The 72,089-nt window shown below is 45.4% G+C and overlaps 1 pseudogene; it reads right to left on the bottom strand.

Moving 5' to 3' along the window:
* Positions 1–23,406: 23,406 nt before the first annotated feature.
* On the bottom strand, positions 23,407–67,517 carry LOC125519121 (annotated as a pseudogene).
* Between the last annotated feature and the right edge of the window lie 4,572 nt (positions 67,518–72,089).

The raw sequence follows: 72,089 nt of genomic DNA, 5'->3' as shown, positions 1-72,089 counted from the left end.
GCTCTGTTCTCTTGAAGATTTGTGGTTCTAGCTTGTTGCTATCCTGTCAATTGTTTTCGACTGAGAAAATTCTTTTCATGCCCATTCGAAGCATTTCAGGAGTGTTTTCAGTTTCATTCTCCAGAGGCCATCATTTCAGAAGATTTATTCATTCTAAGTATTTAGCTTCATTCTCCAATTATTGTATGATGCCTCTTTGTTCGTCTCCATATTCTTCCAGTGCTTCGTTCAAGTATTCTTTATCAGATCATGATCTCTTCATTCTCTTGCATATAAATTCCCTAAAGTATATTAGTTCATTCTCTTTACGTCGTTCGTTTCGGTTCTTACGGTGGTTCGTGCAAGATTCTTCTTCCTTTGTTTTCATATCAATTCATTCGTTCTTCCCAAATACTAACGGTGGTTCGTTGAAGACCTTCTCCAAGTTTGCGCAATATCTATCTTAATCCTTTCAAGACAAATAAGTAGTATGCTGAAGGATACGCATAACATAATTCTTATTCTTGTTTCATCCAAGTGATCTAAATTCTTTCTTCCGGAGTCCGTTCATGATATCAAATTCTCGGGTACAAGTGCTTCATCTTTTATTCTGGATTTCCAAGCTCTCTCAATTATTTTGTCGCGAAGCTCCATCTAAAGCATCACAAGGTTTTCATCTTGTTATTTTTCAACCTTCACTTCCTACCATTTCTTTTCTTACCGGAGTTCTTCGAGAGTTTCTTCATGGTGGTTCATCAAGGATTTAATTCATTCTTGAAGTGTTCGTCAAGATTCTTGCTGGAGCTCAAGCATTCTTCCTCTTGCATTCCGAAGTGCAATTCTTTCTATCTTATCTTTGTGGTGGTGTTATGTCTTTCTTGACAATTTCCCTTCGTGTTTCATGATCAAAAGTTGTCAAGAAATGACATATTTTAAACCCATCATTTTCCTCTTCGTCCGGACGATATTTTCAAACATCAACCTCTTTGTTGGAGTTCTCTTGGTAAAGATTTCACCTAAAACCTTCCCTGAGGAATGTTGCTAATTGTGGTGCTTAACAATGATCCAAGTTATCTCTTCATCATCTTGGTGGCAGAAGTTTTTCATTTCTTCGTCAATCTAAAGCAAGCAATTGTTTCGTTAGTGGCAGAATTTCACCTCAAGTTTTGAGATGTTTTTCATAAGCCCACAACAAGCTTGTGCTTTTCATTGTTGATATTGTTTCAACAACTCTGTTCAACCCTTCGACATAAGGATGCTTTTCAAATTCATTTATGGTAGGATATGTTGGTTTCATTCTCCATTCTATTCATTCCAACTATCTAACTATCATTCATTGGTTCCGGAGGCTATGCATTGTCGCTCTCGTCAAGTATCATCCCATCATCTCGTTTTGTCAAGATCTTGTTCTTTTACTTGCTTTTCCATTCAACAAGAGTGTTGTGTCTGCTATCCAAGTTCCTTTTATCTTATCAAGTCTTTCCCCTCTTTTCAGTTGGAGTGCTAACGAATCTTCTTTCCTTACTTATCTTCAACCAAAGTGGGTTCAAAGTCTATATTGTTCCTTGTGCTCTTAGTTCTTGTCATATTCCTTGTCCCTCTTTGCTAATGGACTGTTTGCGATCTCGATCATCTCCATTGTATTCTTTCCTTAAAATTGTTTAACATCTCAAGGTTCGTGGTTTCACTCATTTGTCAAAGAAGCAACTTTATTTTACCTCTTCCTCTTCTGCTTCTGCCATCTTTAGATCTTGGGATGAGATCTCTTGTAAGTGGGGTGTGTTGTAACGACCTAAGACTGACGCTCCAAATGCCTTCCATGTGTTTTGTTGCCGCCGTGTGTTTTATTTGCTTGTTGCATTCCATCATGTCATCATGTGCATTGCATCTGCATGTTTTCATAAAGCTCATCCGTTCGTAGTTGCCGTGTCCCCCTTGCCTTCGTTGACCATTCCAAGACCAACCGTGTTTTTGATTCCCTCTTGTCAAACCACCTAACCTCTCTTGACAGCCCGCAGCCCCCTCACATGCGCGCCCGAAAGATTTCCCGAACCTGAACTGGGCTGTCGTTACCGATGGGTCTGGATCGTCCTAAAACATCCCTAAAATATCATTGGTTCTTATTTTGACTCTCCTAACATAATTATCGCATACCGTCCGATTACGATCGGAGGGACCGAATAGCCCTAAACTTATCCAATTTGCTATAAATAGTGTGCAACCCTAGTTTCTAAGGGAGGTGTCCCGTACATCCTCCTGCCCGCCGCCACCTACCTGCCTTCCCTCTCTCGGGATCCATCCTGCCGCCACTTGGTCTCTCCTTAGTTGCAAAGCCGACCAATCCCCACCAGATTCCTTCGATCCAACTATGCACCGATCCATCCAACCACCACAGCCCACGCAGACCTCCCCGTTCCCCTCGCCACGAGCCAGGGAAAAGAGCTCCCTACCGCCTCCCACCTCGTGCCGTGCCCGCCGTACACCAGTAGCAGCAGCTGCTCCGGCCGCAACCCCGAGCCTCCCCGCGCTCCTCCGACGTTGATGCCTCAGATGAGCACCGCGCTGCCCTGCCTTTCTCTTCCCCCTCTTCTAATCTCTCTTTCTTTCTCATGTGAACTTCTCTCTGTCTTCTCTGTCACATACAGGAGCTCTGCCTGACTCCATGGTCATCATCCCGAACCTCTCCTTCGCCCCGCTGCACCACCGCCTCAACTCCGGCCGGATCGGCTCGGTTCCCCGCCGCCCTGCCAAGTCCATCGAACCGCCCCCCCATTGCACGTCCGATGAGGTCACCGGCTAGCAACCATTGAGCTGCCTCTGCTTCGATCCGGTAGGGAATGGGACCCCGATGACCTCCATCGCCCGGATTCGTGCCTCCCATGCCGCCAGCTTTTGCGTTTGCTTCCCCTACGTCACGCCGGCGCGCCGCCCTTCGCCAAGTCCATCGTCGCCGGCCTCTTCTCCCTCTGCTTCGAGCAGAGGAGCTTCGCTCGCCCCACACGAGCGCCTTGACCCTACCTCGCTCGTGTTAACCCGCATAGTGCCCCTCGACCCCGCGCTTGGGCCGCCGCCTCTATGATTTGTCGGCCCAGCTAGAGGCCTCCTCAACCGGCCTACCTCTCCATCAACTGGGCCTTAGCCCATGGTGAGCAGCCCACCCACGCCCAGCAGTGCACCAGATTCGGCTCGCATCTTTTTTTTTCCCGTATTGGACGTTTTAGCTAATTATCCACAGACTGCAGATTTATAGTTTGGCCCCTCGTGTTCATGCATATAATAACTAATTAACCGTGCATCAGATAAATATGTTTTATATATGTAAAATGCTTGGAATTTCATCTAGTTTCAAAATATGCAACTTTCATCCATGTTAAAACATTTAAATTATTGTTTGCATTAATTTGCTAAATGACTTGCTAAAATACTTTATTTCACAACTAAATCACCGTAGCTCCGAATTGAATAAACTTCATATGTAAATGGGGTACAAAATGCATATATTAACATGGTGCACTTATTTTGCATGTTTAACAACTCTAAAATTGTGTTTAGGGTAGAATAGTAGTATAACACCCTCGATGCGACTATAGCTCCCACGTGTCGAGGCACGACTTAGAGACATAATCGCATTGAAGGCATATGTCGCAAGTTAGGCAATCTTCACAAACATCCCATGTAATGTAATAATAAAAGGGGAGATAACATAGTTGGCTTACACTCGCCACGTCAATCAAGTACATAAATAACATTACATCATCCATACACTCAAGGCCTGACTACAGCGCCAAAATAAAAGAGAACCCAACATGCACAACGGTCCCGTTCACCCCCAACTGGGCACCACTACTGATCATCGGGAAAGGAAACATAGTATCATTGAGAGTCTTCGTCGAACTCCCACTTGAGCTTATACGCGTCTCCTGGAGCAGAATCATCAGGCCCTGCATCTGGTGTAATGGTAATCTGTGAGCCACAGGGACTCAGCAATCTCGCACCCTCGCAATCAAGACTATTTAAGCTTATAGGTAAGGCAAGGTAAAATATGAGTGGAGCTGCAGCAAGCGACTAGCAAGTATGGTGGCTAACTTATTCGCAAAAGAGAGCGAGAAGAGGAGGCAAAGCACGAGCGAGAAACTAGAGAACAACCTGCGCAAACATTACTCCAACACCGTGTCCACTTCCCGGACTCCGCCGAGAAGAGGCCATCACGGTAACACACTCGGTTGATTCATTTTAGTTAAGTTAAGGTTCAAGTTATCTACAACCGGACATTAACAAATTCCCATCTACCCATAACCGCGGGCACGGCTTTCGAAAGTTCAATCCCTGCAGGGGAGTCCCAACTTAGCCCATGACAAGCTCTCATGGTCAACGAAGGAATAGACCTCCTCCCAAGATGTTCCGATCAGACTCGGTATCTCGGTAACTCAAGACACTTCGACAGGTTAAAACAAGACCAGCAACACCGCCCGAATGTGCCGACAAATCCCGATAGGAGCTGCACATATCTCTTTCTCAGGGCACACTCAGATAAGCAATCCGTACAACTAAAACCAGCCCTCGAGTTTCCCCGAGGTGGCGCTGCAAGGGGCTCTAGTTTGGACCAACACTCAGAGGAGCACTGGCCCGGGGGGTTAAAATAAGATGACCCTTGAGTCTTCAGAACCCAAGGGAAAGAAAAGGCTAGGTGGCAAATGGTAAGACCAATTTTCGGCATTGCTGGAAAAGCTTTAATCAAGGTGAAATATCAAGGGGTTCCCATTATAACCCAACCGCGTAAGGAACGCAAAAATCCGGGAACATAACACCGATATGACGGAAACTAGGGCGGCAAGAGTGGAAAAAAACACTAGGCGAGAGGCCGAGCCTTCCACCCTTTACCAAGTATATAGGTGCATTAAGGTAACATGGAAATATAATGATATCCCAACAAGTAAATAAAAGATGTTCCAATAAGGAACGGCCTCCAATCTTCACCTTCAACTAGCAACGCTATAAGAGGGGCTGAGCAAAGCGGTAACATAGCCAATCAACGGTTTGCTAGGACAAAGGTGGGTTAGAGGTTTGACATGGCAATTTGGGAGGCTTTCAAGCAAGTGGTAGGCATCGTAGCAATGGCATATCAAAAGAGCGAGCAAACTAGCATAGCAAAGATAGTAGTGATTTCGAGGGTATGATCATCTTGCCTGCACAGTTGTCAGAGTTGACTGGATCCTCGAAAGCAAACTCAACGGGCTCCTTGTTAGCGAACTCGTCTCCCGGCTCTACCCAAACAATACAAACAAGCAACAAGGATACAATCAACCACGTGCAAGACCAAGCAATATGATGAAATGATGATATGCTATGCGGGATGCGATACGGGATGCAAAATGCAAGATATGACAGGAAATGCATGAACCTGGCCTCAACTTGAAATTCCAAGTGTTCCACTGGAAAGATGAGATGAAATCACTTGAAAACGATATAAAGAACGCCGGAATCGGAGTTACGGTTTGGAAATGGCAAGCGATTCAAAAATGACACCGGTCTGTGATTTACAGCAAGTAGGCATCTAAATGCAACGAAAAGAACATGCTACAGCACCCAAACATGACAACAAAATACATGGCAGGGATGCACACAATATTCTTAACAAAAGTCTAGCACTGAGCTACGGCCAAATCATCCATTAACAGGTTCAAACAAGCATGGCAAAAACGCAAACGGAAAAAAGATTTCAGACTTACTGAAATTAACACTTGTCTGGAATTTCAGATCATATAGCCCTCTTCGGAGCAACAAAACTACATGCTACAGGACCTGAACATGACAAAGCAAAGCATGGCATGGAGCTACTCAAAGAGCTTAACAAAAGTCCCTTAGTGACCTTGAGCCAAAAGGGACCACAAAATATACTAACAAGCACACGAACATAGCAAAAACATAATCAGTTTTCAGACTTTGTGAAAACTGGGACATGCTGAAACATAACTCACGAAGGCATGTTTCCGAGCTCGATGCACTTACCACGATGCAAGTCATGGCAAGAAAATAATACATCCCTTAAGAAGGCACAAAATGCAAGCTAGACATGGCAATAACAATGGCATAGCATACACGGAACAACTACAATAACATCGGCAAAATCGCAAACAAGTTGACGATCTGCCCAGATTCACAACAAAGCAAAAGTAGAGCTCGATTGACTCAAGCTAGGCTGCTCCATAATTTCAAAAAAAGACATGTGTGGATAGAGCACTACAAGATTTACAAAACTCCCTTACCGATCATCCTCAAAAGAGGAACGGATCACTAGGAAACAACATGAACATATGGCATCGTGAGATAAACAATCCCAGGACTTAGTGAAATCACTAAGTCCCTGAAAATAGAATTAGCAAGTGCACCACTTTGCAAGCTTGCACAAGTCACCACACACATCCTAAAAATACATGGGTTGCACCTCTGGAAAGATGACAAAACCCTTAACAAAACATATGAAGAACTCACGGGCATAGCATGTACACATTAATCGTGGCAAAATTGACAAAAGTGCTAAATGGAGTAACAGATCTGACAATTAACTCAAGTAGCCCTCTTCTAATAGCATTTCGGGCATCAAGATGAGCTCAAATGAAAATGATGCAATGGAATGAAATGATGTACTCTCTGAGATGAACATCTTGATATGCTATATGCCCAAATCGGGGCTACGGATGCAATGTTACGGAGCCTCGAACAGGGGCATATGGATCAAGAATTTCTGGACTTAGCAAAAAAACAACCTCGCGAAAATTAGGGTTTACTGTAGCCGACTCGGATCCGATCTGGATCGGGGCGCGCGGAGCCCGAGGATCGCCGGTGAGCCTTGCCGGCTCCGGCGAGCGAAGAAGCAGCGGGGAGGTCCGGTCGGTGGGGGCGGCGGCTGGCGGCGCCGGGCCCGGCTCTGGTCGCCGGAGTCCCGCGGCGGGGCGGCGAGCTCCGGGCGGCAGGCGTTGGTGCGGCGGCGGGGCACGGCGGGGTCCAGCCGGCGGCGAACTCCGGCCTGCGAGGCGGTGGGGAGGGGAAGAGGCGGCGCGGGCGGGCGCCTCAGGCCCGGCTCGGCGGCGGGGAGGGCCGCGCGTGGGCCTCGCGGGCCTCGCGCGGTCAGCGGCGAAGCGGTCCCCCGCGGGACAGGTGGCGCGACGCGGTTGGGCGGCGGTGGCGGCGGACGTTGTCCGGCTCTGCCCGGACACGTCCGGAGCGGCGGATCTGGGATTTTTTTAGGGTTAGGGGGGAGAGGAACCGCGAATTTGGAATGGGGGGTGTATATATAGGCATAGAGGGAGCTAGGAGAGTCCAAATGAGGTGCGGTTTTCGGCCACGTGATCGTGATCGAACGTTCTAGGACATGGAGCAGAGTTTGGTGGGTTTTGGGCCAAATTGGAGGGGTGTTGGGCTGCAACACACACGAGGCCTTTTCGGTCCCTCAGTTAACCGTTGGAGTATCAAACGAAGTCCAAATGACACGAAACTTGACAGGCGGTCTACCGGTAGTAAACCAAGGCCGCTTGGCAAGTCTCGGTCCAATCTGGAAATGTTTAATCCCCACACATGAAAGAAAGCTAGACATGACCACCGGAGGAGAACGAAGCGCCGGAATGCAAAACGGACACCGGAGACGAACACGTATGCAAATGCAATGCACATGATGACATGATATGAGATGCATGACAACGAAAACAACACACGGAGACAAAAACCCGAACCCAAGAAAAAAAATAACTTAACACCGGAAACGGCAAGAGTTGGAGTACAAATTGGGAAAGTTACATCCGGGGTGTTACAAGTAGCAAATTCAAAATATCCATATGAGGATTTTCCAGAATTGTTGTTTGTCGTTCCGGCCTCATTTAAACTTGTCTGGATAGGTAGTTTTATTATGCTTCACCTCTTGCCATGTTTAACAACAATTAATGTTGTTGGGTACATAAACGGGAGAGAAATAAATAAATGAATGTGGCGTTTCATCAATATGCAACTCGTTGCATATTGAGCTCCACTTAATTTGTTGTATTATTTGTTGCACTTTGCCATGCCATGACTCATTAAATCGGACATGCATCATACTTGGTTGCGCATCATGTCATGTTTAGGTGGTGGTTGTTTACCATCTTGTTTGCTTCTTTCCGGTTGTGCTTCTTCTCGAAAGTTCCGGTTACGTTGCGATTGTGAGGATCCTTTCGACTACGTTGCTTCATATTCTTCGTCATGGATCCGGTCTTCTTCCTAGCGGGATTTCAGGCAAGGTGACCAGCACGTTGGATCTCACTACTATCTTTGCTATGCTAGTTGTCTTGATGCTATCGCTATGTCGCGCTACCAACCACTTGTTTATCAAGCCTCCCAAATTGCCATGATAAGCCCCTAACATTTTCCACCATCCTAGCAAACCGTTGTTTGGCTATGTTACCGCTTTGCTCAGCCCCTCTTATAACGTTGCTAGTTGCAGGTGCAGTTGCAGGTTGTTCCATGTTGGGACATGGATTTCTTTGGATATCACAATAGCTCATATTTAATTAATGCATCTATATACTTGGTAGAGGGTGGAAGGCTCGGCCTTTTGTCTGTTGTTTTGTTCCACTCTTGCCGCCATAGTTTCCATCATACCGGTGTTATGTTCCTTGATTTTGTGTCCCCAACACGGTGAAGGTTTATGGGCCCCTCTTGACAGTTTGCTTTGAATAAAACTCTTCCATCAATACCCAACATTGGTTTTACCATTTTCCCGACATAATAACTAAACATGATATTAAATTTGACGCATAGGGAGTTAGCGCTACCTGAGGAGTAATTTAACATAATACAGGGGGGCCAGTGCTGAATGGTGTTGGTCCCAAACAGAGCCACTTGCGGTGCCACCCCTTCACCCGGGGTTTTCGGTTGCCATACGTACTGCTCATCTGGACGTGGCCTGAGACGAGATAGCGCGGCTACTATCATGGTGTCGGCACGCCGGGAGGTCGTGCTGGATTAGTTTTACCATTGTCAAAATGTCTTGTGCACTAGGATTCCGAGTCTGGTCGGAGGGTCCCGAGATGGAGGATTGTCTCCGCGGATCGTGAGCTTGACATGGGCTAAGTTGGGACACCCCTTCAGGGTTTAAACTTTCGAGAGCCGTGCCCGCGGTTATGTGGCAGATAGGAATTTCTAATGTCTGATTGTAGAGAACTTGACACCAGATTCGAATTAAAATACACCAACCGTGTGCGTAACCATGACGGTCTCTTTTCGAATGAGTTTGAGAAGAGAACACGGTGGGGTTATGCTTGATCATAAGTAGTTCAGGATCACTTCTTGATCATTACTAGTTCGCGATCGTTTGCGTAGTTTCTCATCTTACTCTTGTACTCGTAAGTTAGCCACCATACAATGATTAGTTGATTGCTGCAACCTCACCACTTAACCTTTCCATATCCATTAATCTTTGGTAGTCTTGATACCCATGGTAATGGGATTGCTGAGTCCTCGTGGCTCACAGATTACTACAACAACAGTTGCAGGTACAGGCAATGCGACGATCATGACGCGAGTGCGATGCTTGCTTGTTTTGGAGTTCTTCTTCTACTTATTCTGCGATCAAGGGATAGGTTCCAGGTCGGGGAGCGTGGGCTAGCAGGGTGGATGTCATTCTTCTTTTTCGTTTGATTTCATCCGTAGTCGGATCCTGCTCTTCTTATGATGATTCCTATGTATTGATGAATTGTTGTATTCATGTTGTAGTTTGTGCCGAGTGTAAGCCTTTATCTTGTATTCTCATCTGTTCCGTACATGGTATGTTGTAATGATATCCACCTTGATATGCGCTCGAAATGTGGTTGTGCCCCAATCATGAATTCATCACGTGATTGGGATAGAATCGCATCTTGGGTGCTACACAAGCACTTCTGGATTGCAAGCCAGATGAACTTCTATTCCTCACTACTAGTTGATAAAGACAAGATCTTTGACCATGAGAAAATTCCTCATGTGGATATGGAGATGCTGCCCTACTTCACCCCAGTCCTCAATGTTCTTCATGATGCTGGACTGCTCAACTTCTGCACCGACATCTGCGACTGGAATGAAGAACTCATTCTTTAGTTCTATGCCACGTTGCACATCACCGACAACGTTGAAGATGTGAATTAATGGGTATTGAACTGGATGACAGAAAATACTCACTACAAAGCACCGGCCTCTGAATTGCTTCATGCCATCCCAATCAGTCCTCCCACTGAAGGTGCAAGGTGCCTCTATGATGAACCTGAGCTCTCCAACCATCTGATACAAGTGTTGATGAAGCCCTTGAAGCCAGGCCAAGCTCCTAGAACCAAATTCCTCATCAAGGAACTGCTCTATGTGCCAACGACAATATACATGATATTGACCAAAACCCTCAGTCCAATCAAGGTCCACAACTCTGATGATGAAGAAGTTGTTGGCATCCTGAAGAATCTGCTTTTCAACATCATACATGACATTCCTATCAACTACCACGATTTCTTCATGAGGACTTTAGCCAATGTCGCTCTGTCACCATTTTAATTGAAGCCTTACACTCATTGTATCATGAGATTCATCATATCAAGGTCTTCAATTCATTATAAAGCTGATTGTCAACGCCATCTCAGCTATTTGCCCCCAATTGGAGTCGTCAAACGGACTATTTCCTCAGTTGATGAGAAGGGCAAGGCTGCTGTAATTGATGAAGGAACTCGTCCATTGGATGGACAGTTTTGCAAAGCTGCATCCTACTCCACCAATGATGACTCTTCCACCCATGACATTATCGCAAATGCTTCAAGGCGATATCCTCAAGCCAGTGCTCCAAGGGTGATGACTGATCGTGAGCTTCTCTGCAGTCTTCATCAAAAGGTCGATCGCAATCACAACTGGGTCAAGCGACAGTTTGGTTCAATTCTCTAGAATATGACAATCACCCAAAACACTGTGAAGAAGAACCATTACTATCTGCATGAAGTGTTTGATCGCACCTGGGTTGTACTGCCTCACCTCTATGGTGATGAAGATCTCAAGCAAATGGGTTTCAAGCAGGACTTTGACTGGTCTCAACCACCTTCGAAGAAATTCAAGAAGGTCAAAGTTCCTCATTTGGTGGCCAGCTCATATTCTTCATCGTGCGAGACTGATGAACATGAAGACTTGGACGACACCGCGGCAGGCCCTACATCAATGGACGACCCCAACAACGCTGGCGCTCCTCCATCGACATCATGATGATATTCTTCAGGGTCGTTAGTCCTCACTTTTCGTGCCTTTTGGTCATTCGATTACAAAGGGGGAGAAATTTGAGTTAGTCTTCAAGCGGGACTATATATATGGGTGTTTTTTTGCTAAGTTACAACTCTTGTTCTCCTGAAGTATTGGTTGGATCGAGTTGTAAACGTAAGTCCGATGGTGGTCTGATACTTTTGCTCTGTTTTTCTGCATGCTATTTCGTCATATATATATTAATGCACGCATGCTGAATTTCATTAGACACCATATTTCATCATGCATTTCATAATTCTTCAAATCATATGTTAAATGCGTGTATAAATTACAAGATATAGGGGGAGATCTCCATGATTCTATTCTACAATGTGCATTGCTATTCAAAGCAAATTCCTCACATATGCCCATCTTCAGGGGGGGTTCTTCTATATCTTGCAATCAAATTCCTCAATATCATTATTTACACTTCATATGTTTACCCCCGTTGAAAAATTAACCTATATTGTCATCAATCAAGAAAAAGAGGGAGAGTGCCCCTTAGTGATTTTGGTGTATTGAAGACTTATAGGTTAAGGGACTGATGTGTTTGTGAGTGTACACGGGTCTATAAGTCTATGAGGAGTTTGATATTTACAGAGAAAGTAGGCCCCTAAAATGAATGTCTTCAACTGAAGACTTTGGATTTCTGAAGACTTTGAAAGTGACGAAATTGGTGTGACTGTGAAGACTTGATATTCATGCGAAGAATATGAAGTGTGAAGACTTTCGTTTTCGTACTTTCATTTTATCTTTCTTGAGTCATAGGAAACACCATACTGTGTAACACCCAATGCGGCTATATCTCCCACGTGTCGGGGCACGACTTAGAGGCATAGCCGCTTGGTAGTTTTGTCGCAAGGGGGGCACTCTTCACACAATCCCATGTACTAAATAAGAAAGGGATAAAGAGTTATCTTACAATCGCCACTTCACACAAATAACAAGTTAAGCATACATCATACAGAGTACAATCAAGGTCCGACTACGGAACCAAAATAAATGAAGACAACCCCAAATGCTAGATCCTCAATCGTCCCAATTGGGATCCACTACTGATCAACTGGAAAAGAAAGAAAACAACGAATAAGATCTTTATCGAGCTCCCACTTGAGCTGGGTTGCATCACCTGCACTGGTATCATCGGCACCTGCAACTGTTTGGAAGTATCTGTGAGTCACGAGGACTCGGCAATCTCACACCCGCGAGATCAAGACTATTTAAGCTTATGGGTAGGGTAAGGTAATGAGGTGGAGCTGCTGCAAGCACTAAGCATATATGGTGGCTAACATACGCAAATAAGAGCGAGGAGAGAAGCAACACACGGTCATGAAACTAGAAGTGATCAAGAAGTGATCCTGAAACTACTTACGTTCAAGCATAACACAAGAACCGTGTTCACTTCCCGGACTCCGCCGAAAAGAGACCATCACGGCTACACACGCGGTTGATGCATTTTAATTAAGTCAAGTGTCAAGTTCTCTACAACCGAACATTAACAAATTTCCATCTGCCACATAACCGCGGGCACATCTTTCGAAAGTTTAAACCCTGCAGGGGTGTCCCAACTTAGCACATCACAAGATCTCACGGTCAACGAAGGATATTCCTTCTCTCGGGAAGACCCGATCAGGCTCGGAATCCCGGTTACAAGACATTTCGACAATGGTAAAACAAGACCAGCAAAGCCGCCCGATGTGTCGACAATCCCGATAGGAGTCGCATGTATCTCATTCTCAGGACAAACCAGATAGGTTAAGCTACGAGTAAAACCAGCCCTCAAGTTGCCCCGAGGTGGCCTCGCAGGCTTCTCGGTTCGGACCAACACTTAGAGAAGCACTGGCCCGGGGGAGGTTAAAATAAAGATGACCCTCGGGAGCGCGACTCCCAAGGGAAAATAATAGGTGGTGGTGAGGCAAATGGTAAAACCAAGGTTGGGACTTGCTGGAGGAGTTTTATTCAAAGCGAACTGTCAAGGGGTTCCCATAACACCCAACCGCGTAAGGAACGCAAAATCAAGGAACATAACACCGGTATGACGGAAACTAGGGCGGCAAGAGTGGAACAAAACACCAGGCATAAGGCCGAGCCTTCCACCCTTTACCAAGTATATAGATGCATTAATTAAAATAAGAGATATTGTGATATCCCAACGTATCCATGTCCCAACATGGAACAAACTTCAACTTCACCTGCAACTAACAACGCTATAAGAGGGGCTGAGCAAAGCGGTAACATAGCCAAGCAACAGTTTGCTAGGAAGGTGGGTTAGAGGCTTGACATAGCAATATGGGAGGCATGATATAGCAAGTGGTAGGTAGCGCGACATAGCGATAGAACGAACAACTAGCAAAGCAAAGACAGAAGTGATTTCGAGGGTATGATCATCTTGCTTGCAATGTACTCAGAGTTGTCGAAAGCTTGATCCTCGAAAGCGTACTCAACAGGTTCCTCATCGCGTACTCGTCTCCCAGCTCTACCCAAAGCAAGAACACAACCAATGGAACAGCAATCAATCACGGTGCAATGCACAAGCAACATGATGCAAAACATGGCATGATATGCAAGATATGATATGCAATGCATATGCGTGCTCCGGAAGGGAAATCATGATCAAGGAATCAACTTGGCAAACCAAGTATGCCGCTGGAAAGATGAGATGATTTCAGTTGAAATTGATATAAAGATCACCGAAAACGGATGCATGGTTTGCAAATGGCAAGCAAAAGAAGAATGGTGCAAAACTGTGATTAACAGCATGATGCCACATAGGATGCAATAAGAAACTAAGCTACTGCACCCCAACATATCAACAAAGCATATGGAAGTGATATACAAGAGACACTTGACAAAACATGAACACTGAGCTATGGCTAAATCATACTAGAACAGGTTCAAATAAGCATGGCTAAAGTGCAAAAGATATCAGCTTCACAGACTTAGTGAAAATACTAACATGTCAAAAACAACATCAGGAAGCAATGTTTACAGCACGCAAACATCATGCTACAGGAATATATCATAGCAAATAAAGGCATGGAATGATTCTACTCAATGCATAGAACAAAAGTCCCTTACTGTACATGAGCCAAAAAGGCATAGAAGATACGATGGCACCCATGTAAACATAGCAAGTTTTATTAACAGTTTCAGACTTAGAAGAAAAACAGAGCATGGCATAAACAGATTCAAGATAATAACTTTGCGAGCTCATGCCACTCACCACAAAGGATTAAATGACAACATAAGCATACCAACAGCAAGATGACATGTTCATGAAGCTAACCATGGCAAGAGCAAGTTCATAGGATGCATGGATCACTAGCAACAACCATGGCAATATTGATTAACATGTTAACAATCTAACAGGAACATTTTATAGCAAAAGTAGAGCAAGCAAATGACATGATATAGCACTCCATAATTGAAACCAGGGGCATGAATTGATATAGCATAACCACATCTTCAAAACATCCTTACTGAAGTATCCCAAAATAAGAATGGATCTCACTGTAGCATTAAGTTTACATGGCATCAAAATAACAGCAGGAAAAGGACTTAGCAAAATCCTAAGTCCCTGAAAACAGCAACATCATGGAGCCTAGTTTGCATGCTTGTGCTAGTCACCACATAGATCAAAAAAATACAAGGCTTGCACCTCTGTAAAGATGGCATGATGTAGTTCAAAGCACATGTAGACCTCATGCCCAAATAATGCACACATCAAATGCAAGAAAAATGACAAAACCTCATGATCTGATAAGTACCAGCAGTTAACATTTTATAGAACTCTTGCAACAATGAAAATGGCATCATAATGCACAGTAACATGCATGCAAATGTTGCTAACATGAGGAACTCAACGAGACGAACAATTTGACATATCATATGCATGATTTGGAACCACGGTCACCGAGATATAGCATGATGAAAAGGACATAAAATAACATGGACTTCCGGTACTTAGTGAAAAAAAGGAGGTCCGAGCGTTAGATGGCATAACCAGTGCTTGGGAGGGGAATAGAGTGGTGGCGCTCACCTAGCGGCCCAAGGGCCGGCTTGGTGGATCAGGCTAGCTGGGCCCGCAGCGAGCAGGCCGAGGTCAACGCGTAGGAGGATCGGGGCTCCTCCCCGGTCGAGTCGAAGGCGGCGACGGTCGATGGTCGAACGCCAGCGACGGGGCACGGTGAGGGGAGTGGTCGATGGCGGAGCCGGTCGCCGGAGTTGGTCGCCGGTGACGGGCGAAGGCTGCGGGGTCGGGCGGAGCAAGCGAAGGTCGGGCGGCGCGGCTCGCAGATCTGGCAAGATGCGGGACCATGGCGGCACCAGGCGCTGGCGGCGGCGCGCGGCGGTCGGAGACGGACGCGGGTGGAGGGAGGCGCGAGCGGCGCGGGCGCTCGGGCCTGGCGGCGGTTTGGGCCCGGGCGGGCCTAGCACGGGCCCTACGGGCTGGCGGCGCGAGGAGAGAGAGGAGGGCGACGTGGCGGCTCGCGATTCGCTGAGGGGGCGGCGCTGGACGTGTCCGGCGGCCGCGGACATGTCCGTCGGCGGGAGGAGGAAGAAGCTAGGGTTTCTACTGCGAAATTTTAGGGGAGACACATATATATAGGTAGAGGGAGGTAGGAATGTCCAAATGGGGTGCGGTTTTCGCCCACACGATCGTGATCCGATGAGGGAGAACATGGAGGTGGCTTAGATGGGTTATTGGGCTGTTTTGGATGGGTGTTGGGCTGCACCACAAAAGAGGCTTTTGCGGTTACCCGGTTACCTGTTGGGGCCCTCCAAATGGAAAAAATTTGACAGACGGTCTACCGGTGATACACCAAGGCCACTTGACAAATCCCGGCCCATTCCAAGAATGTTTAACTCCTGCTCACGAAAAGAGACAAGAGGGGTGCGTCGGGTGCATGTGAGAGTGTCGGATTGCGAAATGGACAGCGGTGAAAATGCTCGGATGCATGAGACGAAAAAGAATGCAAATGTGGTGCACATGATGACATGATATAAAATGCATGACATGAAAAAAATGTGAAATGAAGACAAAAACCCAACCACGAAAGAATAACATATCGCATCTCCGGAAAAGGCAAGAGTCGCAGTTACAAATATGGAAATTTGTATCCGGGGCGTTACAACTGTTAAAGGGGGTTGAGGTAAAACTAAGGAAAAGTTTCCAAGTGATGCTCATCTCAAAATCCTACACCTACCAATCCTTTTGAGCGAAGCCATTGGAAATCTAATACAGTTCAGTCAATTTCTTTAGTGAAAGAGACGAAGATCTTCTGGTCTCTGAGGAATTTGTTCTGACTGAGTTAGGAATTTGCTAGTTCGGATTGCCTACAAGTGAGGACATGATAGCCCTGAGGAATTTGATGGCCAAATTTCCGACCGTTGCTATGCTATGCGCCAGTTGTCCCAAAATATGTACCCACCTAATAGTCATATGATTGAAGGGCATTTATGTCTTATCATGTCGGGCTACTCCCTAGGCTATAAATAGCCTCCCCCTACAACCACTAGCTGGTTGGCTGCTCCGCGGGAAACTGACACTTGTCATTGAGAGCATCCCATCCTCCGAGAACTTTGAGAGAAAATCATCAAGTGAGGAAAAACCCCAAAAACAAACCCAAACACCTATAAACCCAAAGTGATTGAGCATCACTAAAGAGATTGTTCTTGTGTCGAACCAAAGCTTGTTACCTTTGAGGAATGTGCATCCTCTAGATGGTTAGGCGTCATGGTCTAGAGCATCCAAGAGGAAATTGTGGATCGCTGAGTGACCGAGTCTGTGAAGGTTTGGAAGTCAGCTGAAGACTTACCACGAGTGATTGGGCGAGGTCTGTGTGACCTTAGCTCAAGGAGAATACAGTGAGGACTATGTGTCCAGCACTATGTGTCCTCAGGTTTAAATACCCAGCCGCTACAACCAGACGTACGACTGTCACAGTAGTTGGAACTAGTCTACCAAATCACTGTCTTCACCGAGCTACCGGTTCTATTTCCTCAACCCTTTCATTTCCTCATGTTTGTGTAGAAGTAATTGATCATTACTATTTGAAGACTTTGACTGAAGACTTTCTCAATTTCCTCAATCCTATTTCTTCAATCAGTTTGTCTTCAGCCTACTTATTCTGTGATTATGCTACTTGTACTTTGTGCTTGTTCTCATTTCATCATGATGAATGTGCTACTGCTCTGTTACGCTTGCATTTGAGTACTTATTCCGCTGCTAGTTGTTTGTGACTTAGGGATTTCCTCACCCTGAAATTCCTTAGTGACGAATTTGTAAAAATCGCCTATTCACCCCCCTCTAGTCGATATAATGCACTTTCAAGATGTTGAAGGGTTTAATGGAAATTGTTGATGAGCCCCCAATTGATCCACCAATTCCGCCTCACGACGGGTTCTAGCCTGTTCTAGAAGGGCCTGAGCATTATTATCATCACGGGGCGGGTTATGTCCATGGGGCGGGTCATCATTACGAGGCGGATTACAACGCCACTCGCTGCTGGAAACCGTCGGCGATTCAATATGCCTGCTGTAGCTTTGGCTTGGGCGGGGAGTTGAGTGAACACGCTCATGGCTGTATGAATAAGCCGCCTGCTATGCCACAGCCATCTAAAGAAGCTCCACCACGTTCCGGGTCTCTATCGCCACTGGAGACTCACCCTCAATCGAGATAGCCGCCAGTCATGTAGCCGCTGCTATCGTGTTATCCACTGGGTTAGAATAATGGCCAGAGGGTGTTGGAACCCGTTGAGGTGGGGTAAGAACCATACGAGGCGGGTGTGACACATGAGGCTGGGCCACCACTCTGGTCCCTGGCGCCTCAGCAGCCCGGGTTACAACAGGAGGGTTACTCGTTCCTGTCCCGGGTGTGTTAAAAAGATTCCACCCCTCAAACTGCGAAGCTAGGTGGCTCTGGTGCCTTCTTTGAAGAACAACATTGGATGCATTCTGATCTAGACTTAGGTGGAAAGCTTCTGCCCTTATCCGTTGTGACTCGGCATCCATCGAAGCTCGCTTCGTCGTCATCCTGGCGTTCTCTGCATTAAGATCCTCTTGGGCTTTGGCCACCTCATCTCGCACCTTTGCAACTTCTACATTATGTTGTGCTTCATTCACTGGAGTCACCTCTGTGGCTGACAGAGACGTCAGGGTGCCCAAGAGCTCAGATAAAACCTGAGTTGGCGGTTGAACAGAGCCGCTCGCCCCAGCTGTTGCAGCAGTAGTTGAACCGGATGTCATAGCAGCAGATGTTGATGAGTTTACCATTGGTTGTGTACCAGCCATAAAAATAGCAGCCCTGCTCGGAAGCTCATAAGGGTCCGGAATACTGTCACCACCGGAATAGCCCCCAAGCCCGCCATCCTGAAGCTGATAGGTTTCTCTGGCCGATGACTCATCACCTGAATAGATGGTCGTCTCTCCACCAGATGCAGAACCTTCCTAAATATCCGCCCCATTAACAAAGCCAACAAAAATGTGCTTCTGGCCGGGTTGACCCCTGGCAGGTCACGCGCGCTGAGCCGTCTCGATGATGTCCGTGCAGGTGTCCGGATCAGGCTCTGACTCGCCGATCTTGCCGATGAAGATGTGAATTCCTCCAAAGGGGACCCAGTACCCGTACTCGATTGAGTCGGCCTCAGGGCCCCAGCCAACGCGCCGATGTAGATCTAGCCATGATGACTCGTAGTCATCTGGCCCACGACGTATCCTTCGATCCCTAAGAAGTTGCCCTTCAAGAACTCGAAACCACCATGCTCTGGCCCCATGGTGGGCACCAACTATCGTGGATTTAACACGGTAGGTGCCCTTGTGAAAGGACTTAGGTGTGGAGCCATCACAATGTAGGTTAGCTCGAAGGGGTTGAATGGGACAAGGGACACAGAGGTTTACCCAGGTTCGGCCCCTCACAACGAGGTAAAAGCCTATGTCTTGCTTCTAGTTGTATTGCTTGAGTCTCGATTACAAGGGAGCGATTATGCTTGACCTAGGTATCGACCAGTTATTTCTTGAGTTAACCGCCCCCGGGTCTCGCCTTTATATACACAGGTCGAGGCTCCGAGGCTTACAAGAGTCCAAGATGGATCACACAATGTGACCAGCTCGGTTTCTAAGTCCCCTTGCCTTACCAGGCAAGTCACCATCGGGCGGCTAACACCTTCACGTCTTGGGCCTCCACTAGGCGCGCCTCTTAAGCCACCACCTATCTTTATGCTTCGTCTTCTTGGACCTTCTTGGGCCTTCTTCATATTAAGCCGCCAACGGTGTAACCCGGCCCCTCCTGGGCGGGTCACACCTCGGAGTTATATCCCCAACAAATGTGTTTGTTGGGATCCGATGAATTGTGAGCTGATGATCAAATCTACAAGAACATTTGTGTACTTGTATAAACCTACAAGAACATTTGTGTACTTGTATAAATATTTTTTAAATGTCACACACACTTTTTTTAATCACGGGTATTTTTATTTAAAATGTCATGTACATTTTCTAAATTCTGTAAAAAAAACTATCATGCAGACATTTTTTCATTGTATACAATGTTTTTTAAATGCATGATTATTGTAGCTTTGTATTTCTTCTCTGATTTATTGGTTTGGTTTGGCCAACTAGATTTATTTATCTTGTCATGGGATGAGGTGCTTTGTAATGGATCTGATCTTGCGGTGCTCAATCCCAGTGACAGAAAGGGGCATGACACGTATGTATCATTGCTATTAAGGATAAAAATATGTGGTTTATTCATACATGAATTTAGCTTGTCTACATAATATCATTTTGCTTAAAGCATTACTCCATTTTTCAATGAACTTACTACACTAGATGCATGCTAGATAACGGTCAATGTGTGGAGTAATAGTAGTAGATGGAGGCAGGAGTCGGTCTACTAATCTTGGTCATGATGCCTATATACATGATCATTGCCTTGGTTATCGTCATAATTATTTACTTTTCTGTCAATTGCCCAACAGTAATTTGTTTACACATCGTATGCTATTTTCTTGAGAGAAGCCTCTAGTGAGAACTATGCCCCTGGGTTAATTTTTTATCATATATTAAAACAAAAAATACCTTGCTACAATTTTTATTTTTTTATTTTGTATTTTAGTTAGATCTATCTATCAAAACCTATACAATTTAATCTTGCTCATAAACGTTAAGGGATTGACAACCTCTCTACGCGTTGGGTTGCAAGTATTTGTTGTTTGTGTATAGGTGTTGTTTACATAGTGTTGCTTGGTTTACCTACTAGATTGATAACCTTGGTTTCATAACTGAGGGAAATACTTATATCTACTTTACTGCATCATCCTCTCCTCTTCGGGGAAATCCCAACGCAGCTCACAAGTAGCAACAGCTGCATGAGGAACTATTATGGGTAAGCCCATAGATGATTTCAAGAAGCTACTTGATGATATAAAGAGAACCATGCCCAATGGCATGTTGAAATAACTAACACCAAAAGAGTCAATGCAGCTGAAGAAAAGAGTACGGAGTTGATCGATAAACTTGATAAACTCAACGATAGCTATAATGAAGAGGTACACGTGAATGACATCACTGGTAAAAAAGTGAATGATGTTAATTTCATTGCTCACAATAGCTATAATCCCAACGATATAATGGGTATGCTCCTACACTACCTTATCCTAATAATAGTGGAGCACCCAACAATTTCACTTGAGCCAGCAGTAGAAATAGAAATACTCTTGAAGACACTCTGATTTTTTTATTGCTAGCCAAAATGAGTAGAATGACACCTTCAAAAATATCCTGAAGATCAGGATAACTTACTTGGTCAGCTGATCGGTAAGATTGTTGGACTAACAAATGATGTGCAGATTCTTGATGGAAGGACCAAGAATATGGAAGCACAAGTGACTAAAATTGCAGAGAGACAAACTTTAATCCTAGCCAAGTTTGTAGGTAAACTGAAACCTAACCTGGTTGAAGATGTCAAAATGATGAGAAATGATGAAGGAAATGCAGATGAGCCTGATAAAAGCCATATGCCAGAATACACGTATACCATTGCAGACTTCATGAAGATGATAGCAATGAAGCACCCATTACCCGAGGTAACAAATGATAAGGCATATAATGTCTTTGTTGATCATGTTGCAACCAAGGTACATGAGCTAGATGATGAAAGAAAGAAGTTGTATAGTAAGTTGCCAGCTAAGCAAGAAGAGGTTCTTGAGCCTACTATATATATTGGGATTGGTTTGAATAAATTTAGCGCTTTATGTGATCTAGGTGCTAGTGTTTCCACTATCACTAAGTTTGTCTATGATTAGATTGAATATCGCCAATTCCACTTTTATTCAAGCAGTAGGAATTAAGCATAATGTCATTATGCTACTATTGCGAGTTTTGAGTTTGCCTAACATTTCGAAGATACACGTTAGACATTTTTCAAATACATCATATGATTTAAAAAAATACATGTTTTGAACACTTTTTTGAATACATGGTAACATTTTTCAAATACATGTTGTACTTTTTAATTGTAGTAAACATTTTCCTACCAACATGATCATTTTTTACATTGTATAAATAGTTTTTTTTAATTCATGACATTTTTTGGAAACGCGTGAATATTTCTTCAAAATTTCACATACATTTTTAATGGAAATAAACCTTTTTTAACATAGAACATTTGTGTACTTGTATAAACATTTTAAAATGTCACATACACTTTTTTAAGCATGGGGATTTTCCTTTAAAATTCCATGTACATTTTCTAAATTCTATAAAAATTATATAATGCAAACATTGTTTCATTGTATACAATGTTTTTTAAATGTAACAATCAAAAATTTCAAACTCGTGAGCACTTTTTGAAATGTAAGTTATAGCTTTTTGAATGTACAAAAAAATTATTTACGAATTACATTATTTTTTACATTTTAAAATGTCACTTGCATTTTTTAATAACACGTGACTTTTTTAAATGTCACAAACATTTTCCATACATATGATTAACAATTTTCTATACATGTTTGACATTTTCAAATGCATGATTGACACTTTTCATTTTTTATGTAGATACTTCTTGTAATATATTTAGAATATTAGAAAATATAAATAAATACCCATAAGTAATAGGTACACCATTTGGATTTGATACAAAGTTGCACAAGATTTACATTATTTCTACAATACAGGAACATGAAAAACGCATAAAGGGAATATCACACTTTTTTTGAGGTAGAACATACACGTATTCATGAATCTTATAGGATCTAAAAAGTTCACTACCAATGAGTCTGTGAAGACCACTCGAAGAAACAGAAGCATTGTGTTACTAGATGAAATTTTTCCTATAAAATAGTGTGTAAAGAAATACTTATGGAATTTTTCTACGAGTCCAAATCATGCAATGCAAATCTAACATATTAAACATGATTTTTTTTAAGATTCAAATTCTCCCAAAAAAATCCTACGGAAATCGGTTGAATCGAGGAAGCCTGGTGTAAAGGGATCCTTCGAGAAAAATCCTAAAATGATTTTGACATATAAATCAAAGCAAACAAAGAAAAAAATCATAAGGATTCCAAGTCATCTTATAAGATGTAAAAACTTCAGTACCAATGAGTGTTTGAAAACCAGGGAAAATAGAAGAGTTGTACAAGTGGATGAACACTTTCCTCCAAACCGAGTGCAAATAAACCTTACGGAAATTTTCTATGAATTCAAATCACGCGATTGAAATCAAACAAACTACACATGTTCTAAGGACTCAAATCCTCCAATATAAACCTATGAAATTGGGTTGAATCAAAGGATCCTGGCAAAAGGAATCTTGAAAATGTTAGTAGTTCTTTGTTTTGCAGATAGGGAGAGAGAACAAGTGATGAACTTGGGAGGTTGGTGCTTCTTCGTTCGAAGAACAAAAACCGTAGACTAGATAGAACTAACAAACATACGGAATTATCAGGTCATGATGCATCACAGAGAAAGATATAATTTGTAAAAGTGTGGAAGCTTATATGTGTCATAACACGACCACTTAGTGAATGGGTTTAACCAACTGGCATAGAGCACCGGAAACATGTTCGAGCATCAGCAGCACTCCCGTATATCTCCCAGGTATTTCTCGTCAAGAACCCTTATTGCTTATATGGTTCACTAGTCTTATTATTATTAAGATAAAAATAGTTCTTCAGTTACCCCTCTTCCGGCGGGCCGAGAAAGGCATGTCGTAGTCATTGAAGGAAATATGCCCTAGAGGCAATAATAAAGTTATTATTTATTTCCTTATAATCATGATAAATGTTTATTATTCATGCTAGAATTGTATTAACCGGAAACATAATACATGTGTGAATACATAGACAAACAAAGTGTCACTAGTATGCCTCTACTTGACTAGCTCGTTAATCAAAGATGGTTATGTTTCCTGACCATGAACAATGAGTTGTTATTTGATTAACGAGGTCACATCATTAGTTGAATGATCTAATTGACATGACCCATTCCATTAGCTTAGCACCCGATCGTTTTTAGTATGATGCTATTGCTTTCTTCATGACTTATACGTGTTCCTTTGACTATGAGATTATGCAACTCCCGTTTACCGGAGGAACACTTTGGGTGCTACCAAACGTCGCAACGTAACTGGGTGCTTATAAAGGAGCATTACAGGTGTCTCCAAAGGTAGATGTTGGGTTGGCGTATTTCGAGATTAGCATTTGTCACTCCGATTGTCGGAGAGGTATCTCTGGGCCCTCTCGGTAATACACATCACATAAGCCTTGCAAGCATTACAACTAATATGTTAGTTGTGAGATGATGTATTACGGAACGAGTAAAGAGACTTGCCGGTAACGAGATTGAACTAGGTATTGGATACGAACGATCGAATCTCAGGCAAGTAACATACCGATGACAAAGGGAACAACGTATGTTGTTATGCGGTCTGACCGATAAAGATCTTCGTACAATATGTAGGGGCCAATATGGGCATCCAGGTCCCGCTATTGGTTATTGACCGGAGACATGTCTCGGTCATGTCTACATTGTTCTCGAACCCGTAGGGTCCGCACGCTTAAGGTTACGATGACAGTTACATTATGAGTTTATGCATTTTGATGTACCGAAGGTTGTTCGGAGTCCCGGATGTGATCACGGACATGACGAGGAGTCTCGAAATGGTCGATACGTAAAGATTGATATATTGGAAGCCTATGTTTGGACATCGGAAGTGTTCCGGGTGAAATCGGGATTTTACCGGATTACCGGGAGGTTACCGGAACCCCCCGGGAGCCATATGGACCTTCATGGGCCTTAGTGGAAAGGAGAAAGGGGCAGCCCAAGGTGGCTGCGCCACTTCCCCCTCCCCTAGTCCTATTAGGGCTAGGAGAAGGTGGCCGGCCCCCTCTCTCTCTTTCCCCCCTTGGGAATCCTACTTGGAATAGGATTGGGGGGGAGTCCTACTCCCGGAAGGAGTAGGACTCCTCCTGCGCCTCTCTCCCTGGCCGGCGCCCCCCTCCCCCCTTGGCTCCTTTTTATACTAAGGTAGAGGCACCCTAGAACACACAAGTTGATCCACGTGATCTATTCCTTAGCCGTGTGCGGTGCCCCCTGCCACCATATACCTCGATAATACTGTAGCGGAGTTTAGGCGAAGCCCTGCTGCTGTAGTACATCAAGATCGTCACCACGCCGTCGTGCTGACGGAACTCTTCCCCGACACTTTGCTCGATCGGAGTCCGGGGATCGTCATCGAGCTGAACGTGTGCTCGAACTCGGAGGTGCCATAGTTTCGGTGCTTGATCGGTTGGATCATGAAGACGTACGACTACTTCCTCTACGTCGTGTCATCGCTTCCGCAGTCGGTCTGCGTTGGGTACGTAGACAACACTCTCCCCCTCGTTGCTATGCATCACATGATCTTGCGTGTGCGTAGGAAAATTTTTGAAATTACTACGAAACCCAACAGTGACATCCGAGCCAGGTTATTTATGTTGATGTTATATGCACGAGTAGAACACAAGTGACTTGTGGACGATACAAGTCATACTGCCTACCAGCATGTCATACTTTGGTTCGGCGGTATTGTTGGACGAGACGACCCAGACCAACCTTACGCGCACGCTTACGCGAGACCGGTTCCCTCGACGTGCTTTGCACATAGATGGCTTGCGGGCGACTGTCTCTCCAACTTTAGTTGAACCAAGTATGGCTACGCCCGGTCCTTGCGAAGGTTAAAACGGAGTCTATTTGACAAACTATCGTTGTGGTTTTGATGCGTAGGTGAGATTGGTTCTTACTTAAGCCCGTAGCAGCCACGTAAAACTTGCAACAACAAACTAGAGGACGTCTAACTTGTTTTTGCAGGGCATGTTGTGATGTGATATGGTCAAGGCATGATGCTGAATTTTATTGTATGAGATGATCATGTTTTGTAACTGAGTTATCGGCAACTGGCAGGAGCCATATGGTTGTCGCTTTATTGTATGCAATGCAATCGCGATGTAATGCTTTACTTTATTACTAAACGGTAGTGATAGTCGTGGAAGCATAAGATTGGCGAGACGACAACGATGCTACGATGGAGATCAAGGTGTCGCGCCGGTGACGATGGTGATCATGACGGTGCTTCGGAGATGGAGATCACAAGCACAAGATAATGATGGCCATATCATATCACTTATATTGATTGCATGTGATGTTTATCTTTTTATGCATCTTATCTTTCTTTGATTGACGGTAGCATTATAAGATGATCTCTCACTAAATTATCAAGAAGTGTTCTCCCTGAGTATGCACCGTTGCCAAAGTTCGTCGTGCCCAGACACCACGTGATGATCGGGTGTGATAAGCTCTACGTTCATCTACAACGGGTGCAAGCCAGTTTTGCACACGCAGAATACTCAGGTTAAACTTGACGAGCCTAGCATATGCAGATATGGCCTCGGAACATGGAGACCGAAAGGTCGAGTGTGAATCATATAGTAGATATGATCAACATAAACGATGTTCACCATTGAAAACTACTCCATCTCATGTGATGATCGGTTATGGTTTAGTTGATTTGGATCACGTAATCACTTAGAAGATTAGAGGGATGTCTATCTAAGTGGGAGTTCTTAAGTAATATGATTAATTGAACTTAAATTTATCATGAACTTAGTACCTGATAGTATCTTGCTTATTTATGTTGATTGTAGATAGATGGCTCGTGCTGTTGTTCCGTTGAATTTTAATGCGTTCCTTGAGAAAGCAAAGTTGAAAGATGATGGTAGCAATTACACGGACTGGGTCCGTAACTTGAGGATTATCCTCATTGCTGCACAGAAGAATTACGTCCTGGAAGCACCGCTGGGTGCCAGGCCTGCTGCTGGAGCAACACCGGATGTTATGAACGTCTGGCAGAGCAAAGCTGATGACTACTCGATAGTTCAGTGTGCCATGCTTTACGGCTTAGAATCGGGACTTCAACGACGTTTTGAACGTCATGGAGCATATGAGATGTTCCAGGAGTTGAAGTTGATATTTCAAGCAAATGCCCGGATTGAGAGACATGAAGTCTCCAATAAATTATATAGCTGCAAGATGGAGGAGAACAGTTCTGTCAGTGAGCATATACTCAAAATGTCTGGGTATAATAATCACTTGATTCAATTGGGAGTTAATCTTCCAGATGATTGCGTCATTGACAGAATTCTCCAATCACTGCCACCAAGCTACAAGAGCTTCGTGATGAACTATAATATGCAAGGGATGAACAAGACTATTCCCGAGCTCTTCGCAATGCTGAAAGCTGCGGAGGTAGAAATCAAAAAGGAGCATCAAGTGTTGATGGTTAACAAAACCACTAGTTTCAAGAAAAAGGGCAAAGGGAAGAAGAAGGGGAACTTCAAGAAGAACGGCAAACAAGTTGCTGCTCAGGAGAAGAAACCCAAGTCTGGACCTAAGCCTGAAACTGAGTGCTTCTACTGCAGGCAGACTGGTCACTGGAAGCGGAACTGCCCCAAGTATTTGGCGGATAAGAAGGATGGCAAGGTGAACAAAGGTATATGTGATATACATGTTATTGATGTGTACCTTACTAGAGCTCGCAGTAGCACCTGGGTATTTGATACTGGTTCTGTTGCTAATATTTGCAACTCGAAACAGGGACTATGGAATAAGCGGGCACTGGCAAAGGACGAGGTGACGATGCGCGTGGGAAACGGTTCCAAAGTCGATGTGATCGCGGTCGGCACGCTACCTCTACATCTACCTTCGGGATTAATATTAGACCTAAATAATTGTTATTTGGTGCCAGCGTTGAGCATGAACATTATATCTGGATCTTGTTTAATGCGAGACGGTTATTCATTTAAATCAGAGAATAATGGTTGTTCTATTTATATGAGTAATATCTTTTATGGTCATGCACCCTTGAAAAGTGGTCTATTCTTATTGAATCTCGATAGTAGTAATACACATATTCATAATGTTGAAGCCAAAAGATGCAGAGTTGATAATGAAAGTGCAACTTATTTGTGGCACTGTCGTTTAGGTCATATCGGTGTAAAGCGCATGAAGAAACTCCATACTGATGGACTTTTGGAACCACTTGATTATGAAGCACTTGGTACTTGCGAACCGTGCCTCATGGGCAAGATGACTAAAACACCGTTCTCCGGTACTATGGAGAGAGAAACAGATTTGTTGGAAATCATACATACCGATGTATGTGGTCCGATGAATATTGAGGCTCGTGGCGGATATCGTTATTTTCTCACCTTCACAGATGATTTAAGCAGATATGGGTATATCTACTTAATGAAACATAAGTCTAAAACATTTGAAAAGTTCAAAGAATTTTAGAGTGAAGTTGAAAATCATCGTAACAAGAAAATAAAGTTTCTACGATCTGATCGTGGAGGAGAATATTTGAGTTACGAGTTTGGTGTACATTTGAAAAACTGTGGAATAGTTTCGCAACTCACGCCACCCGGAACACCACAGCGTAATGGTGTGTCCGAACGTCGTAATCGTACTTTACTAGATATGGTGCGATCCATGATGTCTCTTACTGATTTACCGCTATCGTTTTGGGGTTATGCTTTAGAGACGGCCGCATTCACGTTAAATAGGGCACCATCAAAATCCGTTGAGACGACGCCTTATGAACTGTGGTTTGGCAAGAAACCAAAGTTGTCGTTTCTTAAAGTTTGGGGCTGCGATGCTTATGTGAAAAAGCTTCAACCTGATAAGCTCGAACCCAAATCGGAGAAATGTGTCTTCATAGGATACCCAAAGGAGACTGTTGGGTACACCTTCTATCACAGATCCGAAGGCAAGACATTCGTTGCTAAGAATGGATCCTTTCTAGAGAAGGAGTTTCTCTCGAAAGAAGTGAGTGGGAGGAAAGTAGAACTTGATGAGGTAACTGTACCTGCTCCCTTACTGGAAAGTAGTACATCACAGAAAACTGTTTCAGTGACACCTACACCAGTTAGTGAGGAAGCCAATGATAATGATCATGAAAGTTCAGATCAAGATACTACTGAACCTCGTAGATCAACCAGAGTAAGATCCGCACCAGAGTGGTACGGTAATCCTGTTCTGCAAGTAATGCTACTAGATCATGATGAACCTACGAACTATGAAGAAGCGATGGTGAGCCCAGATTCCGCAAAGTGGCTTGAAGCCATGAAATCTGAGATGGGATCCATGTATGAGAACAAAGTATGGACTTTGGTTGACTTGCCCGATGATCGGCAAGCAATTGAAAATAAATGGATCTTCAAGAAGAATACTGACGCTGATGGTAATGTTACTGTCTACAAAGCTCGACTTGTCGCGAAAGGTTTTCGGCAAGTTCAAGGGATTGACTATGATGAGACCTTCTCACCCGTAGCGATGCTTAAGTCCGTCCGAATCATGTTAGCAATTGCCGCATTTTATGATTATGAAATTTGGCAGATGGATGTCAAAACTGCATTCCTGAATGGATTTCTGGAAGAAGAGTTGTATATGATGCAACCGGAAGGTTTTGTCGATCCAAAGGGAGCTAACAAAGTGTGCAAGCTCCAGCGATCCATTTATGGACTGGTGCAAGCCTCTCGGAGTTGGAATAAACGTTTTGATAGTGTGATCAAAGCATTTGGTTTTATACAGACTTTTGGAGAAGCCTGTATTTACAAGAAAGTGAGTGGGAGCTCTGTAGCATTTCTGATATTATATGTGGATGACATATTGTTGATTGGAAATGATATAGAATTTCTGGATAGCATAAAGGGATACTTGAATAAGAGTTTTTCACGATGAAAGACCTCGGTGAAGCTGCTTACATATTGGGCATTAGATCTAGAGATAGATCAAGACGCTTAATTGGACTTTCACAAAGCACATACCTTGACAAAGTTTTGAAGAAGTTCAAAATGGATCAAGCAAAGAAAGGTTCTTGCCTGTGTTACAAGGTGTGAAGTTGAGTAAGACTCAATGCCCGACCACTGCAGAAGATAGAGAGAAAATGAAAGATGTTCCCTATGCTCAGCCATAGGCTCTATCATGTATGCAATGCTGTGTACCAGACCTGATGTGTGCCTTGCTATAAGTTTAGCAGGGAGGTACCAAAAGTAATCCAAGAGTGGATCATTGGACAGCGGTCAAGAACATCCTGAAATACCTGAAAAGGACTAAGGATATGTTTCTCGTATATGGAGGTGACAAAGAGCTCACCGTAAAAGGTTACGTTGATGCAAGCTTTGACACTGATCCGGACGATTCTAAATCGCAAACCGGATATGTGTTTACATTAAACGGTGGAGCTGTCAGTTGGTGCAGTTCTAAACAAAGCGTCGTAGCGGGATCTACATGTGAAGCGGAGTACATAGCTGCTTCGGAAGCAGCGAACGAAGGAGTCTGGATGAAGGAGTTCATATCCGATCTAGGTGTCATACCTAATGCATCGGGTCCAATGAAAATCTTTTGTGACAATACTGGTGCAATTGCCTTGGCAAAGGAATCCAGATTTCACAAAAGGACCAAACACATCAAGAGACGCTTCAACTCCATCCGGGATCTAATCCAGGTGGGAGACATAGAGATTTGCAAGATACATACGGATCTGAATGTTGCAGACCCGTTGACTAAGCCTCTTCCACGAGCAAAACATGATCAGCACCAAAGTTCCATGGGTGTTAGAATCATTATAGTGTAATCTAGATTATTGACTCTAGTGCAAGTGGGAGACTGAAGGAAATATGCCCTAGCGGCAATAATAGAGTTATTATTTATTTCCTTATAATCATGATAAATGTTTATTATTCATGCTAGAATTGTATTAACCGGAAACATAATACATGTGTGAATACATCGACAAACAAAGTGTCACTAGTATGCCTCTACTTGACTAGCTCGTTAATCAAAGATGGTTATGTTTCCTGACCATGAACAATGAGTTGTTATTTGATTAACGAGGTCACATCATTAGTTGAATGATCTGATTGACATGACCCATTCCATTAGCTTAGCACCCGATCGTTTAGTATGATGCTATTGCTTTCTTCATGACTTATACATGTTCCTATGACTATGAGATTATGCAACTCCCGTTTACCGGAGGAACACTTTGGGTGCTACCAAACGTCACAACGTAACTGGGTGATTATAAAGGAGCATTACAGGTGTCTCCAAAGGTAGATGTTGGGTTGGCGTATTTCGAGATTAGGATTTGTCACTCCGATTGTCGGAGAGGTATCTCTGGGCCCTCTCGGTAATACACATCACATAAGCCTTGCAAGCATTACAACTAATATGTTAGTTGTGAGATGATGTATTACGGAACGAGTAAAGAGACTTGCCGGTAACGAGATTGAACTAGGTATTGGATACCGACGATCGAATCTCGGGCAAGTAACATACCGATGACAAAGGGAACAACGTATGTTGTTATGCGGTCTGACCGATAAAGATCTTCGTACAATATGTAGGGGCCAATATGGGCATCCAGGTCCCGCTATTGGCTATTGACCGGAGACATGTCTCGGTCATGTCTACATTGTTCTCGAACCCGTAGGGTCCGCACGCTTAAGGTTACGATGACAGTTACATTATGAGTTTATGCATTTTGATGTACCGAAGGTTGTTCGGAGTCCCGGATGTGATCACGGACATGACGAGGAGTCTCGAAATGGTCGATACGTAAAGATTGATATATTGGAAGCCTATGTTTGGACATCGGAAGTGTTCCGGGTGAAATCGGGATTTTACCGGATTACCGGGAGGTTACTGGAACCCCCCGGGAGCCATATGGACCTTCATGGGCCTTAGTGGAAAGGAGAAAGGGGCAGCCCAAGGTGGTTGCGCCACTTCCCCCTCCCCTAGTCCTATTAGGACTAGGAGAAGGTGGCCGGCCCCCTCTCTCTCTTTCCCCCCTTGGGAATCCTACTTGGAATAGGATTGGGGGGGGAGTCCTACTCCCGGAAGGAGTAGGACTCCTCCTGCGCCTCTCTCCCTGGCCGGCGCCCCCCTCCCCCCTTGGCTCCTTTATATACTGAGGTAGAGGCACCCTAGAACACACAAGTTGATCCACGTGATCTATTCCTTAGCCGTGTGCGGTGCCCCCTGCCACCATATACCTCGATAATACTGTAGCGGAGTTTAGGCGAAGCCCTGCTGCTGTAGTACATCAAGATCGTCACCACGCCTTCGTGCTGACGGAACTCTTCCCCGACACTTTGCTGGATCGGAGTCCGGGGATCGTCATCGAGCTGAACGTGTGCTCGAACTCGGAGGTGCCGTAGTTTCGGTGCTTGATCGGTTGGATCGTGAAGACGTACGACTACTTCCTCTACGTCGTGTCATCGCTTCCGTAGTCGGTCTGTGTTGGGTACGTAGACAACACTCTCCCCCTCGTTGCTATGCATCACATGATCTTGCGTGTGCGTAGGAAATTTTTTGAAATTACTATGAAACCCAACAGTCATTGCCTGCAAAATGGGGGCTCAAGAGCCAGAACACATTGTCAATGACATCAAACTAGTTCGCGGGATCATACACCGGGGTGTCTCCAGCGGCAGGTTCTTAAGACATGGGTGCGTCCTCGACAACGTTTACCTAGTTTGCCTACTAAAGTGCCTAGTTCCAGGCTTCATCTTCCTAGAGCAGCTCCTCTGGTGAAAAGCCGTCTACCTGGAGCAGATCCACTAGTTCAAGGCGTTGCTAATCCTCCCCCATCCCATCTGGTTCGTCTAGAATTTCCACACCTCTTCCCAATCCCAGTCATTGAAAGGCTTAGACTGCACATTCTCTCCAGCGGGGTCGTAGTTTTCTATACCGTCAAGCAGGCACTACCTGCTAGATCCATCATATAACCATCACCCATGGCTACAGTAGGCACCTCATTTACTTCACACGGAGTAACTGTGGCATGCGCCCCATCCATGGTGTCTTTCGGCAGAGTAATTGTGGTGTCCACCTTGTCCATTGTGTCTTTCTACGGAGTAATTGCAACTTGCATGTCGTCATGGTGTCTTTATGCATATCATCGCTCTCCAGGTTGATGACAATCTTGTCCATTGCTTCAATAAGACTGGTTTTCTCCCTCCCCGGTTTGATGAAAATCAAGTGCTTTGTCCTTTGTAGGCAGCACCTCGCGTTTGTATGACAGGTTCTCATTATAGTACCATGGGCTCTCCTTGTACCGACCCCAGATGGACTTGGTACCATGTATAAAAACTGGATGTGGGCTTGCATTAGTCTAAGAAACTCGTGCTCCGGCCGAACTCTCCCCCACTTGTCCCCACGGCTTTCCGGGGTAATTGTACCACATAGCAGAGGTAGTTGAACTTCAATGAGTGATATTTTTACACTCATTCCAACCTTGTCTAAAAAGAATGATTTCACTAAAAGAGAAATATGCGCTCTGATATTACCACTAATGACTAATGAATGCAAAGGATTCCACAAATCCTCTCTTTGATATTTTTTCCACAGGAAATTGGCTAAAAAGGGAAGAAATCGTGTGGGGGATAGGAAGGGAAATGGAGAAGAAATAAGTCACCAGGAGGCGTCAGAAGGCCGCCAGAGCCAAAGACGGCATTCCATGCGACCGCACGTGCTCACATGAGCGGTCTTTTGGCGTGGAAACCGAGGCAGGTCGTCCACCTAAACAACTTTTATAAAGGGGACCCTGTCAAAATGTCAACATAACAAGAGATAGAGGAGCGTCGAGCACCGCCAGAACATGTTCATCATGATCGTCATCCACAAACCCTAGCCGCCACCATTTTCACCTCCATAGCTATCTCCACCACCATAGTGCTATCTCATCTAGTTCATACTTGTAATTGTGCATCGTACAAGGCATCCATTGTAAGACATATTGCAATCAATCAATCCCAAGATGTGTTCTTCAATGTTTTCTTCTTGCAATCTGATCTCCATGTGTGAGTAGTTCGGTAAGGTATGGGGTGAGGCATGAGCCTTGCAACCCTGGGTATTTGATGAAGGGATCAATGGAAGTCTTTGGCACAACGTCTCCTATGTGTGAAATATTTTTTTCGTGAAGTATCTCTTGTCTTGTGTGCGATCTTCATCCCTGTAGGTACCTAGGATCATGGAAATTGAGCATCGGTGAGGCTAGGAGCAAGGGGACCATGAAGTGTTATACCGAACACCTGCGATAGTAAGGTTTAGTAGGGTAACATGGATCACATCCTTGGGGATTCATGAGGTGTAGTCATTAAACGTCCAATGCTTTTGTCTGATACTATTATCTTAATTATCGGGGCAACCCCGTGAGACGGATAGGGCCTTCAGTAGGACAACTGATTCTTGATGCAGGACTAGTGTTGGTCCAGTTGTTATTTGGACACATCCCCCACTCCGATACGAAGCAAGTACCTCTTGATGGGTGACTTCCCAAGCACAATCTAATATCATGTTTTATCCCAACACCAATACATGGTTGTAAGCATTAAGACCTCATCCCTTTACCTTCTTTTTATTATAAGTGTTGAATCACAATTTGTTTGCTGATCCGGACAAAAGCTATATTTGACACTTTGGCAAAAGCTTGCTAGAGACCATTCCTTCAAGGGAATCTTCCTCTTGTGGGTTCGATACTCAGGGTCACCTCTGGAGAAATAGGTGTGGGATACCCTTTCTTGTTCCAATACCTGATAAATAAAAAGGAGATATCAAACTTCCGTCCACATGTGGCCACACCATGCTGGGGTACTTATCCCAGATAGCAGCGGCAACCCCATGTCTGAACTGCGTTTGGGTTGTTGTCGGACGATTATTGGATTTAGCATTGGTTTCCTTGTATGATGATTCAATCATCTCAAATAATCTTTCATGCTGGCATAATGTTGAGAACCCTCTTCATCATGAGAAAACTTCTGCGCTGGCAGCCAGTGTTTCTACATCACAATACAGAAAAGAACACACATCACAATATAGAATGTGAGTGTAATCCAGAAATTTTAGCGCTTTAGCATAACAACGCCGAAATAGATGAACTTGATACTTGTATAGTATGCGTGTTTTTTCCTCAAACACGCTCCTGGACCATCACGAAAGATGGTGTTCCATATGACCATCACCGTTCGTATGGACTAGCTACCAACTGTGTGTCGGTTCCACCTAAACAATCTTTATAAAAGGCCCAACACCAGAAGAGCAACACATGAGGTCACACATCGCCATCTCCGTAGCAGCCATCCCCCTGAACAACCTCAACATATATTGATGGAATACTAAAAGGTTAGTATGAAAACGGCAAGTGTTCTTGCCGAGGTCACATGGAAATATTGACAAGATACAAAATGGTTCAGTATACACCAAGAAGTGTTCTTGCCGAGGTCACATGAAAAGTTTTGAGCAAGAGTCAGTATCCTAAGAGGACTGATGAGCAAGAAGATATGAGTGAGATTCTATATAAATTTGTGTATGATTTTATCATATAAGCCATGCTATGTACACAACTAGATATGTGTCGTTCTCTCAGTGTTAGTGCAAGATACCAAAATGATCAAGGTGCTGATCAAATGGACTACAGCGGCGGAAAATATCCTTAAGTTCTTGAGATGTTTTAAGGACATATTTATCGTAAATAGACATGTTGAAGAGCTTTGTTGTAAAGTTTTGCATTGAAGCATGCTCATTGTAAGGTGTTACACTGATGCAAACTTCACCATTGGTCCAGATGATCTTCAGTTTCAATCAAGGTTTTGTGAATACACAGAACAGTGACACGATAAGTTGGAATTGTTCTAAAGTAGAGAACTAAGGCGGATTTTACAACATAGGCTAAGTATATGGCCGCTTTGGAAGAGACAATGCAGGGAATTTGAACTAAATAAGTTCGTCACCGAGCTTGGTACGGTTTCAACTGTGCTTGTACCGATGGAGCACTATTAAGAGTAGTGATGCCATAGCCCAGGCCAAGAAGCCAAGGTCCTACCAAGAGTTCAAACTTATACAAAGTTGATTCCACATAAATTATGAATTTTGTGGAGCGTGGAGATACAGATCTATGCAAGATACACACGAACCCGAAGATGTCAGATCCATTGACGAAGTCTATACCACAAGAAAATCATAAGCAACACGGGAATGCCATTGGTGTTAGAGAACTTATGCAACTAGATTATTGACGCTAGTGCAAGTGGAAGACTATTGGACATATGCTCTAGAGGAAATAATAAATGTTATTATGCTATTTCCATGTTCATAATTAAGTTTATATTTCTATGCTATAATTGCATTGATTCTTGGATATGATATTCAAAGGAAAACTCAATTGCATGTGTGGAAACATAAACACCAAGATGATCCCTAGTCTTGCTAGCTCATGTATCGATGATGATCTTGGTTTACTGATTATGAGTATTGTTATTGTAACTAGGATGCTATCAATAATGAGAACACATTGTTGGCAGAACAGTGGTGTTGGATAGACCCAACTTATGAATTACTGAGATATATTATTGTTGTTATGTTGTCAGTATTTTCATATAACTTGTTCATGATTTATCAGTTACTTAGACCATGAGAATATCATATGCCAACATAACAGATGGTTACTTTGGGGTTACCGGATGTCACTCCGTAACTATATGTGAATAAAGGTGACTTTGGGTATAGCAGAAACATATGTCTTGGTATTGGTAGTTCGAGACTGGGATTTTCTCCTCTCACGATTGAGAGATACTCTCTGGGGCCACTCGATGTTTTGGTATCATTATCGTCTGGCTAGACACTTGTGATGGTGACAACAGGATACCAGAACACTGACATGAGTAAAGAGAACGAAACCGGTAACGAGGATGACAGGTATAGTGATCAAGGAGTTGATCACGATTATTCCAATTATCTCACCCTGCGTTTTGTAAACGTATCTCGAAGCAAACGCAATGGTAATCATAAATAAAGGTACATTCGAGAACTTTGTGAATATGGGGGAGTTAATAAAGGTGTCTAGATCTCGATGTTAACTATTGACCGAAAGGTGTTCCGGGTTATGACCACTTATTTCCAAGCGTGTGGGGTCACACGCTTAACGGGTTCTAGTCCTAATTACCGCCATCTTCATAGTGTTCCTGGGTGTGATCGTGTAGCATATTTTTTCTGTTCTGTAGCACGTTCCCCTACCATAGCGCCCGTACTTCCCTCAATGCCACGCGGCTATATATGTCCCCCTCGTATGGATTCCTATAAGGTATCACCTATGGGCGATCGAATTGGGTCGACTCATTAGCGCCGATGCCTTTGTTGTCGTTGTGTTGATACGCTCTACTATATTTTCTTCTTCTTTTTCATATCTTTTTTTGTTTTTCTTTGTTTTTTCATCAGTATTATTTGGTTTTTATTAATTTTATTCATTGTACTTTGGTTTTCTTTGTTTTTCATTTGTTTTTTTCTTTTTCTCCTTCGTTATACTTTGATTTTCTTTGTTTTTCATCTATTTTCCTTGCTTTTTTACTTTTAATTTGTTATATTTTGGTTTACTTTGTTTTTTTTCTCTTGTTTTCTTTGGGGTTTTTCTTTCTCCGTCATACTTTGGCTTTCATTGTTGCTTTCTTGGTTTTGTTTGTTTTGGTTTTTTACGGTTTTTATCGATTTTGTTTTTTAACACATGTCTACCTTTTCTTGCTACACAATATTCATTTTTAGCGCACATGTGAAATACTTTCTAGATACACGTTAGACATTTCTCAAATACATGATGCATTTTTAAAAAAATATATATTTTGAATACACTGTAACATTTTTCAAATACATCTTGTACTTTTTTAATTGCAGTAAACAATTTTCTAACTACATGAGCATTTTTTACATTTAAAATTTCAAGGACATTTTTGGAAACACGTGAACATTTCTTTAAAATGTCACAAACTTTTTTAATGGAAATAAACCTTTTTTAACCTACATGAACATTTGTTTACTTGTATAAACAATTTTAAATGTCACAAACATTTTTTTAATCCCTGGAATTTTTCTTTAAAGTCACGTATTTTTTCTAAATTATATATATATGTATATATATATTATGCAAACATATTTTCATTGTATACATTTTTTTGAAAATGTCACAAACACAAGTTTCAAAGTTGCGAACATTTTCTAAAATGTAATTCACAGTTTTATGAATGTATGAAACATTTGTTCATGAGTTACATCATTTTTTTCATTTTAAAATTAAATTTTAAAATGTCACATACATTTTTTTTAAACATGTGACATTTTTAAATGTCACAAACATTTTTTGTACACACGATTAACAATTTTATATACATGTTTAACATTTTCAAATGCATGATAACCTTCACTAGCAAAGTCCTTTAATATATTTAGAATATTTAAAAATATAAGCAACAATGAACAAATAAATGAAAAGAAAGAAAATCGTAAGATAATTGGTACACCGTTTGGATATGATACAAAGCTGCACAAGATTTGCATTATTTCTAAAATACGGGAACATGAAAAACACATGAAGGAAACATCACACTTTTTTTAGGAAGAACATCACATATTCATGAATCTTATGGGATCTAGAAAGTTCACTACCAATGGGTCGGTGAAAACCACAGGAAGAAATAGAAGCATTGTGAAAGCACATTTGCTCCCTTGGGTGTTTTGGTAATCAATGTCAACATACATATTATTGGACTAACATTTCTATTAGAATATTTCAGATAAGTCCAATGGTGGCGTGGCAAGGACAAGAAGATGTGGAACCCCTTCAAAATGTGAAGGACAAGAATTTGCTATCCCAAGACTCTACATTTTTGGTTTAGTGATCCAAGATACATTGAGTCCCTTAGGAAAGCTAATACTATTGAAAGGGGATGAGGTTGTTGCTCAAGTGCTCGGTGATATTGCTCCAAAACCCCTCAATCACTTTCCCAAAACACATCTGTCCAAAACCCCAATTCATCATTTCGGTCCCACCGATATATCCATTCTGGATCCACCGAGATGATCCTACTACTACCACAGCCAAAACCCTAGTTTTTTGGTATAACTGAAACAACTCTCGGTCCCACCAAGATGGCCTAACAAAGTTTCTGTGATGAAATCACTTCATCTCGAAATCATCGGGTGAAACTGATCGGAATTACCGAAACGTGGTTCAGCTGTTGCCATTGCACTTCGGTCTCACCAAGATGATCTAGTCGGTCCCATCGAGACCCCCAACGTTCATATCTTTTGACACAAGTCAGTCAGTCGGTGCCACCGAGTTTGGTCAAAAGTGTGTAACCGTTGGATTTCGTGTGGAGGTTATTTATACCCCTCCGCCCCCTCTTACTCAATAAGAGAGCCATCAGAACGAACCACAACTTCCATCTTTCATTTTCTGAGAAAGAACCACCTGCTCATGTGTTGAGATCAAGAGATTCCATTCTTACCATTTGAACCTTGATTTCTAGACTCTTCAAGTTGCTTTCCATTCCAATCCTTCTCCTACCAAAGCCAAATCTGTGAGAGAGAGATTGAGTGTTGAGGATACTATCATATGAAGCAGAAGAGCAAGGAGTTCATCACCAACACAACATCTATTACCTTTTGGAGAGTGGTGTCTTCTATATTGGTTAGGTGTCACTTGGGAGCCTCCAAGATCATGTGGAGTTGAACCAAGGAGTTTGTAAGGGCAAGGAGATCGCCTGCTTCTTGAAGATCTGCCCGAGTGAGGCTAGTCCTTCGTGGACGTAAGCCATGGTGGAATAGACAAGGTTGCTTCTTCGTGGACCCTTCGTGGGTGGAGCCCTCCGTGGACTCGTGCAACCGTTACCCTCCGTGGGTTGAAGTCTCCATTAACGTGGACGTACGATAGCATCACCTATCGGAACTATGCCAAAAATCTCCGCGTCTCCATTGTTTTTGCTCATTCCAATTCCCATCTCTTTTACAATCTTGCACTTGCATGCTTTACTCTTTCCGCTACCTATACTCTTGATATTCTTGTGGAAAATGTATTGTGTGCCCTTTAACATGTGCTAAAGTCAACCTTAACTTGAAGAAACTTAAGAAATGCTACTTTTACTTGTTAAGGGTCTAATCCCCCCTCCTCTAGACACCTCTTCTCTATCTTTCACATTGTGTCAGTCGATCAAATTTTTCCTACAAAATAGTGTGCATAGAAATCCTTATGAAATTTTACTGAGTTCAAATACTACAATGCAAATCAAACTAACTAGACAGGAAATTTGTCTTAAGATTAAAATCCTCCCCAAAAAATCCTACGGAAATCGGTTGACTCAAAGAAGCCCCTAGCGTAAAGGGATCCTTTGAGAAAAAAATCCAAAACTAATTTCGACATATAAATTAAAAAATAAAGAAAAAATCATAAGGATTACAATTCATCTTATAAGATGCAAAAACTTCATTACCAATGAGTGTTTGAAAACTAGGGAAAATAGAAGAATTGTACAAGTGGATGAAAATTTTCCTCCAAATAGAGTGAAAATAAATCCTTATGGAAGTTTTCCATGAATTCAAGTCACGCGATGAAAATCAAACAAACTACACACGTTTTTTTATAAGGACTCAAATCCTCCAAAATAAATCCTGCGAAATTGGGTTGAATCAAAGAAGCCTGGCAAAAGGAATCCTGAAAACCAAAGTGTTAATCTTTCTTTTGAAGAGAGCGGGAACTAGTGATGACCTTGGGAGCCTGGTGCTCCTTCGTTCGAAGAACAAAAGCCCTAGACTAGATAGAACTGACAAACATACGGAATTATCAGGTCATAATATGTCGGTGCAACAAACATTTGCATTTGTTGACCGGACCCATACATAGGCGTGCTGACAATCATGTGTCCAGCACCAACGTGTAATGCAAGGCCAAGCCAGAGCAACCGCTCTTCGTGAAATCAAGGAGCGGATCAAGAAGACCAAGCCAACGTACAAAGCAAGGATTCTAAAACAAGCATCCTCTACTGGTCAGGCGAGGCCGGCAGAGTCGATTCAGCAAACAAGAGCAAAGCCAAACCGCGCCAGCTGCGCCTCTGGGGCAACCAGAGACCAAAGCGCACACCACTACAAAAAATGCACTTCCGTGATGATACGTGTTTGTCACAGTAGGTCGCTTTTTTGTCATGCATGTACATCCATGACAAATTTATGACAGAATCAAGATAGTCATACCTGTGCTATCGTAGAAGTGTTCCATGACATTACCAAAATTATCATCATGGAAGTGTCCACTTCCATGACGATAGATCGCGCGTCACAGAAGTGCTTTCGTCAAGGGTGACCGACACGTGGCATCCACCGTAACGGAACGCTGTTAAGCTATCAGGTCAGGTTTTGGATCCAATAACCCGTTAACAGCCCCGAACAATGGGGATTTTCCACGTGTAAAATCATCATTGGCTGGAGGAAACATGTGTCGGCTCATCGTTGGGACAGATGTCAACCACTCATTGGACGGAAGGCGCCTATGATACGTCGACACGTGGCACAGCCCAACAGAGGCCCATTCTTGTGAAAAGGCCGGCCCGTTTGACTTGGTCAAAAGCTGGCGGGCCGGCCCATGGAAAGCCTATTAACGGCTTGTTCGAATATAGCCCATTTACAGCCCGCTAACCCAAGGCCCGTTACACCCTATCCGAATTAGGCCCAGTAGCGTCATCTGGGCCATCCAATATGATTCCAGCCCGTTTTCACTTCTGGCCCATGTATGGCCCATGACGTCTTTCGGCCCATATGAGGCCCTATGTAACTCTTGGCCTACTAACGGCCCGTGGTGAAACTGGCCCGTAATGAACAGTGTATCACTTTACACCCATTAAGGGCCCGTGGTGAAACTGTCCCGTAATGAACAGTGTATCACTTTATACCCATTAACGGCCCGTTATTCCGTTGGGCCGTTTCCAGCCCATGTTATCTTTCGGCCTTCTCATAGCCCATTTATTCTTGGGCTCATTTCCAGCATTCGTTTACTTACGGCCCGTTACTGTCATTTTCTGCTTGTGGGCCAAATTCAGCATGTGGTTACAGTCGGCCCGTTTGTGGTCCGTTAATACGTTGGGCCGATTTCAAAGCGTCCTCAAATACGGCCTATTAATGATGGCCCGTTATGGTCGGCCCATGAACGGACGATTCCAACTCTAGCCCGTTTACGGCCATAATGCGGTCTGTTTGGCCCATGTTTGGCCAATCAATTATACGACCCGTATAAGGCCCATTGATAATACGGCCCGCAGAAGGCCCATTGTTTCTACGGCCCGTTGAAGGCCCATTGTTTCTATGGCCCATAGAAGGCCCAATGTTTCTACGGCCAGTAGGAGGCCAAGTGTCACTACAGTAAATATTAGCCCATGGTTATTGTGGCCTAGTTTTAAAGAATAGGTTATTGCAGCCACTAGCTAGCCGCGGAAAAAGAACTGCAATGAGTACAAGCAAACAAATAAACAAGACAACAAGGAAATAAATAAGCAAGCAACTAACGCTAGGCTATCACGGCTATTACACATATTACATCCACTGGGCATCAAAGTTCGCCACCAGTGCAAATATAGGGAACAAAGCAGCATATCATATACACTTGTTGTCAAAGTTGGCGACCAGCGCAAATAAACGCCGCAGCAAAACAAATCCAGAACTGAAACCCATAATGCTGGCAAGATGCTTAGCAAGCTTATTAACTTTCTCTTGTTTGGCGCTTAAATCCTCCAGCGCTTGCTGTTGCACCAAAAAATATGCATCTGAATTCTGCAGGGACTTCCTCAGTCCTTCAGCTTCCTGTCGCAGCACATCTGATCGATGTCTTTCAACTTGAAGTTGAGACTCAAGAAGACGAACTGATTCAGGCAGCGAGTTCGAAGAGCTTGTGCCAGCAGTAGTGGCCAGTAACTCGAACACTACATCAAGACAGGACTTTTGGGTTCCCTCACTGTCGTCAAGATAGTTTTTATCAGCTTTCTTGGAGACCAACAGGGATGTCTCACTATCTTGAACCTTATCTGCATTACTTCCTTTACCATTGGATAACGCGGTACTGTTCTCCAATATTTTGTCTGCATTCTAAAAGAGAAACAAGGAGACACATCACATGTTTACCATGTTGTATATGAAACTCATTTTGGTAAATGAGTTCAGTAGTAAAGTGGACAGGATAACAGCATGAAACAAACATATATCTATGTACCATGGTCACTTTATGGTCTATATCATTCTAGTTTTTGTTGCCAAATCAAGATAGAGACATAGTTCAAATAATATTAGTTCAATCCAAAGCAGAATAGATAGAATATAAGTGCAGGTAACTATAGAGCAATAACAACACTTGTAATGTGCATGACATGAGAACATAATTGTTTATTCAATTGAAACTGAAATCAACATAGAGCAGGTTACAACAGCAAACCAGTTAAAGAAACAGGTTTAAAATATACTTGTTGCACCATTGGAGTTTCAATTCCATCGCTCAAATTTGAAAATAGTTGGTATGAGTAAATACAGTCATGCAAGAGCAAAGGAGTATGAACCATAGCTACAGAACCTGACCTAAGAACAAATCTTCTTCTCCTTTAAGCGAGTTGGGATTCGGAGTGGTGGTCCTCGTGCTTTGGGCACTGCAGTTCCCTTACTAACTGCTCGTGTTTGGGTGCTCTGTGGTGGAGACGGTGCTGTGTCAACTGGAACTGGGTTACTATCTGCCGGGGTTGGGGTTAGAAGGGGTGTAGCTGGTTCTCTGTCCAACTGGGTAGGGGTACAATCTGCGAGAGTCTGGGTTATGTGTGGTGGATCTGGTCCTTGGGCAAGTACAACTGTGGTTCTATCTGCATCAACTGGTAGCACTATCTTTTCTGAAGACCGTGTTGTTACTCCCTTAGATACTGCCATCACGCTCTCCAATTCAAATGGCTGATAAACAAGAAAAGTAATTGAAAGTATAGACATTGTATGATAGACGGGTGCAATGGATAGTGGGGAATAAAAGAGGGCATGAAAAAATTCATATTTATGTTTTCTAACCAAACAGGACAGCATGACACAATTTCACATATATGATGGCTAACTAAACAGGATAGCTTGACACAATTTCACATTATGATGGCTAACTAAAAAACATGGAAAGACATAGTTCAAAATATGAGACTATGTAAACAGGATGACATGACATAACTATATAATGTGTTTATTAAATAGGTTGGCATGCCATAATTCACATACATTCACGGATAGAATGCCATAATTCAAAATATGATGACTGTAAACACTAAACAGGATGAGATGATATAACTATATGATGTCTTTATTAAATGGGTTGCCATGCCATAATTCAGATAGATGATGTGTATGTACTATGTAAACATGATGGCATGATATAATTCAAATATATGATTTATATAGTAAGCAAGTAAGCAGATGCCAATCCATATATGATGTAAAAACTAAGCAATGCAAGACAACATGCATGACATGGGTAATATAACCCTGCCAAGTTTGAGCATAGACCTCAGGGGGAAAATAGGACTGGTCATCAGTCTCTGAATCCTCCTCTGAGGAGCTCTCTATAACCAGCAAGATGTCTGCTTCAGCAGGTAGCATTGTCTGCTCTGAATACCTTGTTTTCACTCCAGATACTTCCATCACCGCTTTAAATGGATGATGCACAGGAAGAGTAGTTGAATATACAAATCTTGTCGCCAAATGGAACACGTAATACAAAAAAATGATAGCATGATATAATTCACATACATGATGATTGGCTAAACAGCATGGCATTGCATAATTCACATATATAATGCCTTTGCAACAAGATAGCATTGTATAATTCACATATATAATGTCTCACAACAAGATGGCAATGCATAATTCACATATATGGTAATTAGACACTGAACAGGTGGGATTCACACAAAGTATGTCTAAACTAATCAAATGACATAGCAATGCGAGACACCATACACACGATATGAGCAACATAACCCTGCCAAGTTAGAGCATACACCTCGGGGGGAATAGGACTGGTCATCTGTCTCTGAATCCTCCTCTAGGAGCTATCCGTAACCAGCGAGATATGCGCTTCGTCAGATAGCATAGTCTGCTCTGAGGACCTTGTTTTCACTCCAGAATATGCCATCACCGTGTCAGATGGCTGATGCACACGAAGAGCAGTTGAATGTAATAACATTGTTGACAAATGTAATATGTAACGGAAAAAAAGGATGGCCTGATATAATTTACATATAAGATGACTGGCTAAGCAGGATAGCATTGCAAAATTCACATATATGATGCCTGGCTAAACAAGATGGCGTTGCATAATTCACATAAACGATGAATAAACTAAACAGATGGCATTTGCACAAAGGATGTCTAAACTAAGAAGATGACATATTTGATGTATAAAGTAAGCAATGCAAGACACCATATGCATGATATAACCAACATCAGCATGCCAAATTAGAGCGAAGACCTCAGGGGGTAAATAGGAGTTGTCTTCTCCTTCTGAATCCCCCTCAGAACAGATATCTTCCTCTCGATTACAATCCGAAATGCGTGGAGGGGGGCTGCCTTTGCGCCTACCATGGAGCGACATCTGCATGAAATTTTATTGCCACACAAGGCTCGTCTCTTTTGCTCTACATGTTCAGTTCCATTGTTTACAATAACTGTCATGCATAGGAATAAAACATAGTGAGATTATGTAAGGAGTGCATGCAGAAATCCAGAGTGATGGTAGCAACCTGTGGATAGACCCAAAACCAATAATAGCATACAGATAATGGCTTCAGTTAAAAAATACAGATAATGGCTTCTTTACTGTTTGTTTCCCACCCAACATGAAACTCATAGTAGACACCGGAGATTAACCAGATAGTAGATAGATATTATTGATAGCGGCCCGATATGTACCCCACAACCATTTAAAAACTCAAGTTTGACCATTAGTTTGGATCTGACTCAGAGTCTAATCGGTGAATAGGATGATAAAGTAGCATGTAATATTAAGCGATGCATAACGTAAGCAGACACGAAAGAGTGCGACCTCTTTTGCGGACCCGTGTAGTCCTCGAGGTCATCTGCTCGGTTTATGATGGTAGTGCAGTTTTCATGGCTGCCAGCAGCGGGGAAGAAGATCTGAGGCGGCGAAAGACAGTCTGGAGGCCGGATCCCTGCTGTGCTGGACCCTTCTGTCATTGGAGCAGCTGAGCTGGGGTGGACGACGGCGCAGCAGGAGCGGGACAAACCACGCAAGGTTTTCTTTGACAACTATCTGTAAGAGAAGTAATTCTGTAAGGGCTCGTTTGAATTGGAGGATTCCAACAATGCAGGGATAGGAAATAGACATGAATAGGATAGGAATGCACGTGCAAAACAGAGAATTTAAAAACACAGGATTTCTGCCAATCTAGGTGTTTGATTCACAACAATTAGAAGATCACAGAATGCAAAGAAGCATGGTGAGATTAAGTCAAACCACAAGAAAATGTACAGTTATAATACTATTATGCTACTATCTCTTAGTGTTGTGCTTCATGAATAGGAATTTGAAAAGGAGGACAAGTGAAAATTAAAACTCCTACGTTTTTTCTTTCAAGGAGACACTAAAGGAACAAATCTGTGTGCTCAGTGGACAATATATATAACATGTAGAGTAAAAAAGAGATGCAACAAGTGTACAACCTCTTTGGCGAAACCATGTCGATCTCAGCGTGATTGGGTTGGCCGGTGAGGATGCTCTGGCTGACTTGGCTATCGGAGGAGGGGAAGATCTTAGGCGTCTGGAGATGGAGCCCGAGGTACTGCTGCGCTGTGATGGAGGGTTTCGTCGTTGGAGCAGCTCCGGTGAGTTGTACGACGCCGAGGCTGAAGCAGGACAAGAGAGACAACGAACAACGTTAACCTGAGTGGAATTCTAATAGCATCTCCAATACATGACATAAAATACATAACCACAAAGTGCTAGATGTAAAATACATCAGCCGCTCATCTCTGAACTTAACTGTCGAAACTGAATTTAACTGTCGAAACTAAACTTAACTGTCGAAACTGAACTTAACTGTCGAAACTGAATTTTGCTGTCGAAACTGAACGCACTAGCAAGGTGAGGCTACACGTAGGTCGACTGACTTTTTCATCTCTGGTCAGTTGATTTTGCAGCCGTTGGATACGAAATCTAGGGCCTGCAGTTCATCTTCAACCTCCACCCCCCTGAGCCGGCCAAACAGCAGCCCCCCGCCGCCCGCGGTGCGCCGCCCTGTCCGCCCCGAAAACACTCCCCACCGCCGGTCCGCCGCCGCCCCGGCCATCCCTCTAGGCCCCCCTGTGCCGAGTTTTTTCTCCGGCGATCCCCACGCCACCGCCCCGCCAATGCCTCGCCACCGCCGGCGACCACCGCCCCCATCCTGAACCCTAAGACAGATAGTGGGGTACCTCTCCGGCGAGCCCCCCTCCCTGCTGCGGCTGGTTCTTCCTTCACCCTGGCGGCATCGGAGTGAAGGGTAGCTAAATCAGAGCAGCATCGCAAGAAAGAGCAAGAGCGAGAGCAGCAGCGCGAGCAAGAGCGAGAGCAACAGCGCGAGCAAGAGCAATAGCAAGAGCAGACCAGGCAGGGGACCGAGAGCAAGAGCAAAGCAGCAGCACGAGCGAGAGCTAAAGCAGCAGCAGGTCCTACTGATGTGGATGTCGCCGCCGAGGGAGCGACGCCGTGGAGGAAGTGGCCGGCGATGCCGCCGTGGATGGAGCCGCGCCGTGTGGCTCGGGACCGAGCGCCGGCAGCACCGTGAGATCGAATCAAGAAGAAAATGCAGCGATTAGTGTACACCCTCTTTGGTGGCACCGATTAGGCCGCAGCTTCATCCGAGGAAACGGTGATGATGATGCTCTTCCGGTGGTTCAGGTGAAGACGGCAGTGTGGGAATGGAGGTGGCACGAAAGACGAGGGGAACATTTGGGCAGCTCCTTGGAGGTGGAGGACGGGGTGGCTGAACCGGCGGGACGATGATATCGACGACGGATCCTCCTCCGGTACGGTGGATGTGGGACGTCGAGGTGTTGCTATGGACGACGTCGTCGGGGAAGAAGCTCCGGCTGGGCGGCGGACGGAGCAGGGTGTGGGGTTTCGTCGCGGGTTTTCGCGGCCTCGGTGTACGAATGGGTGGGCGGATGGGATGGCAGTGGGTAACCATGGCTTAGAGACGTTCTTGTCCGAAATGTGGGGTAAGTTACGAAAGTACCCCCACCGATTTGAGGTGGTTCTTTCGGTTCAGGGGTACCACGGGCATTTCACGTGTCGGGATTTCACGGGAGGTGGGAGTTTTCGTGCGTGTTGTAATTTCGGAATAGCAAGGCGCGGGTTGAGATGGAGGGAGTTGTCGGAGCACAACGAGACAAAGATATATCTTAAATATTTCGGGCTAACAAGGCGCGGGTTGAAATTTCCGGACAAGCCTAACGTGTACTATACCAAATTAATGCGCCCTACAAATGTCATTCAAAACTTTGAATTCATGTTATGTTCAATTAAAATATTTCGCTACGTGTATAATGCATGCAACCTACTACTCAAATGAACGTTTTAGTGCATTCCAAACGTATATACTACCGCTTCAATATCAACTAAATTTGAATTCGTTTCTCTATTTGAATAAGATCTACAGTAATGATTGTTGTGAAGTCAAAGCATTTGAATTCGTTTCTCTATTTTAATAAGATCTACAATCATCATTATTGTCAAGTTAAACCATCGTTTGTGTATTATCTTCACAGCACACCACATGATTAGTCTCGAGTTACATATGAACTTTGTGTACTATATGAACTCGAACTAGATTTTTTGAATCCACTTTATTTTGATTTCAAATCACATTACATTTCTAGCTCTAGCTAGATCTTCATAATCTAAACCATGTATCATATGTATAATGTGTTTATCACATTATGTATGGGTGACCCGCCCCCTACGCCTACAAGTATTTAGATGTGAGTTGCAAACACCACAGATTACCACAAATTCAAATAAAATGTGAGAATGTTCGATATATAGTATTGTTTAGATTGTTTGATATTTAGTTGTAAGCTGCAAACGCCACACATTATCACAAATTCAAATAAAATGTGAGATTGTTTGATGTATAGTATGGTTTAGATTGTTTGGCATTTAGCTGTGAGTTGCAAACACCATGCATTATCACATTATGGTATAACATGTGCACAGCACGTGTGTCACCGCTATATTCATGCATGCAATGTTTAAAACACTATGATCTCCTATTCAAATATATGAATCCGCTTTCATATCAAATTATGATCTTTGTTAGTCTCTTACACCCACACAATCCTCTAACCTTTGTAGCTACCACTAACTTTCTCTCGTGCATGCACACGCCCTCCTCGCCCTCCCCCTCCCTCGGCATTCTATCCACCGGGCACATTCATTTTTTTCTTTAGGTCGTTCTCCCAGAGTCTCCACAACTCCTTTACGACACACACCAATCGATAAACTCTCCAGCGATGCCTGCCTACAACATACAAACACACCTTCAATCTCCTCCTTTATGTGTCCTTGCCTCATGTCTCTCATACGGTCAGACACACGTGTAAACTCTCGCCCCTCTTTTCATCGCTCTCACAACCGCACACTCCTCCCCCTATCTAGCTAGTAGTTGGGCCTCTCACACCACCTCCTAGCTCCATTCTCTCTGTCTATCTGTCTCGCTGGGCCTTATTTGCCTCTAACAAATGGACGTACGCCGACCGATCTCTCGCTATACATATAGCTAGCTAGGTCCTTATAACTCGTTTTTACCCACATGTCAATCGATCTACCTCATTAGTTGTGTCTCTCCCTTCCTCCGACAAACAACAATGGATATACCAATCTAGTTAGGTTTGCTTACCAAACACATGGTTCCCCTTCATCATCCATGGATGCGTCCCGATAGATCTATCACGCACAGGCACACACAGAAACACATCCCCACTCTTATTGATAACATTGCAGTTCCACCCTCAGTCTATCTAGTAGGCCTCTCCCACCATCTTTGAGAAGCAACTCCATCACCCATCCAGCACTCTACCCCTCTCCCTCCCTCTCCCTCCCTCTCTCTCTCCTCTCTCTCTCCCATCATATTTCTCGTCCTTCAGTTATGTATGGATGCCGATCGATCTCCCTCAAGACATAGCTGGGTCTCTCCTTCTCAACACATATACGAGTCGTTCTACCTCTATAGTTAGGCCTCTGCCTACCCCTCCCACCACCCCCTCGCCCCCCACACAGACCGATACATCGAGCGCTCTAGTCATGTCTCCCTGCCACACACAAACTTGATGTGTGACCTCTAACGTTCCGGTAGGCCAGTCGCCCTATATCTTTGACTTGTACACACACACACACATAATTTCGATGGCTCTCTTCATCGATCTCGCACCCACCCACTTGATCCTCTCTTCGACTCTATCGATAGCTATGACCCCTCCCTCTCTTCTCGTGGCTTCCCAGCCCTCTATGTATGATATGGATAGGCCTCCATTTCACACACATTGCATGCAAAATTTTGTTTGAGATGTCGTCGACACATATTCCCACAAATAATTCACGAAATCACACCCCAAAACAAAAAACACTCACGAACGCGGTTTGTATCTCTCACACACACCCACGTAGGTGGGGGACGTGCACGAAGAGAAGAGGTGCATGCACGACGCACGTACTCCCGTCTCTTTCCCAACCACACCCGCGCGGGTACACGGTGGAGCTCATTTCTGTACAAAAAAAGCAGCCCACGTGGTAATTTGGCACGTGTCCACTTGGTGGAGGGAGGATCGTCTACCACGGGTGAACAAACAAATTGTGACTTGACGTGTTATGTTAAAAAAAAGAGGCAAACCATGTGGGGCCTACCTTAGAGGCAAGTCTCTATACACTGGAGTACTTTTGATTTGTCCCGTCAACTCGCAGAAGGAGGAGAAGCTTGCTTAGTATGCCGTCTCCCCCACCCACGGGCGCGGTGGCTCGCAGGATGAGGTGAAGCTTACTTACTACGCCTTACGCCCGCTCCCTCGCCCATGCGCTCGGTGGCTCGCAAGACGAGGAGAAAAATTTACTACTCCCTCCGTTTACTCCTCGTCCCTACTACCTTGGTTATAGAGATTATATCATATTGTTTGGAATATATATGTCCTTTAGTAGATTTCAATATGAACTACTAGTACATACTCCAAACACTGATGTATATAGACGTATTTTAGAGTGTAGATTCACTCATTTTTCTCTGTATGTAGCACTCTCCCTCGCCCCTCGACCCTCGCCCACATGGTGGACATGCAGCAATTCATTCGGTCTCATATAGCCAGAACGATATATACTGCACTACCATTATTGCTCGACTTCTCGAAGAGGCGAAGAGCCAATCGCAAGGTCAATATTTTGGAGATGCCAAGCGCAAGGTTATAGGAGAACGAGTAGTAGGTGCCGCGTCATTTATAAATAAAGTTTTGTTTTCTTTAGTGGCACGTATGCAATATGATAGGTTCATATGGAGAGAAAAGGAGTACATAGTCAGGACGGGCCAGCCTACACGGTTGCTTGCTGGGGTTACTCTCTTCACACTCTCTCGCACAAAACGGCTGTGGACACATCTCTAACATCCCGGCGGATCACGTCTGCTTGGGGAAGGGGTGGATGCTTAGTGTAGATGCGGTGGCCGTCGCCGACGGTGAAAACCCACTGTCGGCACGTCCCGATCAGGGGTCCCCGCCGTTCTCTCTCACAAAGCTAGTGAGGTTGCCTTCGTCCCTTGCTCACTGCCGCGACGTGGGCAGTTGCCGCCTCCCGCCGCCCTCCTCAAGGTTGAGCTACGTCCCTCAGGTACAACTCCCTTTACAGCCGGCTTGCACCACTACTCCAGCTGCCCACATCACTCCCTGTGGATATTTCTCTACTTCTTTGCCCCGCACATACCACTACTGGCTTCTACGTACTGTATTTGTGATGAGTTTATGTCTCATCAACTAGTCCCAGTAATCTTATTCCAATCATGCTTGTTCAATTTCTTTGCCACAGGGATGCTCATCTCGATTTTGGTGAAACTGCACAAAATGACCCGATGGTCAAAAGGTTGCAAACTTCATTTATTGGGAAGCTCAAACGTTGCTAGCAAATTGAAGCCTGGTCAGGGTTCACGGTTCAAGGGCTAGGGACTGCATGGATCGTTTTTTTTCTTTAGCTGCCTCTGTTCCAAAATAAGTGTCAACTTTAGTAGTAGTACAACTTTGTACTAAAGTTTGCACAAAGTTGAGAAACTCATTTTGGAACGGAGGGAGTACATATTTGCTATGATCTGTTAATCATTGAGATGCAATAGCATGCATGTTAGTCTCCTTTGTATTTGATGAAATGTTGCAACGGGCAACCTTGGACGCAAGATACATGTAACAGAAGCTGGAAGATTCATAGCATTGTACAAATTTATCTCACTAATAAATTACAGTACATACTATACTAGTACTTCCTCTGTTCCTAAATATAAGTCTTTGTAGAGATTTCACCATGAACCACATGTGGATGTATATAGATGCATTTTAAGTGTAGATTCATTCATTTTGTTCTGTATGTAGTGGAATCTCTACAAAGACTTATATCTACTAGTAATAGCTAGCCCCCACTACTAGGAATTCTCTATCCTCTCCTTGAGCCATGTCATCAAAATTGATGTAGCCGTTAGATGAAGTAAATCAGTCCATAATAGTCGTCTGATCTTGACGTTGAGAGGCTCCGCACTAAGCCACATGCAAGCATGCAGAAATACCGTGCCACATGCATGTGAGTGGGTTTTAAATCACATCAACATGTCTGCATGCAAGCATGCAGCGGTAACATGCATGTAAGTGAGCTTTTAAGTCCCATTAACATGTCAAAAAGAAAAATATAATCCCATTATGTAGTAGGAGTTGCACTGACGGAGCTACGTATGAACAAAACAGTGCCATAGCCCGCCCAGCATGAGCCCAAAACACTAAAGTATAAGGGTAAAATTGGTCTACAAGGGTAAAGTTTCAGGTGGCCTTTGGCTTGGCCCGCCCAGAAAATTCATTGTAGCTCCGCCACTACTGGAGTTGGCTGATCTTTTTTCCTTATGTGGGATGATCTAAATGATGATGGGAGTTTATTTAGTTTGGCTACCACATTTGTCATGCGGTTATAGAGTTATTTTTTGTTCTATGAAATCAATAATTTTGCGCAGAGAGATATACCACTGTTCTGCGCCAACGCGTGGGGACTCATCTAGTAATATTTAGGAACGGAGGGAGTACTATGTAAAGAGTTAGGTGTCGCACAGTGATAGTGTGAGGTGGGCCATGTAATCACTGAGGCTGTGTGTTTTCACTGCTCTTGCACGCCTCCGCTGTAAGAATGGAGAAAATTGTAATCTAGTAGTAGTATACCTCCTTTCGCCGAAAGCGTGGGACATCCAGCAGTCCTACCACCTCAGTAATAAAGACCAATGAGCCGTCAAATCACATAGACCTAGCAGTAAGTTGGACGGACAAAGCAACCATCACTCTTGCGCCAGTGAGAGGTCGCGTCCGCTCTGCCCGGGCATGAATGCGGCACCGATTCTTCGAAGCGGCACTGACCGTTTCGAGCGAGAAGCGCGCGCGGGCGATGGAGGGCCTTTGGGTGGGCCAGGCTAGTCAGGAGAGGGCGTGGCAGCTGTCCGCATGTCCCTACCGGACACGCTCAAAAACGAGAGGATGCGCCGACTCTCGCGCCTAAAATCATACACTACACAACATCTCTCTGTAGGAGTAGGTCAATCTGTCGCTCTCTCTAACACCCACATGGTGTTAAACACACACACACACACACACATGCACGCACACACGCACCTTGGTCCCGTTGCACCTTCTAATGTGACTTATTACACCTAGATGGAGGGAGTAGTAAGTATACGAGATATGGTGGCACACTGACTTAAGTCGAATACAAGTGGCCAAAATTTGTGTGCATGTTATAATAAGGATTCACTTAAAATACTATGTGAGCGAACAGAGGGATCAATTGGACAGTGTTCCTGAGCAGTAGCGAGATGTGTGAGGTAAGATACACCGCTGGTGCTTTTCATTTTTCTTATTAATTTGTTTGTTTCACCCTCTGACTGGTGGGACCCAACGTACTACATGGAGAGAGGTAAGGTGACTAAGGCTGCATTATTTCTGCACCACTGTGGATAGTCTTACCACCAAAGCCACATGACACGATTATGATTGAAATCTCAATGACTCCCACACACACAAAAAAAACACGGCATGCTTGTCACACGAATGCAGGAATGTATAAAAGGTTATTTCCCTCCCGTTGAACATAACGGGAGGGTTGTGTAGTTGGTTAGCCTGTTCGCTCACTCTCTCACCCTCTCCCGCTGGAGCCTCAGCGCTTGTAGTTGCTCTCTTCACACTCTCTCGCCCTCTCCAGATCTAATCAAGACATCGTTGGCCTCTCTCTCCCCTCACTTCTACTCAAAGAGCCGGCAGGATCCGTCCGCCGAGAAGGGAAGGAGGCTTAATGTTGTCGCCGTCGGCGAGGGACTACCGGCGCAGCTGTTCACTTTCCACCCAGCGGTGGCGCGGGAGGGCCTCTGACCCCTTCTTCTTCGCCGCCGTCCCGTCGCCCACCGAACCACGCCCCAAGAACCTTAAGGTATAATTTACTTACTCCACATGCATTGCTCTAGCTGCATGTATACCATGAATCTAGGACGTGGTTCAAAGAGGAAAGGAGTGGGGGAAAGTAGTGGGAAAAGTTGTATATAGCATGAATCTAGGACGTGGTTCAGAGAGGAAATGAAGGGGGAAAGTTGTATAGCATTAATCTAGGACTTGGTTCAAAGAGGAAAGGAATGGGGGAAAGTAGTGGGGAAAGTTGTATCGCATAAATATAGGACGTGGTTCAAAGAGGAAAGGAAGGGGCGAAAGTACTAGTTCAAAATGGAAAGGAAGGGACAAGGCTGTAGAGTTTGCGTAGGACTAGATTTTCTGCGCTCACATAGGGAAAGGCGTCTAAAGATAACAAAACTGGGACCAACACAAATATGCTCCTTGGTTGCTTATTCTTTGTCGCAACACACTGTGCATGACCACAGTACATCGGTAGATGCACATGGTGCTGGTGTGTCCACTGTCCCGTGCAACTCATTAGTTGTTGTTAATCTAAGGCCCTGTTTGGTTAAAAACTCCCTAGTCCCTACCTGCTGGGTTCCAGGGACTAAACATGGACTAGAGGTTATTAAATGACATGCTAAAAGACCATGTTACCCCTAATAATGAACTAATAGAGACAAGGTGCGATGCGTGGCAGGGGCAACTATTGGAAAAAGTCCCAAAAAGACTCCCTCGGGGTCTTCTTTCTTTAGTTCCAAATGCCCACTTTTAGTCCCTAAAAGTCCCTCCTCTTTGGTTTAGATGGGAGTGACATGGAGTTTTTTTAGTCCCTACACCAAAATGTCCCTGTAAACAAACACCCTCTAATAATGGCACTAGAAAATTGATGCAATGCCACAGTTAAAAGCAAATTACATGTTTAACGAATTTTATTGTTAATATAATCTCTATGTTAATATTAATCAATGCCACCTTTTGAGAAATGCTACTGTCTTGCTTTCTTTCCCATTTAGATAAGGTAGATGCTTCTTTTTGTTGGCTTCTGTGTCATCCACCATTATTGACCACTAATTGTTTCCTTTGCACCTCTGTGTAAACAGGGTTATCTGCTTCACCTCGTTGCCATTGTGACCTTTTGTTGCACTGCACAAAACACTTTTGTTTTAAGAGTGTTTTGTGCAGTTCAACCAAAATGTCACACCGACAATGTTGCTTGATTGCTTGATCTTAGTGGAACTGCACAAGAGGAGATCTTACTTCCTATCCGTTAAGGCAAATTTGGTTCAGATCTTCTTCTTGTGAGTTGTTTGAATTCCGCATCATGAGAGGTCAGTACTAGCCTTCTTTCACATGATTCTGCAGTGTGCATTCATATGTTGTGCTACTTGTATGATAATGTTGCTTGATTTTAGTGAACTACACAAATGGAGACAAGACTTCCAATCTGTATGTGCACCATAATATCCCATTGAGGTAAGATAAGGATATTTCACAACTGTTGGCCTGTATTTTGCCACTTTCATCAGAAAATTAAGTTTATTACTATAGTTGTGCTCCCTAATTGACATGCCAAATATTACATTGAAGGCGAAGCTTGTTTTTTATTGAACCAAGTGATGAAGGGGAAGAACAAGGGGAAGTGTCGGTGTCAAAACCGACGGATCTCGGGTAGGGGGTCCCGAACTATGCGTCATGGCCGGATGGTAACAGGAGACAAGGGACACGATGTTTTTTACCCAGGTTCGGGCCCTCTCGATGGAGGTAATACCCTACTCCTGCTTGATTAATATTGATGATATGGGTAGTACAAGAGTAGATCTACCACGAGATCAAGGAGGCTAAACCCTAGAAGCTAGCATATGGTATGATTGTTGTGTACGGAGTCGATTGCCTACGGACTACAACCCTCCGGTTTATATAGACACCGGATAGGGTTAGGGTTACACAGAGTCGGTTACAATGGTAGGAGATCTTGAATATCCGCATCGCCAAGCTTGCCTTCCACGCCAAGGAAAGTCCCATCCGGACACGGGACGAAGTCTTCAATCTTGTATCTTCATAGTCCAGCAGTCCGGCTGAAGGTATAGTCCGGCTACCCGAACACCCCCTAATCCAGGACTCCCTCAGTAGCTGCTGAACCAGGCTTCAATGACGACGAGTCCGGCGCGCAAATTGTCTTCGACATTCCAAGGCGGGTTCCTCCTCCAAGTCCTTCATAGAAGATTGTAGACACCAAGAGTAGTGTCCAGCTCTGCAAAATAAGCTTCCACATATTGCCATAGAGAGAATAATTTTAACACAAATCAAATCTTCTGACGTATTCCGCAGTGCGTCATCACACTACAGCCAAGTCCTTTACTTGAATTGTTTTCACTTTTCCACCTCAGCGTGTTTTGCAAGGCAGTTTCCTTGGCACGTCTTGTCAAAGCAGAGATCGTGTGCCCCCCTTTTATGGGATTCTCATCAATACGGACGTGCGTAACCCAATCATGCCCGTTAGCATGTTTTCTCGATTAAAAGCGAGTCCTAAACGGTTACGGGGAGGGCTCCTGGTATTCAACCTCTTATAAAGAGACCAAGGCCTTACTCCTTTTTCCAATCTCAAACGAGTTCGCCCGTCACCTCGAGTTCCAACACCCTAGGCTCCAGATTCCAGGCGCTTCGGACCTTCGAAAATGTCCGGTTCCGACCTTCAAGGCCGATGGATGCCATGGAGGAGGACGTGCTAAAGTTGAGAGAGGCTAAGTTCTTGATCGCCGAAATTTCGCATAGGTTGCCTGCTCAAAGGCAGGCTATTCCCAGTCCACAGCCCGGTGAGAGCGTAGTGTTCATGTCTCACTTCCTTCGGGGGTTAGGCTTCCTGATGGATCCCTTCGTGAGGGGGCTGCTGTTTTATTACGGGCTGGAATTTCATGACTTAGCTCCGGAGTCCATCCTCCACATTTCCTCATTCATCGTTGTGTGCGAAGCGTTCCTCCGTGTCACTCCTCACTTCGGATTATGGCTCAAGACTTTTGCAGTGGAGCCAAAGATGATCGAGGGACGGCACGCAGAGTGCGGAGGCGCTGTCATATGTAAGAATGCTGATGCTCCATGGCCCGAGGGCTCCTTTCAAGAGGAGCTCCGCTTGTGGCAACGAGAATGGTTCTATATCACCGCTCCCAGGAGCGCCAAGTGGGCGGCGCCTCCTGCCTTTCGCTCGGGTCCCCCATCACGGCTAGCGTCATGGGTCAACAAAGGATTAGATTGGGGGTTATCCAAAGACATGCCCTTGTTGTAGGGCCGCATCAGGGATTTCTTAGAAAGAGACCTCAACCTGGTCAAGGTGACGCGGGTCATGCTGATTCGCCGAACACTGCCCAGCAAACGTCACTCCCTTCGTCTGTGGGAGTTTAATCCGGAGGGACCACGAGCTCTCCATCATTTTATGGGCACAACGCCCGTGGAGATGTATAAACTGTTCTTCGGATCACAAATGATGTGCCCGGATTTGACCGAGGACGTAGGCCTAAGCTACAATCGCCCGGATACCGAAGTAAGTAACCTTGTGCCCGGACCTACTATCCATATAATCGTCATAAACTTGCCCCTAAAATATTTGTCCTTTTAAACAGGAGTGGATAGCGAAGGCAAAGTTGATCAGGTGTCCGGCTCCCCTTCCCGAAACCAGGCCGGATCCCGAGCTTGTCAGGATGTTGAAGATAATGCCTTTGGAGGGAAGTAAGGGGAAGGACAAGGGAACTATGGCCTCCTCGAAGGAGGCTGCTCCGAAGGGAGGAACCGACAATTCCTCTCCCAAGGGGAAGAAGAGGGCCGCCTCTGACGACCCGGAGACCATGGCCCCGAAGCGGGGGAGAAAATCCTCGTCAGAGGGTCCGACGCTGGGGAGTTCCTCGGCCGAACTACGCCCTCAAAGGGATCAGCCCTCCAGCGAGCCATAAGTAGAGAGAGGTTTTCCTTTTGAGGGATGAAAGAAATCCTTGATTTATATCTGAGAAGATTAACTGAAATTTTACCTTGTAGCTCGGACCTCAGCCCTTCTCAGCAGAGCTCCTCTTCGGGGGATCTTCTTCCGGAGATGATGGAGAGCGGGATGCCTCCCCCTGCCGTACCGCCTAGTGAGGCGGGCGACCCTGAGGTGTCGTCGCGGAGGGTTTCTCTGAATCCGGCAGGGGCGGAAGATAGCTATGTGGCCCCCCAAGGCTCTCCGCGTGCGGCCTTCGAAAGAGGCCATAGGACAAGTCCGGCACCGTCTGGTGCTCGGCCGGAGGAGCTAAAGATTCTGCTGGGGCGAGCTTCTATCTTAGAGGAGCACCGTGCGTTGATGGGCACGGTGATTGAAAGGATTTCATCCGCAGAAAGCGGATTGCATGAGGCCGTCAAAATTTTACTGACAGGTTTTGAGGTACGTTAGATCGTGTACACTTTTGTCAGTTGCGCATAAGTAAGATGCGCCCTGTGTAGATAGTAGCCCCTGAGACTCTACGCGTTGTCAAGAAATGATGGCACGCAGAGGACCATAATCCCAGGTCTAAGATGTCGCCTTTGAATGTAGGTGGCGAGGTGTCCGGAATCTAGCCGAACTGATGATGTAGCCGAACTAAAGCGGCAACTGGACGTGGCAGATGCCTACATTGCGCTTGTCAACAAGCGGCTTGATGAGGCTCAAGGTATGTAATTCTTCGGGCGGCATCAGGTAAGAGGAGCTTCATGCCAGTGTCTTACAATGTGTGTGCTTGACGCAGATGGTACGGCCACCGTGGAGAATCTTAGGGCAGAACTTTCCCGAGCTAAGGAGCAAGCCAGAAAAAGCGATGCGGCTGCCGAGAAGGCCCTTGAAGAGCTGAGAGCCGAACAGGCTGCTCACTGCCGAAGCAAAGAAGAGATGGCCGAGATGGCCGAGAAGTTAAAGAGCGCTGCAGACCGTTGCAAACTTCTTGAGAAAGAAGACCGGGCGAGACAGACGGACTTAGAGAAGGCCGTTGCCGATGCCAAGGACGCTCGCTCTGCGATGAGAGCTGCGAAGGAGGAGCTGCGTCAGGCCGAACAGATTGCGGCTGGAAAGCCCTTTATGCTGTGAAGGAAATTTTGTGATCCGAACTTTGCTCCATTGGACCGGATGTGGAGTGTGGAGGATACCTATCTGGACTTGGCAGCGAGTGCTACTGATGCGACCGAACACTTTCGAGACCAGAAAGATCGCAAAGTGGAAAAGCTTTTCTGGTCGCAGTTTCACAATCCAGAGCGTCCACTGGCAGTGGATGATCGTTTGGCTCAATGGGCCGAACTGAATAGGTTGACTGGACTTGCCATGAAGTACGTCATGGGTCACCTGTGGCCGGGGAGATCAGAGCCGAAGAGTTATTTCAGCTTGGTGCAGCAATTCCTTGACGCGGTGTCGCGTATAAATGCAATGAAGAGGTCAGCATGCATAGAGGGCGCTAGGATGGCTCTTGCCCGTCTTAAGACATACTGGGCAGAGATGGAGACCACCGTTGTTGCGTCCCGAGATTCGGACAAAAGCCGAGTACCCTCCGAGCACTATTTTCAGGAAGTTCTTGAAGGCGCTCGTGTAATAGAGACGCAGTGCCCGAAAGATGCTATGTTATGATAGCATATGTAATTATAAAGTAATATTTTGATAAACTGTAGTGGCCTTTTTTTATACTTGTGCCTCCAAGTATTGGGAACACCTCCTGTGCGGCCGTTTTAAGATATATATATATATATATATAGAATCTGAAAGATGGCAGTCGTTGGCTTCAGCCCACACGCACATAGTGCGGGGGTGCTCGCAGAAGACGCATTTTCACACTTAACCCAACGTCTTGGTCCTACAAAGGAGGTGATAGCGTAGTGGGCCAGGCAATCGGACTATAATGCTTTAACACTTTCACTTAGCCATAGGAGTTTGACAATGAGACTCTTTAGGTAGCTCCTTGGTGGCAACTGCGCTCATCCAAATTCGGGGCGCGTATGTGCCTGACCGGGAAGCGGCCCTTCGTTAAAGCGGAGGAATCCGATAGATTCCGATAGGTCATCGAGTGGCTGACCAGTCTCACGCTACATCATGATAGTCAGTTTTCGGCTTTCTCTACTGAGGTGCTCGCCCGGCCGAACCGGGGGCACAATCGCAGTAGTTCTCCTGGTGCTACCTTAGCCGATAGAGCGGAACGTAAGGTAGCCGAACTCAGGAGCCAGGAAACCCAACATTTGACCAAAGACATGATTCGGAGCTGATGCATATAATGCCAAAACTCGCGACGCCGAACACTCCCTAAGGTGTTCGGTCTTTATGAGTGTGGGCGAAACAACACTCTTTATTAAAAAAGCCCCTAGTGTCCAGGTACATGCAAAAATTTCTGACGTGGCCACATGCCAAGACGCCAGCCTCCTCCTTGGTTATATCAGAAAAAACCAGGGGATGTGTAGCAACAAGAGACAGTAAAAAAGGTTTACGCGGGGTCTTAATCTAAAGAGAATCCTTTAGGACGGGTCCCTACTGCACGTCTGCGCCTGTGTCTCCGTTGTGCCATATCCTGGACGGGCGCCGCACGACGTTCATATGTAAAAGAGAGGAACTGAGTTGAAAACAGGTCGTACTGAACAAAAGTTTAAAATAAACAAAGTGTAAAGTAAAATATATAAAATTGAGCTTTATTGTCTCTTATTGTATATGCATGGAGCCCCTAGTGCGGGGGTATATGGCCACTAAGCTTGTATCAGTGATGATTTTGTACCGAACTCGTCTATCCGCGTTCGTGGTCTTTAATGACCTCTTTCGAAGTTTTTTGGCCGGTGAGGCCATTTTACTATGGGGCTGACAAAGCGGCCGCACAGTCCCTCGCTTGGGGAGGCGCACTTTAGTGCTTCCCCTTCAAAGAGATGATGCCTCGTGGACCGGGCATCTTAAGCGTGAGAGATGCATAATGTGGTATTGCGTTAAAGCGGGCGAAAGCTTCGCGTCCCAGTAGTGCTTGATAGCGACTTGAGAGCGGGATGATATGGAAGGTCAGCTTTTTGCGGCAGAAGTTATCGGCAGAGCCAAATATAACTTCGAGCCGGAGAAAACCCATACAATGGGTGTCCGGACCAGGTGTTACCCCTTGAAAGGAGGTTTTGCTGCGGCGGATTCTTGCTGGGTTTATCTCCATGTGCTGGATTGTATCCTGATATATCAGGTTTAGTCCGCTGCCGCCGTCCATAAGGACATTTGAAAACTGGAGTCCGCCAATTATTGGATCGAGTATCAAGGCAGTCCAGACTACATTCTTGATATTCCTAGAATAATCTAGCTGATCGAAGATGATCGGTTTTGACAACCAGTGGCAGGACCCTTTGGGGATGGGCCGTGTGGTGCGTACCTTTACGGGCGCCGCACGTTTTGTTATGTGAAGTAAGTTCACTGTTTTTATTTCTTGTGGGAAGTTCTTTTGTTTCCTGGTGCTCTGCTTTTGGGGTTCGTCCTCGTCTTCGCTTGGTGTGCCGAGCCCCTTGTGTTCGGCATTGAGTCTGCCGGATTGTTTGAAAACCCAACAGTCTCTATGGGTATGGTTAGCAGGCTTCCCGGGAGTACTGTGTATCTGACATATCCTGTCCAGGATTTTATTTAGGTTGGATGGATCGTCCCTGTTATCCTAAGGGGGCGATTTTTCCTGATTTTGTCGTGAGCCTTTGAATCCGGCATTGACTGCCGTGCTCTTCGGACTTTTGTCCTTAGTCCGGCGACGGTCCTTGTTGCGTCGCGGTTTTCCGTTTCCATCCCTAGTTTCGGATGTACTTGGGTCGCTGGGGCTGCACCTTGCCAACCAGCTGTCCTCCCCTGCACAAAAGCGGGTCATGAGGCTTGTTAGTGCGGCCATTGTTCTTGGCTTTTCTTGGCCGAGGTGTCTGGCGAGCCATTCGTCTCGGACGTTATGCCTGAAAGCTGCTAAGGCTTCAGCGTCTGGACAGTCGACTATCTGATTCTTTTTAGTGAGGAATCTATTCCAGAACTGCCGAGCTGATTCTCCGGGTTGTTGAGTTATGTGACTAAGATCGTCTGCATCCGGAGGGCGGACATAGGTCCCTTGAAAGTTTGCTCGGAAAGCATCCTCGAGCTCTTCCCAGCTTCCAATTGTGTTTTCGGGAAGGCTTTTAAGCCAATGCCGGGCTGGCCCTTTAAGCTTAAGGGGTAGATATTTTATGGCGTGGAGATCACCTCCTCGATCCAAACTCCAGGGTCTGTTGTTCCATCATATGCCTCTATGTTTACGGGTTTGAATCCCTCTGGGAATTCATAGTCCAGGACCTCATCGGTGAAACATAGGGGGTGTGCGGCGCCCCTGTATTTGGGTGTGCCGGATTCTAATGATGGCTTCATAGCGTTGCTTACGAGAGCTTGCTTTCTTGGCCCATAAATGGACCTGACTGGGCCATGATGCGAATCCTTAAGTGGGTCGCATGCCGATTTAGGTGCGGCGCCGCTTGCCGCTTTATGGGGTCGTCTATCCGACCGTGTGGCTTTTTCATTTTTTGAATGCGAGGGCTCTAGGGCCTCTTTGTCGAATTCAGGCAGTAGCTTTCTTTTCGGATAGCTTTTAGTGCGGCGACTGTCGCCGTACTTATCTGTGGTATTGATTACTTTGCTCCATCTAATCCGGAGTGCGTCTTCCGCTGTTTTTAGCTTCTGCTTCTGCTTCTTTAGGCTGCCTGCAGTTGCAACGAGCCTTTCGTGGAGATTCTTCTGCTCCATAGGTTTATTCGGCGTGAGGTCGTCCGGAATGCCGTTTTCGCCGGGGGAGGGATGTTCGGTTTCTCTATCCGTGTTGCCCTATTCGGACAGTTGCTCTAAGGCCTGCTCGTCGTCTACCGGCTCGTCCTGCTCTATGGCTGGGTTTTTGTCGAGGCGGGGCTTGGGTCGGCGTTTACGCCGACGCTTTGATTGCTTTTCGGGGGGTCGATCTCCCGTCCCATCCCCTTTTTCCTCATTGTCGCTTCCTTTAGGGGTATCCACCATGTACACATCGTGAGATGAGGTGGTTGTCCAATGCCCTATGGGCGTTGGTTCGTCGGTATCTCCTGCATCATCATACATGCTGTCGATGTCTTTGGAGTCGAAGTTGAGCACGTCGTTTAAATTGTCGACAGTGGCTACCAAGTGGGTGGTGGGTGGGCTTTGAATTTCTTCATCGTCCGTATCCCATCCTCGCTGACCGTAGTTCGGCTAGGGCTCTCCTGATAAGGAGAGAGACTTGAGAGAGTTCAGGATATCGCCACAAGGCGAATGCTGAAAGATGTCTGCGGTGGTGAACTCCATTATCGACGCCCCATCGGATTCGATTGGCAGGGGCGCGGGGGGTTCGGAGTCCGGGGAGGAGTCCGGATCCTCGGAGTCACGGGTCGTGCAGAGTGCGGGGCTAGCGTTCGGCTCGATCGCTTTCGGGATTGCAGCCCCCGAGGTGATGTCCAACCGCTCATCCTCAATTGGCGCAATAGGCTCCGAGTTAGGGGTCGGAACCGATGCGGGTGTGGCCTCCAGGACACTGTCCAGGGGTAGAGCTAGATCATGCCCCTCGAGATAGTGCGGCGCACTTGGCCATGGCTCGAGCCCGTCGAAGATCAAGTCTCTGCGGATGTCAGCTGTGTAGTTTAAGCTTCCAAACCTGACTTGATGGCCAGGGGCGTAGCTTTCGATCTGCTCCAGGTGGCCGAGCGGATTGGCCCACAGAGCAAAGCCACCGAAGACGAAGATCTGTCCGGGGAGAAAAGTCTCACCCTGGACCGTATCGTTGTTGATGATCAAAGGAGCCATCGGGCCTAAAGGCGGCGACACAGAGGAACTCTCAATGAAAGCACCAATGTCGGTGTCAAAACCGGCGGATCTCGGGTAGGGGGTCCCGAACTGTGCGTTAAGGCCGGATGGTAACAGGAAACAAGGGACACGATGTTTTTTACCCAGGTTCGGGCCCTCTCGATGGAGGTAATACCCTACTCCTGCTTGATTAATATTGATGATATGGGTAGGACAAGAGTAGATCTACCACGAGATCAAGGAGGCTAAACCCTAGAAGCTAGCCTATGGTATGATTGTTGTGTACGGAGTCGATTGCCTACGGACTACAACCCTCTGGTTTATATAGACACCGGACAGGGTTAGGGTTACACAGAGTCGGTTACAATGGTAGGAGATCTTGAATATCGCATCGCCAAGCTTGCCTTCCGTGCCAAGGAAAGTCCCATCCAGACACGGGACGAAGTCTTCAATCTTGTATCTTCATAGTCCAGGAGTCCGGCTGAAGGTATAGTCCAGCTACCCGAACACCCCCTAATCCAGGACTCCCTCAGGAAGAAAAACAAAAATCAACTCCCGGTGCTGTAATGAAGCACTGGAACTGTGATGACACAAGTAATGATATAGTTTTGCGTCTTAATTTATTGCTATGGCTGGAACAAGCAATTGTTTTGCCACTGATTCGATGTCACTCTTAATGTAATATGTAATTATCTCTACTTGTGCAAACAGGGATCTTCTTTGAAGATACCATATATTTTGGTGGAACTGCACAAGAAGATGTTGGAAACATTAAACTGATCGAGGAGTATATAGTAAGCATGGCCACCATCGTAGATTGCAATAGATGGTTCCGGAGAATTGCTTCATCTGTATGCTCTACACAATAAGCCTTCTGACAAAGGTTGTTACTCGCCCACTGATTTCATCCATATGATTGAGCTTTGTCATCTCTATTGGTGTTGTGCTACTGTTTAGATACTGTCATGAAAAAGTGGTATTATCCTTGAGAAGTGCTTCATCGGTGCTGTTTTAAATATTTCCTTTCCTTTCTTTCGAGCAAACAGTGATGCTAGCATTTAGTAGTCATCTTGTCTTTGCATAATAGGATCATCTTCCTCTGAAGAAGAATATGGAGTATGTGAAGTGACTAGTTCCGATTATGCCAGGATGAAGAAGCCCTGTCTATCTTATCATCAGAAGGAGCAGTTGAAGGATGGTTACATTACTCCCCACAAGACCAAACTAACTTCATCTCAGAAGGACTGACAAAATCTCCATTTTTTTGATGTGATGCGCGAGTACAATGTTGTTCTAGGATTCTTTCTGGTGAGTTCCATATTTCTAAAAGTGTGCTCTACATGGACCATGTATGTGCCTGTTGAAACTGTCAATTCATAGTACAGTTTGCTCTATACTAATCACTTTTTTGTATTTGTGCAAACAGGGGTGCTCAGCTTGATTTCAATGGGAACTGCACAAAATGTTCATGAATACATCGAATCATTCAATTCCACCACAAGAAAGGAGGTGCCGATAAGTTCAAGGTATTACAACATATAAGGGCGAAATCATACAAGCTACGCGCGAATTTGGTTGATTTTGGTGGAACTGCACAAAAAGAACAGCCGGTTTATTTAGCACGAGGTGCCATGTCAATGTCCAAACTGATGGCAAACCCTGCCCATTCCACAATTGTAGGCATTTGATATTTTGGAATGGGACAACCTTGTCAAATTTTGCTCATTGATTTTAGCAAGACGTGCGTTTGATATTTTCGAATGGGACGCCCTTGCTGTCAGCAGCGTCGATCAATTTTTTCTTTATTCTTTAGTTGTGAAGTAAATATTGCCTCTGACATGTGAGTCGCTGAGATGCATAATCATCGATTGTTTTGAATGTTCTCTATGAATTGCCAGGCCTGTGTGTTTGATTGCAATGTACAGAAACGCTAAAAACCTACTCAAACTCTTTGTACTCCTTCTGTTCCTTTTTACTTCGCACATTGTGAAAGTGCATACTTTTTTGTATAAGATTGGTCAAAGTAGAGATACTTTGACTGCAGACAAAACTTGTATGCAGACTAGAAAGGACCGGAGGGAGTACATGTGAAACTGCTGCAAACGAGGTGATCACCCTGGGAATAATGCTAGTACATATTGTTTTGCATGTTCATCCAATGCCAGTGATACAAGAATTCAAACTAATCGAAATAAATTCATTCATACACGGTCGGATTTCATATAAACATGCCAGATTTCATTACATTTCATACATTCTTCAACTAAAGGGGGTGCGCTGGAGGTATAATTAATTAACCGAAGCTACCCACCTGTGTCCCGCTGAGCCGAACAGAAGCTTTAGTGACTTAACTGCAGGTGTAGTTACGTAACTGGCATGTGGCCTATTGGGCCCACGTGTCAGTCAGCCAACTGCACCAGCAGTTAAGTAGAAGCAGCATTATTCTCCAGCAGAACTCCCTGACTCCACGTTGCCGCCAAGAAGCTAACCGGCCGTCAATGGTCAACCCGCCTAGCTTGGCTTCAACATGAGGGTAGCAGCGATGGCCTTACTTGGACCCGAGCGACGGCAACCTACCGTGTTCTACTCTTCCTTGTTTTCTGTGTGGCGCGGCCTCGTTGGCAGCGGGGTGGGGCCTCGGCGGAGCCGGCGATGTCCTCTATCTCTTTGCCGGCGGACGGCGCCTCAGCGGAGCGATGGAAATCCTCCCCCGTGTTGCCGGCAGGGTGGGGCCTCGGCTGAGCCGGCAATCTCCTCTACCTCATTATTGGCGGGGCGGAGCCGGCGGTGTCCTCTGCCTCGTTGTTGGCGCCGTGGGGCCTCGGCGGAGCAAGGCCTTGTCGATGCCAGCGGAGCGGGGACTCGTCGGAGCCGGCATTGTCCTCTGCCTCATCCTGGGTCTCGCCAAACAGCGTCTCACCCGCTTCATCGCCCTCTTTGCTAGCCTCTTTGTAGGCGGCTGCAGCCTCCGCCACCCGCATGCGCTACCGCAGCACTCGAGGTGGCCCTTGCGGGCGGAGCGGTACGAGTAGAGCAACGCCTCCTGCTCCGCCCGCTCCGCGGCGATCTGCTCCTCCGCCTGCAGGTGCTCCTCGAGGAGATGGTGGTTGTAGGCGGCGTCGGCCTGCGCCTCCCGGAACTGCTCCTGACGCATCTGCCTCACACTGTCCATATATTGGGCACGGGCCTCGCCAATGGTCATGGTGCAATGCATCAGCGAGGATGGCGCGGAGGAGGGGTTTGGCGCCGGATCGTCGACTACCATGTTCTCCATAGGGACATCGTCGTCCTTCGGCTGCTTGTCGGCCAGCCGGTTGGCAGCAATGGCTGCTATCTCCTTGTGGTCTGTCGTCCGCCCATCCCGAAGAGCGTTGGAGCACGAGGAAGCCATGGTGGGCAGTAGTGGTGTGGACAGGAGAAAGGGAACGGATGCGGATGACTGCGGCTATGGCCGGCACAGCAGTTTATATAGCAATGGTGGGCGGGCGGAGGGACGGACTTGTGGCGTTGGAGTAGCCGCCTCGGCAACCGCGTATCATTAATGTGGGCGGCAGATGGACGGACGGACGGCACTTGTGTCGCTTGAAGGCAGAGCAATCGCCTGCACTGGGAAGCGGGGCGGGCGGCGCTGACTGTTTCGGGTGGAAAGCGCGCGCGGGCGAGGAGATGACTTTACTTGGAAAGGATGACAATGGGGACCCACCAGGTCCATAGCCTCACATACGCAAGTGCCTCCTTATTATATATATGTGTGTGTGTGTGTGTGTGTAAAACTATACTCCCTCCGTCTAGGTGAATAAGTCGTATTAGAAGGTGCATCACGACCTAGGTGCAAGCAGATTGGTGGAAAAGAAGAATATTTCTCTCTTCTAAACACAACATTTAATCACAGCAGTTAAGAGGATGCCTTATTAGCTACCCATGCAGGCCATCATAATTCATAGCATGCAAAGCGCTTTTAGTTCTTGCCTAATAACCGCATGGATGTGCTGCATGCAATGGTCCTTGCCCGAGCAAAAAAAGGGAGGAAAGGGGTTTCCACGGGAGACAACGAGGCAGAGGTGGAAGCGCTCGCTGGAGTTATTTATTTTGCTTCCCCCTGGTTTCCTGACATCACGGTCCCACACCATTGTCAACCTATGTAGTACTAGTCAATAAACGAGAGAATTGCACAAGAAGCGGCCGACAGCTGGGACCAGGCAGCTCGAGCAGTATTTGTGTTTTAGAGGTGTGAGCACTTCAGAGTTTTTCGATGTTTAGCCTAGATATTTATTTTTCTCCTCTGAACAACAAAGAAAACATCGCTGCAGGTATTAACTGGGCGGGCTGTGGCCCATCTAGCCCAGGCCAGATATCCAGCCCAGATATTAATTTTTTTCAAGTTGAAAATGGCTAGCCCAGCTATACTTTTTTTAGGAATACCCAGGCAAGGTCAAGTTGTTATTCTCCGCCCCGCTGGGCTGCAAATCTTTCCTAGGAGGGATGCATTAGGCTTAACAAGAAAATGGGCTTTAAGAAATAATAAATGGGATGTAATTATAAAAACTGGGCAGTAACTATAAAAAAATGCACCAAACATGTGATTACTTTATAAAATATTATTTTTGGATATTGAAAATTTTAATTTCATTAATTGTTTCGAGCGCAATGTTTCGTTGGATTTTTACGTAATATAAATTTATATTGAAATGGGTTGTACTTTTAACAAACTGTAAATGGGCTATAGTAAATTCCATTAGAATTCAAAAATGGGCTACACATTCTTACAAATCTCAAATGGGCTATAAGTTCTCTGCCACACACTTCTGGCCTTACTAAGTTGACGCGTCCCCTAAAAAACAGAGTTGACGCGTATGCAAGGCTTTGTCAACGTATAGTCAGCACACGGTTCTAGCAGCAGCGGCCGTTGGATGTCCATCCAACGGATGTCATGCTTCTTCTTCAATCTCGGATATTCTAGCTTCACCCGCGCAAAAAATGATTCCTCCCCCTGACATCTGGGGCGCACCGTTTTGGAAGCTGACCTGTGGACCTACAAAGTTGACGTACCAAGGGCTTTGTCAACTTAGTCAATATAAACGATTCTAGCTGCAGTGACCGTACGATGTCCATCCAACGGCCGTAGTGCTTCTTCAACCTCTGGTCTTCTTGCTCCAGCCGCCCAAAGCAGCACCAGTCGTGTCGCCTGCTCCTGCCTCTCGTGGCCGGCTGTGCTACCATGGAGGCCTCACCGCCCCCTACTATTCCCACCGCTGGCCAGGCCCTGCGGCGACGGCAGCCTCACACCGCAGCCGAACAAGTGAACCCTCATACTCCTCTCCACGTGGGCATCCACTGTCGCGTCTTCACCGGCTCCGCGTCGTCCCCTTCCTAGGCCTCGCCGTCGTCCACCGCCCTGGTGCTCTCGGCGCGGCATGGTCAACGTGGAAGGAACGACTTCCATCGAACGTGGACTGTACGTGGAGAGGCTGACAGCTGGGTCCACGGCGGCAGCAAGGAAGTGCCTCCTTATTACATGGAAAATAATGATTCCTCCACCTGACAGCAAGGACCCACCAGACGGGCCACAAGTATTTTGCGAAAAAAATCATTTCCCCCTGACTGCTGGGACCCACCGGACGGGCCACCATATTTCGCGAAAAAAACGTTCCCCCGTTATCAGCTCGGACCCACCAGAAGTGCCTCCTTATTACGCACAAAAAAATGAATATTCCCCCGGCTAGCTAGGACCCACCTTGCTGGGAGGCTGACTTGTGGGCCTACTAAGTTGGCGGGAACGAAGGGCTTTGTCAACTTAGTCAATATGAACGATTCTAGCTCTAGTGACCGTACGATGTCCATCCAACGGTCGTAGTGCTTCTTCAACCTCTGGTCTTCTTACTCCAGCCGCCCAAAGCAGCGCCGGTCGTGTCGCATGCTCCTGCCTCCCGTGGTCAGCTGTGCTGCCGCAGAGGCCTCACCGCCCCCTACTATTCCCACCGCTGGCCAGGCCCTACGGTGACGGCAGCCTCACATCGCAGCCGAACCAGTGAACCCTCGTAGTCCTCACCGCGTGGGCTTCCACTACCGCGTTGTCCCCTTCCTAGGCCTCGCCGTCGTCCACCGCCGTGGTGCTCTCCGCACAGCGTGGTCAACGTGGTCAAGGAATGACTTCCATCGGAAGAGTACTGTGCTTGGAGAGGTTGACAGCTGGATCCACGGCCACAGCACAGTTTTTTTGTGATTTGCCAAGTAAGTCGCTTTGTCAGGCCTATTGGGTTGCAAATCTTTCAAGACGAGGAGAGCTTTCATTCGGCTGGCCGAGAAAATGGCCCATCAGTAATGAGAAATGGGTTGTACATTTTTAAAACACATCAAACCGGTAATTAGTTTCAAATATCTTTTTTTTATTTCAAGAATTTAAATTACATTAATTTTTATGCATGGAGAATTTGTTGGATTTTATATTGATATACATTTATTTTTTAAATCAGTTTGAATGTGAGTCGAAATTTCGGGATTAAAAACAGTTCGGACCACACCGAAATATGCAAAATTTCGTATAAATTTTTAACTGTTGCCACAATATGGGATGTAATGCTAACAAAAAGAATATGGTCTCCAAAAAACCTTAAGAATTAGCAAATGGGCTATAAATTATTAGAAATAATGGTAGATGGGCTGTATGTTGTTTTCCACATATTTGAGGCTTTCCTAAAAAAAGGTTGACGCACAAGCACTGACTGTTGGATGTCCATCCAACGGCCGTCGTGCTTCTTCAATCTCTGCTCTCCCTGCTCCAGCCGCTCAAACAAGCGCCGGCGGGACTGCCTGCTCCCTCCTCCTCGCGGCCTGCTGTGCTGCCACGCAGGCCTCACCGCCCGACCATACTCCCCTCATTTCACTCTTTTTGCTCCTGCGAGACGCGACTCAACTACTTTTTACAATTGACAGGGTAGCCCGGAGGTCAGATGAAGGGTCTTCCCCATAAAGATAGATTAGTACTTGGGCATTGCTGGCCTAGCCATCCCTCTACTCACCCACACCTGCTGTTATTCTCCGGAGACGGCAGACGAACCAGTAAACCCTCGTACAGTCGTACTCCCCTCCGCGTGGGAAACAACTGCCGAGTCTTCCCTGCCTCCGTGTCGTCCCCTTCCTAGGCCTCGCCGTCGTCCACCGCCCTGGTGCTCTCGGCGCGGCGTGGTCAACATGGTCAAGGAACGACTTCCATTGGACGTGGACTGTACGTGGAGAGGCTGACAGCTGGGTCCACGGCCGCAGCAAGGAAGTGCCTCCTTATTACGCGGAAAATAATGATTCCTCCACCTGACAGCTGGGACCCACCAGACGGGCCACTGTATTTTGCGTAAAAAAAACGTTTCCCCCTGACTGCTGGGACCCACCAGCTACATCTTCGCACGCAAGGAAGTGCGTCCAGGAAAAAAAACAATTCGCCCCCTGACTGCTGGGACCCACCAGCTACATCTTCGCAGGCAAGGAAGTGCCTGATAGTCGGGACCCACCTGGTCGAAGCGTACGTAGCGTTGTCATTCTGGTCGCGAATGTGTACGTACATACTGGTCGATGTAGAGGCGCGCACGTGTCGTAGTAGAGGCGCGCACGTGTCGTAGTAGAGGCGCGCACGTAGCATGTACACGTATGTACAGCGGCCAGGGTGCAAGAAAGAAAATACGGCCACGTATGTGTACATACTGGCGGGGTCTCAAATGCCTACTTGCGCATACGTACGGCCAGGGCTCGTGTACATTGCCGGGTCGGAACGGAGAAACAGCGTTGTCGTCGTGTTCATGGGGAGGCAACGGAATGCGTCGTGTTCATGGGGAGGCAACGGAACGCGTGAGAGCCAACCGGCTGGGTCGGAACGGAATGCATGGTCGTGTTCATCGGGAGGGCTTGGACGGAACAGGCGATGGAAACGAGGCCTGGCGTACCGCACAACGGAGGAAACGGACCTCCTACG

This window comes from Triticum urartu, chromosome 7 (genome assembly GCF_003073215.2).
Source record: "Triticum urartu cultivar G1812 chromosome 7, Tu2.1, whole genome shotgun sequence".
Taxonomy (NCBI): domain Eukaryota; kingdom Viridiplantae; phylum Streptophyta; class Magnoliopsida; order Poales; family Poaceae; genus Triticum; species Triticum urartu.
This window is presented reverse-complemented; position numbering and strand designations above follow the sequence as displayed.